A 68,914-nucleotide genomic window follows, 5' to 3' on the forward strand; every position below is an offset into this window, starting at 1 on the left:
CGATGGTACCCATGTAGAAGTTTGCAAACAGGACACCTAGGGGAGAACCCATGGCGACCCCATCTACTTGCTTATACATGTGCCCATCCGGGCTCAAGAAGGGTGCCTCTTTAGTACAAGCTTGGAGTAGTTTCCTCAGAATACTTTCTGGCATGTCAAGAGGAGTACAGGCTGGATCACGATACACTCTGTCGGCTATCATTCCGATTGTCTCGTCCACAGGTACGTTGGTATCTAATAATATATATTTATTGTATATATACAATATATATTATATATTGTATATATAATATAAATCAGTATATATACTGATTTAATAATATATATATATATATATATATATATATATATATATATATATATATATATATATATATATATATATAACTGAAAACTCACACCCCAGAAGTGACTCGAACCCATACTCCCACAACTGGTATGTACAGGGACGCCTTAATCCGCTTGACCATCACGACCGGACAAAAGGAAGTGATAGCCGAGATAGTGATGGTCAAGCGGATTAAGGCGTCCCTGTACATACCAGTTGTGGGAGTATGGGTTCGAGTCACTTCTGGGGTGTGAGTTTTCAGTTGTATATAGTCCTGGGGACCATTCAGGCTTGTTTGCATATATATATATATATATATATATATATATATATATATATATATATATATATATATATATATATATATATATATATATATATATATATGTCGTACCTAGTAGCCAGAACTCACTTCTCAGCCTACTATTCATGGCCCGATTTGCCTAATAAGCCAAGTTTTCCTGAATTAATATATTTACTATAATTTTTTTCTTATGAAATGATAAAGCAACCCTTTTCTCTATGTATGAGGTCAATTTTTTTTTATTGGAGTTAAAATTAACGTAGATATATGACCGAACCTAACCAACCCTACCTAACCTAACCTAACCTATATTTATAGGTAAGGTTAGGTTAGGTAGCCAAAAAAAGCTAGGTTAGGTTAGGTTAGGTAGGTTAGGTAGACGAAAAAACATTAATTCATGAAAACTTGGCTTATTAAGCAAATCGGGCCTTGAATAGTAGGCTGAGAAGTGCGTTCTGGCTATTAGGTACGACATATATATATATATATATATATATATATATATATATATATATATATATATATATATATATATATATATATATGTCGTACCTAATAGCCAGAACGCACTTCTCAGCCTACTATTCAAGGCCCGATTTGCCTAATAAGCCAAGTTTTCATGAATTAATGTTTTTTCGTCTACCTAACCTACCTAACCTAACCTAACCTAGCTTTTTTGGCTACCTAACCTAACCTTACCTATAAATATAGGTTAGGTTAGGTTAGGTAGGGTTGGTTAGGTTCGGTCATATATCTACGTTAATTTTAACTCCAATAAAAAAAAATTGACCTCATACATAGAGAAAAGGGTTGCTTTATCATTTCATAAGAAAAAAACTATAGTAAATATATTAATTCAGGAAAACTTGGCTTATTAGGCAAATCGGGCCTTGAATAGTAGGCTGAGAAGAGAGTTCTGGCTACTAGGTACGACATATATATATATATATATATATATATATATATATATATATATATATATATATATGTCGTACCTAGTAGCCAGAACGCACTTCTCAGCCTACTATGCAAGGCCCGATTTGTCTAATAAGCCAAGTTTTCATGAATTAATTGTTTTTCGACTACCTAACCTACCTAACCTAACCTAACCTAACTTTTTCGGCTACCTAACCAAACCTAACCTATAAAGATAGGTTAGGTTAGGTTAGGTAGGGTTGGTTAGGTTCGGTCATATATCTACGTTAATTTTAACTCCAATAAAAAAAATTGGCCTCATTCATAAAGAAATGGGTAGCTTTATCATTTCATAAGAAAAAAAAATTGAAAAAATATATTATTTCAGGAAAACTTGGCTTATAAGGCAAATCGGGCCTTGAATAGTAGGCCAAAAAGTGAGTTCTGGCTACTAGGTACGACATATATATATATATATATATATATATATATATATATATATATATATATATATATATATATATATATATATATATATGTTGTACCTAGTAGCCAGAACGTCGTACTCGGCCTACTATGCAAGCCCCGATTTGCCTAATAAGCCAAGTTTTCCTAAATTTATATATTTTTCAATATTTTTTCTTATGGAATGATAAAAATATCTATTTCATTATGTATGAGTTAATTTTTTTTAATTTTAAGTTAAAACTCCGTGCAGTCTCCGTGGTGTAGTGGTAAGACACTCGCCTGGCGTTCCGCGAGCGCTATGTCATGGGTTCGTATCCTGGCCGGGGAGGATTTACTGGGCACAATTCCTTAACTGTAGCCTCTGTTTAACGCAACAGTAAAATGTGTACTTGGATGAAAAAACGATTCTTCGCGGCAGGGGATCGTATTCCAGGGACCATAGGATTAAGGACTTGCCCGAAACGCTACGCGTACTAGTGGCTGTACAAGAATGTAACAACTCTTGTATATATCTCAAAAAAAAAAAAAAAAAAAAAAAAAAAAAACTAACGTAGATATGTGACCGAACCTAACCAACCCTACCTAACCTAACTTAACCTATGTTAACCTAACCTAAACTAACATAATTAGGTCAATAATTTATGTTCTTAATATAATATAATAATAATATATAAAATAAACCAATTGGAAACAATTTATTGAAAATAAAGAAAATCACTCGGCCTATTAAGCAAATCGGGCCTTGCATAGTAGGCCGAGAAGTGCGTTCTGGCTACTAGGTACGATATACATATATATATATATATATATATATATATATATATATATATATATATATATATATATATATATATATACATATATATATGAAAGAGAATGTTTGTCTGTATGAGGTTTGAGGCCAGACACTTGGGCCTAGCCTCACCCAGGGTAAATAGTGTGGGGTGCGGGGCAGGCATAGGCTGGCCGGGGTTGGTCTTATTGGTCTTATTACAGGGGGGGGGGGGCCGAATATTGCTCCCTCCCCTGCCTATGTAATCTGTGGCAGGTGCCGGCCAAGTCTCTGAGTTCCATACATTTTTTTGACGGAGGGAGAGATAGTTAGGATAGAGAGGGGAAGACAAGGAAAGAGAAGGCGGGAAAGCTTGAAGAGAGAGAAGGGGAATGTTTGAAAGGAGGGAAGGGGACAAGTGGAGAAAGGGAGGAGATGAGAGAGGGTGGAAGAAGGGAAGATTGAGAGAAAGGGTGCAGAGATAAGGGGAGAGGGAAAGGAAAGGAGAGTGGTGAGAGAATGGATCCTGAGGGAGAAAGTTGGAAACGGTTATCTTGGAGAGAAAGATGGAAAGGGGAGGAGAGGTGTGGGAGATGGGATGAGGGGAGAGAGAGACCCACACAGAAACGGGAACACCCCTTTCCCCCCCCCCCCTCCATCTCCCGGTATGCCTTTAGCAGAACTATTGATACCATGCTTCAAAACAGAATAATAAGAACTGGATGGCATATATTAAATTGGATTCGAGCATGATTATTTCAACGGAAACAAAGAAATAGGGCTAATGAAGGTAAACCCCGAGCGGGAAGCCGCAACAAATGGAGTGCCCAAGGGGTCCTGAGGTCCTCCTTTTTATATACAAACGACTTAGAGACAGGACTAAACCACAACATATGAAGACGACACTAAGGTAGGAAAAGGAATTAGCCCAGAAGACGCAAAATTGCTGTTGGTTTTTGAATGCCCGAAACGCTGCGCGTACTAGTGGCTTTACAAGATTGTAAATACTATGCTATGTATTCTCACATACCCAATGTACCTCACGCTATGTATTCTCACATACCCAATGTACCTTGTTGTATATAAATAAATAAATAAAATAAATAAAATAAAATGGCGCCGGCGGGTGCATCATCGAGGCTGAGGGTATAAAGGCGTGGAAGCGGCCGCGCGAAGAGCAGTGCTGGTGCTGGAGCCGCGCAGCTATGACGTCCCTCGCCGCCCAGCTCCTCACCCTCATCCTAGTGGCGGGTGTCCGTGCAGGTAAGCCTTCATATCCAGCTTATAATGATTTGTCTCGTTTTGATAACCACATTACATCTATAATGATAGTACATAAAGCAGACTGTTGAACCTACATGTAACAATTATCAATAGTGGGCATCAAGCCATGAAAAAGTTCAAAAACTAATCCAAATTTTTCACTTTAAAATTGCATAAGAAACTAAGAAAAAACAACTTATAGTAAAGCATTCTAGGCCTATTGACTTTATCGTAATACAGATAACACATGTTATATCTACAGTATGTGCTCTATATATGTACTATTTTAATCTTGGGGGTTCTTAGTGTTTATTTTCGCTTTCACTGGCAATTTTTACATTTAAATCATTCAAAATATCGAGTGTTTTCTATGTGCTAGACTAGCACATGTGCTCTAGATATAACATGTGCTAAACTCTAGCACATGTACTCTAGATATAACATGTGCTAAACTCTAGCACATGTACTCTAGATATAACATGTGCTAAACTCTAGCACATGTACTCTAGATATAACATGTGCTAGACTTTAGCATATGTACTCTAGATATAACATGTGCTAAACTCTAGCACATGTACTCTAGATATAACATGTGCTAGACTCTAGCACATGTACTCTAGATATAACATGTGCTAAACTCTAGCACATGTACTCTAGATATAACATGTGCTAAACTCTAGCACATGTACTCTAGATATAACATGTGCTAAACTCTAGCACATGTACTCTAGATATAACATGTGCTAGACTTTAGCATATGTACTCTAGATATAACACTTGCTAGACTCTAGCACGTGTATTCTAGATATAACATGTGCTAGACTCAAGCACGTGTATTCTAGATATAACATGTGCTAGACTCTAGCACGTGTACTCTAGATATAACATGTGCTAGACTAGCAAATGTACTCTAGATATAACATGTGCTAGACTCTAGCACGTGTACTCTAGATATAACATGTGCTAGACTCTAGCACGTGTACTCTAGATATAACATGTGCTAAACTCTAGCACGTGTACTCTAGATATAACATGTACTCTAGCAGTTAGAGAACATGTTTTGTACACATACCTATCAGCCACACACAGTGTTACTCTGCCACCACACACAGTGTTACTCTGCCACCACACACAGTGTTACTCTGCTACCACACACAGTGTTACTCTGCCACCACACAGTGTTACTCTGCCACCACACAGTGTTACTCTGCCACCACACAGTGTTACTCTGCCACCACACAGTGTTACTCTGCCACCACACACAGTGTTACTCTGCTACCACACACAGTGTTACTTTGCCACCACACAGTGTTACTCTGCCACCACACACAGTGTTACTCTGCCACCACACACAGTGTTACTCTGCCACCACACACAGTGTTACTCTCCCATCACACACAGTGTTACTCTGCCACCACACAGTGTTACTCTGCCACCACACACAGTGTTACTCTGCTACCACACACAGTGTTACTCTGCCACCACACAGTGTTACTCTGCCACCACCACACAGTGTTACTCTGCCACCACCACACAGTGTTACTCTCCCATCACACACAGTGTTACTCTGCCACCACACAGTGTTACTCTGCTACCACACACAGTGTTACTCTGCCCCCACACACAGTGTTACTCTACTACCACACACAGTGTTACTCTGCCACCACACACAGTGTTACTCTGCTACCACACACAGTGTTACTCTGCCAACACACAGTGCTACTCTGCCACCACCACACAGTGTTACTCTGCCACCACCACACAGTGTTACTCTCCCATCACACACAGTGTTACTCTGCCACCACACACAGTGTTACTCTGCTACCACACACAGTGTTACTCTGCCACCACACAGTGCTACTCTGCCACCACCACACAGTGTTACTCTGCCACCACCACACAGTGTTACTCTCCCATCACACACAGTGTTACTCTGCCACCACACACAGTGTTACTCTGCTACCACACACAGTGTTACTCTGCCACCACACAGTGCTACTCTGCCACCACCACAGTGTTACTCTGCCACCACCACACAGTGTTACTCTGCCACCACACAGTGTTACTCTGCCACCACACACAGTGTTACTCTCCCATCACACACAGTGTTACTCTGCCACCACACACAGTGTTACTCTGCTACCACACACAGTGTTACTCTGCCACCACACACACTGTTACTCTGCCACCACACACAGTGTTACTCTGCCCCCACACACAGTGTTACTCTGCTACCACACACAGAGTGTTACTCTGCCACCACACAGTGTTACTCTGCCACCACCACACAGTGTTACTCTGCCACCACACACAGTGTTACTCTGCCACCACACACAGTGTTACTCTACCACCACACAGTGTTACTCTCCCATCACACACAGTGTTACTCTGCCACCATACACAGTGTTACTCTGCCACAACACAGTGTTACTCTGCCACCACACTGTGTTACTCTGCCACCACACAGTGTTACTCTGCCACCACACACAGTGTTACTCTGCCACCGTACACGGTGTTACTCTGCCACCACACAGTGTTACTCTACCACCACACAGTGTTACTCTGCCACCACACAGTGTTACTCTGCCACCACCACACAGTGTTACTCTGCCACCACCACACAGTGTTACTCTGCCACCACCACACAGTGTTACTCTGCCACCACCACGCAGTGTTACTCTGCCACCACACAGTGTTACTCTGCCACCACAGTGTTACTCTGCCACCACACACAGTGTTACTCTGCCACCACACAGTGTTACTCTGCCACCACACAGTGTTACTCTGCCACCACACAGTGTTACTCTGCCACCACACACAGTGTTACTCTGCCACCACACTGTGTTACTCTGCCACCACACAGTGTTACGCTGCCACCACACAGTGTTACTCTGCCACCACACACAGTGTTACTCTGCCACCACACATAGTGTTACTCTGCCACCACACACAGTGTTACTCTGCCACCACACTGTGTTACTCTGCCACCACACAGTGTTACTCTGCCACCACACACAGTGTTACTCTGCCACCACACACAGTGTTACTCTGCCACCACACATAGTGTTACTCTGCCACCACACACAGTGTTACTCTGCCACCACAGTGTTACTCTGCCACCACACACAGTGTTACTCTGCCACTACACACAGTGTTACTCTGCCACCACACACAGTGTTACTCTACCACCACACAGTGTTACTCTGCCACCACACACAGTGTTACTCTGCCACCACACACAGTGTTACTCTGCCACCACACACAGTGTTACTCTGCCACCACACAGTGTTACTCTGCCACCACACAGTGTTACTCTGCCACCACACACAGTGTTACTCTGCCACCACACAGTGTTACTCTGCCACCACTCAGTGTTACTCTTCACTAAGCTATTAGGAGAATATCATAGACAAATCTGTTTACTTGTAAGTAAGACAATTACTTGTGGTTTCGATTTCTTACAATCATAATTTTTTTTCCTGCTGGTCGGAACAAAAATGTCTTTCCGTACCATTGAGGATTTTAGATGCTATATCCGTATCATATCTTAACAAGTACACCAATTAGAAATTACTATAAGTGCAAATATCATGTAACCTAATTGAGGCTAGATTTTGTCAACGTATATAAATAAATAAATAATAGAAATTTTGTGTACTTTTCATATTAACAGTACACACATTTTGGGCAGATTTACCATAAATATTTGTAAAGTTTAAGGGAAAATTGTTGCATTCTTTTTATACTACTTGCAGAAGAAAATGTATATATGCTGGTTAGCATTGTAAATGTGCGGCCACGTCTGTGGTAGAAAATAATAATAAAAAAAAAAACTGCCACTCTCAGGAGTTTAAGTGCCTGTGACGTCAGAGGCACAGCGGCCTTTCATTAGTGGAAGCCTAATTCAACACGGCTGACAATAATTCAATAATTCGAATTCAACGGCTGACAATAATTTAATCACTAGTTTTACATAAACATATATGTGAATCTTATTAAATAATGAACTCGTTTTGTTGGGAACAGGTAGCCTGTGTGTGTGTGAATACTGTAGGTGTGATCGTGGACCTCTCAAAGCCTAGTTACTGACATTTTCCCAGGATGCAGCCTCGACATAGCTGCCTCACTCCTAGTTACGTATATACTGCTAGGTGAGCCGGTCATTAAGTGAAAGGAAGAGTGCCTAGCGATTTCTGTCCTGCCCGGGAATCGAACCCGGGGTCCCTAATTGTGAGTGGAGAAGGAAGCTAAGCCACAGGTTTACAGACAGACGTGTGGTGGTGGGAGTAGGTCACTGTACGAGACATCTATAAGGGTTCTAACTTGTTAAATACTGAGGAGGTCTGTTTAGATTGTAAATTCAATAATCTAATTAAAATTAGCCCATCTGTAACTACAGTTAGCTATTCTGCAGTTAATTTAACCAATAACAATAGAACTATTTTATTATAGCTGTATAGACAGCTATAACAGCTCTGTACAGCTATAAAAATTTTATTATAGCTTTATAGGAAGCTATATTATAACTAACTTGGGTAATGTGTCAACATTACCCAAGTTAGTTAGTTTCTTTTTCACAACCTTGCCAGCAAGGTTGTGAAAAGAAAAAAAAATGTAGTAATCAAATTTTGTTTGGGGGGGGGGAGTGAAATATAACTATATTTTAGTTATCTAAAAATCTAGATAAAATTTATCTAGTGCAAGTATACAATATATAGGGTTAACTGAAGTAAAAGTGTGATCAGTTTTTGATTGAAATATTGTAGTTCACCCCCATGGTATCCCAAGGTTAGGGCCACCCGTCCTCGACTCAAGTCCATTCCATCCAGCGGTCAACCCCACAGACGCATTCATAAATTTTAACATGCTGTTCATTCAAAACGGGAATTCTCTCAAATATAAATGAATATTATAATATATTAGCACATTGTACATATATATATAGGCATAGGTTAGTTTAGGTGTTTAGGTTCTGTTGGCGATTATTTGTATTTGTAGTGCGTGGGTGAAGCATTTATAGCGTTGTTGTTCGAACAAAATTCGTCAGTGAAGCACTTGTTCCGGAAGTGTTCGGACGAAATGAGTTGTGAGTCGTGTGTAAACCGTTTTTCATTCACAAACAGCTGGGGTTTGGCGGGTGGATGGAATCAATTTTGGGTCTTTGTTTGGAGGACGGGCTGGGTCAAGGAGAAGGAACCTTCCCCAGGTGATTTGGCACACTACTGACTTTCACCAAGATGGCCGCCCACAACACTTGCCTAACTGATGACCAGACCACACACTAGAAGGTGAAGGGACGACCACGTTTCGGTCCGTCCTGGACCATTCTCCTACTTTAGCCACGTTATTGTGACTCATCGCCTGCATAGTGTTCACCTATTTTCTCTTGATTTCTGGCTCTTGAGGAAAGGATAAACATTAGCAATTCAAATGTTGAATTGAAACTAGATTTGTACATATTAGAAAGTCTAAGTATTGTTTCAAAAGGCAAGGGAAAATAAGTCATGTGCCCGTTTAACATAAGTAAGGAGAGTCACAAGCACTAAAGTAGACCTCATTGCTTCTCAATCACATTGTTTGTATGGCACTCCACTATAGAAATTGAGGCTTTCGATTACTGGACGTTTTATTATATAATTTATCTTGAAATTAAGAAAATCTTTAATTCAATATCTGAAGAAAATTGTGCTGAGATTAATGTCAGTCTGTTTATATATGTATCCTCTTCTAATTAAATTTTAGGCATCAGGATTTTATAACGTAATTATTTTATTATAATTTTTAGCTAGTCATAGTTTATTGAAGAAAATGGTCTTCTTTAGCACCTGGTGGAGGAGACACGTCAGTATGCTCAAGGGAGTGTCCCGTCGCCGGCGCCCCCAAGTTCTTCTACCAACCAGGAAAGACCTACGCTTACGAGTACTCCGGAAACTCCAAGGTTAAGCTCGAGGGTGTGGAAGGTGGACACACAGAGACGAGTTGGTCAGCACAAGTTGAGGTGTCATGGATCACTCCCTGTGACATGGTCATCTCTGTGAAAGATTACAAGACGGATGGTGACAACGGTGAGTATACACTTTATAACTATACTTCACATTTTGTGATTATTCAGCACAGTACATGATGCTTATTGTCTTTAGATATATTAGTCAATAGTGTACTATTGTAATCTTACCCTCCCAGGCCAGTCCTGGTCTAGTGTTGCCAGCAGATGTACTCCTGGTGTCCTCCCTGGCCAGTCCTGGTCTGGTGTTGCCAGCAGATGTACTCCTGGTGTCCACCCTGGCCAGTCCTGGTCTGGTGTTGCCAGCAGATGTACTCCTGGTGTCCACCCTGGCCAGTCCTGGTCTAGTGTTGCCAGTAGATGTACTCCTGGTGTCCTCCCTGGCCAGTCCTGGTCTGGTGTTGCCAGCAGATGTACTCCTGGTGTCCACCCTGGCCAGTCCTGGTCTGGTGTTGCCAGCAGATGTACTCCTGGTGTCCACCCTGGCCAGTCCTGGTCTAGTGTTGCCAGCAGATGTACTCCTGGTGTCCTCCCTGGCCAGTCCTGGTCTAGTGTTGCCAGCAGATGTACTCCTGGTGTCCACCCTGGCCAGTCCTGGTCTGGTGTTGCCAGCAGATGTACTCCTGGTGTCCTCCCTGGCCAGTCCTGGTCTGGTGTTGCCAGCAGATGTACTCCTGGTGTCCTCCCTGGCCAGTCCTGGTCTAGTGTTGCCAGTAGATGTACTCCTGGTGTCCTCCCTGGCCAGTCCTGGTCTAGTGTTGCCAGTAGATGTACTCCTGGTGTCCTCCCTGGCCAGTCCTGGTCTAGTGTTCCCAGTAGATGTACTCCTGGTGTCCTCCCTGGCCAGTCCTGGTCTGGTGTTGCCAGCAGATGTACTCCTGGTGTCCACCCTGGCCAGTCCTGGTCTAGTGTTGCCAGCAGATGTACTCCTGGTGTCCACCCTGGCCAGTCCTGGTCTAGTGTTGCCAGTAGATGTACTCCTGGTGTCCTCCCTGGCCAGTCCTGGTCTGGTGTTGCCAGCAGATGTACTCCTGGTGTCCACCCTGGCCAGTCCTGGTCTAGTGTTGCCAGTAGATGTACTCCTGGTGTCCTCCCTGGCCAGTCCTGGTCTAGTGTTGCCAGTAGATGTACTCCTGGTGTCCTCCCTGGCCAGTCCTGGTCTGGTGTTGCCAGCAGATGTACTCCTGGTGTCCACCCTGGCCAGTCCTGGTCTAGTGTTGCCAGTAGATGTACTCCTGGTGTCCACCCTGGCCAGTCCTGGTCTAGTGTTGCCAGCAGATGTACTCCTGGTGTCCACCCTGGCCAGTCCTGGTCTGGTGTTGCCAGCAGATGTACTCCTGGTGTCCTCCCTGGCCAGTCCTGGTCTGGTGTTGCCAGCAGATGTACTCCTGGTGTCCTCCCTGGCCAGTCCTGGTCTGGTGTTGCCAGCAGATGTACTCCTGGTGTCCACCCTGGCCAGTCCTGGTCTGGTGTTGCCAGCAGATGTACTCCTGGTGTCCTCCCTGGCCAGTCCTGGTCTAGTGTTGCCAGCAGATGTACTCCTGGTGTCCTCCCTGGCCAGTCCTGGTCTAGTGTTGCCAGCAGATGTACTCCTGGTGTCCACCCTGGCCAGTCCTGGTCTGGTGTTGCCAGCAGATGTACTCCTGGTGTCCACCCTGGCCAGTCCTGGTCTGGTGTTGCCAGCAGATGTACTCCTGGTGTCCTCCAAGGTTCATCATAGTCTAATGTTGCCACTACCTCTGCCAGTGCCAGCAGCCGCCAGGTTCCTGGAGAGGTACCCGCTGGTGGTGGCGGTGGCCGACGGCCGGGTTCAACACGTGTGTAGTCATCATGATGACGACGCCTGGTCCATCAACATGAAGAAGGGCGTCGCCTCAATCTTCCAGAACTCTCTCCCATCCAATTCATCCTTCTACACTGGTCAAAATGTCATTGAGGTAATGTAATTAGTTTTTACTGTAATAATTGAATAAGCATGACAGTGCTTATTGTGTACTTTTCATTGTTACTGATTAAAAATCCTTATTAAAATTGATCCTTATTAAAAGGATCTTGCAATGTCAGTGTGCCCAGGAAGCATATTTTTTAATATTTGAAATATTTGAAATATACTATTCTTCATTAACCTCTAAAGAGTTTTGATCTGTCATGAAGAGGGGACTCACGTATGACTTCCTGGAGGTAGTGGAGGCTGCCTGGGCCCTGCCCTCTTGCCCCTCTCTGGCTAGTGTCGTGCAATATTAAATAAACGTAGAGTTCCCGTTCAGGTCACTGGTCCCCTCTGCTGGGGGGGGGGCATCCTTGCAGGCTGATTGGGTGTCCAGGCTGGGGTAAGAGGGAGAAAGAGGCCTTTGCACTAGTGTAGGAGAATATACAACACAGTATGACTATTATGTTAAAAAGGTGGCCTGGTCGGGGACCAGGCTGCAGGAACGTTGAGCCCCGAAATCATCACAGGGTTACCACCGCTTGAGATGATGCACCCCTCCCTGCACTGGGCAGTGCTTAGCCACCCATGCTGCCCTGGTTGGTGGTATACCTGGAGCCCAAATTTTGTAAATAATGATGCATGACAGCTGAAATGACTTCTCAAACATAGGCTCGTAGAGAGGGCGGCCAGGCCCCTGAGTCAGACAATAATGTAAGATTAGGGCTCTGTAGGCTTCATCTTTGGCCATCCTAACTGAATCCCTCCGCTCGTCAGCCCACTTCCTTAGTAGGGTTGAGCTCCAAGCTACCTCATCACCTGGAGTGGCTCCATCAATCGTTGAGGCAACTGTGCCTTCTACCCTCTTTCCTTAATGGGAGATCACGAATATCACAGTACTCAAACATGCATGGTTCCTTCAATCACTGCTATAGTCTGTGATCTGCAACATGGCCCAGTTATTATTTTTATATTAGTCATGATGAGTATACACACCGCTTGTGACATTTTTCTTTGGATCTAGTTAAGTTGCCTTAAACACCCACCAGTAGCCCCTGGTTGGGCACCAGATGTGAAGATTACTAAACCCTGAGGTCCAATATTTTGGTCCAATAGTTTGAACCACAAATCTCTTGGTCGTTAACTCCTCCACTGTTAAGCAATCTAGTGGGTATTTACTAGATTCTCACACCAAATTTAGTATTTAGTGAGTGTGCTGTTGGGTTTGGTCCCAAGAGCTGAAACCAGTAAATCACAAGATCATTAACAACACTTTATTCAACAAACTTACTAACTAATATACAGCAACAACAAGGTAATATTATATTAATTCTCGAGTGTCACTTCACAGCTAAACACAATGTCAGCCGCAGCAGGAAAACGCTCCCACCACTCTGACAGTCACCAGACCTCTTCTCAGACCCTCTAGCCTGGCCAAGAAAACAAAGTGAACTAACTGAACATTAGTGTACACTCGGACTCAATTGCAATCAACACTTGCAATACAAAAAAATTGACAAATAACAATCAAAACAATGCCAGACTTGTCACTTAAGACAATCTTCAAATTCCAAATAATTAATTATGTTAATAACACACGTTAAATCAGTTTACTAAACTAGAAATAATTAACACTTCAATAATTACATTAACTGACTTTAATAATTAATACTAGTTACTATTAATTATTGCTTGTCACACAGACGAGCCAGTAACAAGATAACACTTGACACTGCAAATCAATGCACAATACTCTTATAACACCTGTACAAAAATGCACTAAGTACAACTCTTCATTAATGACAGCATGAATTAATCAAGTGAGAATCACCTAAAATAAATAATCACAGGGTATCATCACATAGACAACCCCACTCAAGTGACTTACACTTTCTCTGGTTTACTGGAAAAAGATAGAAAAGAAAACAGTGCCACAATTCAATATGAATATATTGATAACAACGATATAATTAAACAGTACAATCACATGCACAATCAGTATAACAATTTACTAAATGTATGGAGGTGTGTAACACATACACTCATGCAATGACAAATTACAGAAGTCACACAGACGGCTGTAATCGACAATTGTTCAGTGTTTCCTCGACTACGCTGCTCACACCCGTTGCAAGTGTTGCGAGACAATGTCTGGTCAGTGGGTTGATATTAAATCAACACAAGGAAAACACGATAACAAAAAGGAAATATATGTACTCACTCAAAGACTGGCCTCATTATTCAAACCATGCATCCATACAATGTTGACCTTTGTAAATGTATCGATGAATTCTCCGGCAATCTCCGCACGTGGTACATGCGAGTAATAATCACACAGGTGGAAGGTGTTTGAGGGGCTGAAGCACGTAGATCGCACGTGGTTACATGCGAGACACGTGGGGTACACTGGGTGCACGTGGTGTGGCCCAGGTGGCATGTTCGGCAGAGATTCAGGGCACTGTGGTTCCGTGGAGTGCGGCACAGGCGGTAAGGCGAGTCGTGTCTACGCAAGGGTGATGTTCGCGCACACTAACACTGGGTGGCAACCCACGAGGTGTGACACTGGATGGCGGCAGCATGGTGATTTGGCGGCAAACACTAAAGTCCACAAATATGTCGAAAATACAGTTATCTCAATCAGAGAAATTGACAGCACACTGTGGAATCAATGCTTGTTCACTCTAGATTACTTTCGTAGCAATTCACTAATGGATGTTAGCGAAGATCGTTGATGAACACTTAGGCAGTCTGTTGCATCTGGTGAGTGGACACATGTGGTGGGCACAATTATTATCTCACCTCATATTACTCGTCTTGCTATCAATTGGCAAATGTCATGGACCGGATTCTAACAGGCGGGCACGCTAGATGAAATGTGATCTGGAGACGAGATTTCGAGTAGGGTCCCATTAACACGAGATCTGTACTATTGGCCGATAGCACAGACTCTCACGTCTTACTCAGGCAAGCGACTCAAGACAGAATGAGGTGGACAGCGTGGGCCGCTGGTTCCAGGCTGGTTCCTCTCCATACTTCTCTGTTCTTTGAAATGGGCCAATCTCGTACCAGACACTGATGCCTCCCCCTATCAGAACCTTGGCTCAGGGTGGTGCTAGTTGTGACGTCATAGGACAGGCCTAGTTGTTACTTGACAGTTGGAAGGGCTTACCCTTCTTGACCACAAGACAGTCAGAATACCATCTCACTCTAATTCTGGATTTTTCAACCCCTGGAGTTTCTAACTTCTATATATTACACCTTGCTGTAATTGCTGAATGTGGATACTCACGTCGGCCAACGTGGTACCAATGGAATCCTGATGACAAGAGCTGTCATAGGATACCCAACAAGGCAGGGGTCAAATCTCATAATAAAGGAACTTAACTGAGTGCACACACTCTGGTGCACTGTGAGGACTTCAAAATGTCACTATGCAATCACTATCACACATTTAAGATAGCTAGTGAATCTATCTCCTCACACCGCTGATGATTTACACATAAATAAGCACCCTGTTGACTCTGTAGATACTTATATTACCTTTATCCCCCACACGGACTGATACATGCGTCTATGAAGCCCCTTCACAGGAGGCAGCTGCCTGCCCAGCTACATTGTCCTGCAATGGTGAGCCCCTGGTTTGGGTCTCCAACGATGCGTAATTAAATGTCACCATTGGCACAGTCATTCTTCTGCATGATGTTCCGACTGGAGATAGGAAACTCAAAGAATTCCATGAAGATATTAAATATATTCTTGAGACCCAAGGCTATTCTATCTTGCAGATTGACATGTTGACCCGACCACCTTCGTGGTCGTTGTCATTAATGAGCACGTTTTATGGTAGGACCGTTTCATCTTCCATAATTCTTGCCGGTGCCAGGTGCTCCCTATAGGAATGCATGGTTCCTTGAAGTGCAGTAGCGATATGTCCCTTTGTCCCTTGTGTGGTGACCCTGGCCATCATAAAGCAGAGTGTTCTTCTCCGCACGTGTCCTGCATCAATTGCAGTGACACGCACCCTGCCTTCTCCTGCACGTGCATGTACTAGTGATACATTTGAACAAGTCATCTTCAAACTAAAACATTGTGATCATATGTGTCTTTTCCCTAGGCAAGACACCAGGTCCACTGTTTTAACTCTTTCTCTGACACGAATTATGCCCGTGTATTGTGTTGCACCTACCCTTCCCCATCCTTTCCTTCCTCAGTTCCACAACCGCTTCCAAGCCTTAAACTTGCTTGACACCAACAGCTCCCCCTCTCCCACTCCTCTATCATCTGAGGCCAAAGATGTTCTTTAAGGATCACTGACCAGCATTTCCATCCTTCCTTCCGTCATTACTTCACAGAATTCCCCTACCTGCAATATTTGTGTAACTTCTTCACCTCTTTCCCCTTCTATATTCAATGTGATCTCCTTCATCTTTCGATCATGTCTTTCTTCTCTTCCCTTCTCTCTGTCGTCTGCCCTCTGGCCCTTCTTGATAAATGTCCATCCAGGCTGATATCCATCTTCCTCCCAGACGTCTTTGTTTTCTCCACTCTCGTTCTCCCAGCCCGAGTAGAGGGTGTTACAATAGTACATTGTTACTGGCATGCCTGTGTCTCCTAATCATAAACATAAACCTGGTTCCCCTCTCTCTCCTAAATAGGTAAGGAAGCTTCTGTCCTTCCCCCAGCTTCCACTTGTCTTTGTTCTTGCATCTCCTGCCACCTCAGTCGTGGCGTAGGCTGACCTGGCTATGGAAGTTCCAGTAGCTCTTCTGATTCTACTTCGGGCACTGTCCCTGATCCAGTGCACGCTGCCGTTTCTGTCCTTCGTCAGCACCACTGTCTTGACCGGACACCCCACTTCCCTGTCCCAAGTGCCTCCTTCCTTACCGGACCCTGTCAGTTCACCTGTGCTTCCCGTCACCCTCTCCAGTCCACCATCTTTGCTGGATTTACAGTGAACCTGTTCCTGATCTTCCCTAGTAGCCTGTATCCTTCTTGGGCCTATTTTATCTCCTTTTTCCTGTTATCTCTGTTCTTTACTATGTCTGTTCATCAATAGAATATACATGGTTTTTATGCCAATTTTTATGAACTCCAATTTCTGATCTCACAGTTTTCACTGTTTTTTTTTTTTGTCTCTGGGAGATGATGCTTAGCACTCATCCCAGTCACTTCCGCAGTTATTCCTTTCTTTCCTTCCCTCCAGCTTTTGTTCAGACCCCTATCTGTCCTGCTTTCTTGATCCAGTATGATATTCCCTTTGTCCCTTCTCCCCTACTTCTTCATTGGAACATTCATTCCTCTGTTTCCTGTATCTTTGTGCGTAAATAGTATACTGTCTGTTCCATTTATCTCTCTCTCCCTCACATACTTCTTTTTCTCTTCCTGATCTTAAACACCTTTTGGTTTCATTACTGGTGCCTGTACTTCCTTTAAGTGATTTTTAAGTGTCGGCATGCCCTTTGGGGCGATGATCTAATGGATACCCTATGCCGGCTTCTAGAACCTTTTGTATTCTCTTCTTCATTGTCTCTTGTGAATTCCAGCTAGTCAGTTCATGTTGATTCATGCACTTGCATCGTTTCCTGCATTGATCTTTCTCTCTGCTCTTCTTCTTTTTCTATAGACCTAATGTGAAAGGTCCTCAATAACCTCCATAAAGGTGCCCATCCTTATAACCCTCTTTTTCTTTTCACCCTCTTTCTTTTCCTCGGTGGTGATTTGATAAGGTGGATTGGAGACGATGAGTCACAATAACGGGGCTGAAGTATGTTGACCAGACCACACACTAGAAGGTGAAGGGACGACGACGTTTCGGTCCGTCCTGGACCATTCTCAAGTCGATTGAGAATTCTGAATCGACTTGAGAATGGTCCAGGACAGACCGAAACGTCGTCGTCCCTTCACCTTCTAGTGTGTGGTCTGGTCAACAAGGTGGATTGGAATCTCTTCACCCTCCATGCTAGTCTTTCCAACCTATCGGATATGTCTCACCCAAACCCTCCTTCTTTTTCACAACACATTATTAGATGTTGCCTTCCACTCCATTTCTTTCTATACCTCATGTGACTAGTGGAATGCAACAACATGGGGTGGACGGTAGAGTGACGGTCTCGCCTCATGCAGTTTGGTGTTCAATCCCCAATCGCTTAAGTAGTTGGGCACCATTCCTTCCCCCCCCCCATCCCATCCCAAATCCATATCCTGACCCCTTCCAAATGCTATATAGTTATAATGGCTTGGTGCTTTCCCCTAATAATTCCCTTCCCCTGCCTACTGGAAATCGTACTGAGCTGGAACTGTATACCATCAGTGTTTGACCTGGAAAAGACACCGACGCCAACAAACACGTGATACTTTTATTTTGTTTCAAAGGGAGCTGGTAGAAGCACACACCTTTATTTGCACTCCTCTCTCGTACTGTCTAAACTAACATTTAATCATCATGAAGGTAATGTGCTAGATGAATCTTTGTGAGGATAGAATCTGGTATTTAGTGAGATTGTAAATTAGTGTAATTTACCATTTCATGTAAAAGGGGAGGGTGGGGGGGGGGTTATGGGGCTTGATCCAAACCCATCTATAACCATCCCTGGACAATGATCAGTCATCCTGCTAAGTTTGGTGAGCCTAGCAGAAAGAGTCTGGTCACCAACATCAAACAGACTGACAGACACAGATATTCTCATTAATAGATATGGCACATACTAAATAAAAAAACATCCAAAATATTTTTATCTTTTATGTTATAAATATCTGACAAGAGCATTTATCATCCAAAAATATCTACTATAGCATTCAGCAAAAGTTTCATATTATGAGTGCTTTAATTTCACCCATATCGTTATCTTCAAATATATTTTCTTAACTGAACTTTTCTCGACAGACGGATGTGTTAGGAACGTGCCCAACGAGGTACGAGGTGCACAACCATCGAGATAGAGTCATTATGAAGAAGGAGAAGAACCACCGAGTGTGTAAGCAGCGTTACCCGACCCCTGCTGAGACCCAGGTTCCCTGGCTCAAAGGTCTTCTGCCACTGGAAAAGTCCCACTCTATGTGTCAACAAGAGATCAAGAACGGAATCTACTCCAGCATCACCTGTGAGGATGAGAACGTGGTCAGACCCAGCTATGGTCTCTATAAGTATATTGAAGCCAGACAGGAGTCCACTCTGAGATTCATCTCAGAATCCAACGACCAATCAGCTGCCGCCTCTGCCATCCCTCAAGCTAACATGGAACGCAAGAGTCTCCGGTATGACTACGATACCCTCAAGAAGGACCCGTCCATGGTGGCCCAGTTGGACCAGACCATGAAGCAGATCTGTGAGAAGACTAAAGATGCCGTTGAGCGTGATGTTGCTGCTCTGGTAGCCAAGGCTGCACAACTCCTGCGACGAGTCCCTGAGGAAGCCATAACACAAACTTTGGACAAAATCCGCAGCGGACAGTTTTGTCAAGATCACAAGAAACTAGAGCAACTTTTTCTGGACGTTGTTGTTTTCATCCATGAGTCTGGTTCCGTAAAGGTTATGGTAAAGGAGCTGACAAGTGGACACACCTCGGTAGTTCGTCGAGCCCTCTACTCAGCAGCTTTATTCAGTCTTCCCCGTCCAAGTATCCATGCCATGGTCGCTCTCAAGCCATTGTTCGAATCTGCTCATCCTCTACCAATGGCAACCCTGGCTGGTGCCTCTCTGGTCAATACTTACTGCCGGCATAATCACAACTGCGATGAAATAGAACCAGTTAAGAGCCTAGCTGAAGCTCTAGGTCACAAACTACAAAGACAGTGTTCTCCTTCTGACGATGAAGAGACAGAAAAAGCTGCCCTGACAACACTTAAGGCTCTGGGTAACATGGGCATAATGACCCAAGAGGTGGCCAGGTCTGTCCTCAGATGCATGGAAACAGAAGGTGTTAAGAACAACATCCGCGTGGCCGCCGCACAAGCCTTCAGACAAACAAAATGTCATCACCAGGTAAGTTTTTAAATGCATTATTATTCCCAAATATATACTAATGTATTTCTGAATATACATATCACAATACAGTATAATAAAATTAATCAGAAAAAATAAAACTCCATGAATTATTTTCACTATTCTCACCCAACAGTCAACAGAGCAGCTTGTAAATTTTTCTGTTGATATTGCAATGGCCTCTGAGGTTCGGATTGCAGCCTATCTTATGGCAGTTCGGTGTGCTGAGAAGAAGAACTTAGAATTGATTATTACCAAAATTTCTCAAGAGGAAAATACACAAGGTATATGTGTACTTATTTTTCATACATTTTTATAACTGAAAATGTTAAATGCACATTACAGAAAATGTAAGTTATCTGAGAATATTTTTAATGTATATGTATTTTTATTTTTCAGTTCGTGGATTTATTTTGAGCCATCTTCTTAACCTCCAGCAATCATATGCACCTGAGAAAGTAGAAATCCGGTATCTTTTATCAAATATTGTGATTCCTAGGAACTTTAATAAGGACATAAGAAAATATTCTCGCAATATAGACCTAGCGTACTTCTCGCCGGCCCTGGGGGCTGGTGCCGGCGTGGAGTCCAACATCATCTACTCTCCGGGATCCTTTGTCCCTCGCTCTATTGACTTCAACCTCACCGCCGCCTTAGAGGGAATCTTAATGAACTTAGGCGAGGTTGGAGTCCGGCTTGAGGGTTTGGAACCCATCTTCGAGGAAATATTTGGTCCTGAAGGATACGTCCAGAAAACTAGTTTAAGACAAATTTTAAAAGATGTGACTCGGTTTATTAAACAAACGGGTGGAACAATATTTGAGCATTTCCTGCACCAGCTGAGAACTAAACGATCCGTTGACTTTTCCCATGCAACTGAAATATTTGAGAAGATCTATAATAGTGACAAACTCAAAACTATTCAGGCTGATATTTTTGCTCGCTTTATGGGCCAAGAGATTAGTTTTGCTTCATTTTCTGGAGAAGTGAAAGACATTAGTGTTGATAAAATGACTGAATTCTTATTATCATACATCAGTGATATCCTGAACCAAATTAAAACCTTGAACGTCAATATAGCTCGAACATTTCAGATTAGTTTTGACTACTCCTTCCCCACCATTCAGGGTACACCATTCAAACTCATGATGGAAGGAACGGCTGTTACTGGGCTGCAAATAGAAGGCAATCTCAATCCTTTAGACTTCTTATATAATTGGAAGAAGGGCAATAATACTATTAAGATTATTCCTAGTGTGTCTGTATACACTGATGGGTTTATTGGGTATGATACATTCCTCACTAAGACAGGAATCAAGGCAAATACCACCTTGTCCAAGATATACGGCGCCACTCTCAATGTTAAGCCACAGAACAATACTGAGCAGAATGAGATGGAAGTTCAATGGGATCTTCCTGAACATATAGAACTTATTAATGTGAAGAGTGAGACATACCTCATGAAGAGTGAGAGAGGCAGCCCAGAGACCAAGATCATCCCACCATCCATGAAGGACATCAGAATAAGAACCCAGTCATGTATCAACAATCTTGAACCCATTCTAGGTCTGAAGTTATGTTATGAACTGGACATCCCGGATATCTTCCGTAGCAACTCCCTGCCATTTGGGGCCCCGACCATTGCCAAGCTATACGTCGAGAAGGAAGAATCGTCTTTGACGGGTTATCGTATGACAGTAGTCACTCAGGACAAGAAAGAAAGTAAGATGGCGGTAGTGAAGGTAGAATCATCCGGTTCTTCAACACCAAAAGAGGCTGAAGTAACTCTATCCCACATCATTCAAGGAAATGCTTGCGTTATTTCTGCTCGATTAAGATCATCTGCTGTTACCAGTGGAATCTGGGTCACCATCATCAATGAGGAAGGTCACAAGGGTGTCGAAGTTTATGCTAACTACAAGTCTAACCGGACAGAATTATCTCGTGGCATTAAGATAGATGTCATAACCGAGTCAACGCCAACAAAGAACAAATATGAATTAGACATCTACATTAGCCGGAATAGATACTTCCCTCCTGAATCACAAATATTCGAGAGCAAGTTTGTCGGGAGATTCAGAGAATGTAATATGTCTGTGGACTTCTTATTCACGATAAAGAATGCCCTAAGAAACTACTTTGTCTCAGATATAGAATGTAAGTTAATGTTTATTCAGTGATATATATCTTTAAGAATGTTTATTCAGTGATATATCTTTAAGCATGATTAGGAGTACATATATTAATTCATTACTAGATTCGCAGGAATGCATAAAATGTCAAACCACATAAAATTGAGTTTTGACAAATTAATTTATATATTTACTTTGCTATGCTGTATTTACATGCAGTTGGAGCAGACCTGAGGCACACCACGTTCCCCTACATTCTTATGCTGACTAAACTGCGCAAGTTTGAGTTCCATGGCGAGATATCTGACTGGCAAATCATCTCCTTCATTCATCAGACTAAAGAATCTGGGGAGAGCGCTGAGCATTCATCTTCCTTCAAGATTACAAAGAGGAATGAAGACCTGGTGAATGTTGTGGCCTCCCACACAACAAAAGGAACTTTGAACCAAAATTTTGTCACCAAAACAAAAGCTAAAGGTAATTGTAGTTATTGATTACATGTACTATAATTTTAAAATATTTAAAATATATTGATATTGCTTCAACATATATATATATTTTTTGATTACACAATAAAAAGGTAATTTAATATGATAAAATAACAGCCAGGAATAATGATTTAGGGGTATTTCTTTTTTATGAAAACTTTATTTCCTTAGTAAAAATAGGTAGTACTGGGTACAAAACATCTTCCACCATCTTCTATGAAGACCTGAAAAAAGGAGCATCTCTGGAAGTAATTCGCGCTAGCGACGGTGTGAAGGTGGCGGACCTGGAAGTCATGAATGATAGGTCTGACCAGTCATGCTACACCTTAGTCTTGGTAAGCTTACACGACTCTACACTGTATAAATACTGCCAGAGTGGAACATAACTTTCACTTGAGTTGTAAGTATAGTAAATATTGGCTAATGTGAAAATCTTTGAGGCAGAACAGCGGAAGTGAATCAACTTTTGTGTCACCCCCAACTGCACGCCTTACCAATAGACCATAATAGGGTAAAGGTTATTCAACCTGTAGTCCCCCCTTGACCCATTAGGAATCTGGAGACACCAAGCTGGTAGCCAATCCAAGATTACATTAAACCTGCACACACTCCAGTTTACGTAATGGAGTTCTTCAACAAACACTCCCACCAAGTACATTAACAGAATCACATTAAAGTGATGCTTTACCAATAGACCATGATATGCTAAAGAGGATAAAGATCTAGGATATGCACATCTAGGGTCCACTGGTAAGGTGCACATCCACAATGGTGGCGATGAGTCACAATAACGTGGCTGAAGTATGTTGACCAGACCACACACTAGAAGGTGAAGGGACAACGACGTTTCGGCCCGTCCTGGACCATTCTCAAGTCGATTCAAGTTGAGAATGGTCCAGGACGGACCGAAACGTCGTCGTTCCTTCACCTTCTAGTGTGTGGTCTGGTCAATCCACAATGGTGGTTTGATTCTGCCATCCTTCTTCAGAGTTTTTCTTATAGATATATCATATTATTGAGATTTCATTGTGTTGATGAAAGCATTTGGTGGGAACTCCTTTACCTACTCCAGAGTGTTAGCGTGTTGTATGTAAAACTTTGATTGGCTACCAGGTCGGTGCCTCCAGACTCCTAGTGGGTCCGAGCGGACTTCAAGTTGTGATGGCTACCAGGTCGGTGCCTCCAGACTCCTAGTGGGTCCGAGCGGACTTCAAGTTGTGATGGCTACCAGGTCGGTGCCTCCAGACTCCTAGTGGGTCCGAGCAGACTTCAAGTTGTGATGGCTACCAGGTCGGTGCCTCCAGACTCCTAGTGGGTCCGAGCGGACTTCAAGTTGTGATGGCTACCAGGTCGGTGCCTCCAGACTCCTAGTGGGTCCGAGCAGACTTTAAGTTGTGATGGCTACCGGCTCGGTGCCTCCAGACTCCTAGTGGGTCCGAGCAGACTTCAAGTTGTGTAACTGTTTGCCTATCACGGTGCATTAGTAAGGCATGGGGTCTGGAGTGACCCAGAATGCTAGTTCCATACCGCCATCCTGCTCCGAACATTTTGTCATACAGGTAATAATATGACATACATATGTCATATTATTGTGATTTTGTTGTGAATTGACTAAGTTTTTTAATTGTTTCTGTTTTTTTCTTACAATGTACAGCACATGTACTGTATTTTGTGTTTACCTTCATTGTTATCTAGATTATATTCACTTTAGGACATACAAATGTAGTAATTATGCATAATATTGATCAGGATGCATATTTGTTTACCAGATTTACCTTAACCTGATGTGATGTATGACATGATGTCATACATCACATCGTGTATTTTGGTTCACTTGGGGTGAGTGCGGTGCATGTCAAATGAAGTTTTCACTATAACAAAATTATAGCCTGTAAAATTATCAAGCTTTGATATCTTTCTATCCATCTTTTGCCTAATAAAATTATTAATGTTCCTTATTATACATAAAAATAATTAATAAGAAGAATTTTGGAGCATGTGGCATCAGTATGGCCTAAAATATCTATTCATTACAGTTTATTAATACCCTTCTAGTATACTGCGTATAAAACAAAGAATGCCTTTGTGACTATTTTATCTCTGTCCACGGCTGGAGGACAGATGCTTAGGGCTAGTCTCACCTAACTTTGCAGAAAGAATGGGTTGAGGTATGGGATAGACATAGGTTGGTCGAGGTCAGTCCTATTGGTGCTATTACCAGAGAGGTAAGGTCGAATGGTGAGCCCTCACAAAACTGGTAAAAGGGGCTAATCAAGTCGTTATATTTCTTCGCTCTAAAGTGAAGAAAGATAATTTAGTATTAAATAAATATGTCTGTGTTCGAGGTGGGAGAAATTGGATAGGGAAGAGAAGAGGAGGAGGGAGGTGGTTTCTGACACTTGGGGTTACCTTCACTCACCTTTCCAACCTGAAATATTGAGGGTATGGGAGTGTCATAGCCTAGTTCGGGTCAGCACCAGTGGCACACTTCAAGAAATATTGGCATTTGTTACAACCCCTGACAATTTTCATGAAGACGAGGAGTCACAATAACGTGGCTGAAATATGGCTTGATCGACTTGAGAATGTCGATCATTCTCAAGTCGATCCATTCTAAAGTTGATTACAATTGACTTGAGAATGGTCCAGGACGGACTGAAACGTCGTCGTCCCTTCACTTTCTAGTGTGTGGTTTGGTCAACAATTTTCATGAAATTTGAAATGAAATTACATTGTATTCTGTTGGATTCTTTTATCTGTTTCTTCACTACCATGTAATATTACATTTTCTGGGAGAAAGACAAGAGGGGGAGAGAAGGAAGGAAATGGGGGAGAAATGTTGTGTTGTTAATTTATTTTAAGTTGACAAGCAATAACCAAAGGCCTTTAGGAATTATGCCTCCATAGACCCAGCAGGTCTTGGGAGGCATAATCCAATTAAATTAATTTATTTAACTCACTAAGTCATCAAGTTGCACGTGACTACAAAGAGTTAACAAATATAAGGGGAAAAACCGATGAATGGAGCTGTGTAAGGGTTGAGAAACAAACTGGATTTTGTTTAAGAACGAAAGAGCTGATATCCAGTTTCCTTTGTGGTTACCCAAAAACTATATAATATATTTAATATTAATTTTTCAAGTGTCTTCTTATATTTCATCGTGAACAGGTGGACATACCAGAGTACATGAGAGCCATCAAGTTTGAGAGCAAGGCGGCGGAGCAGGGAGAGGATCAGTACATGCTTCAAGCCGCCGTCAAGCATGGAGAACTTATCCTTCTTCGCGCTCAAGGACCACTCACAGCCACGTTTTCTTCCAATGTGACCATCCTTAAGACAGACATTAAACTTGAATTGTTCGGTAGAGTTCACAGGGTCGCTGCCACTCTCAACCATTCAGAGCATCGTTTACTTATGGACCTAGATGTGAAAAATGAACGGCAGTCGATATTGTCTTGTGAATGGAATATGCTGACTGAACCAAATATCGAGAAGACTACAATCGGCTTTAAGTTCCTTCTGCCTGTACTCATGGATAGTCGAGTGGACGCTATTGTCGGGAAGAGGGTCATCTATCTCAATACCGACACCCTGCTCTTCCCACAGAGCTCCTTCCATCGAAGAATTATTAGTGGACTTGATTTGGACTTTGAGCATTACATAGTGGCGACACATGTCTCTTGGGACGCAGATGCTGACCCAAATAAGAGAATCTCAGCTTATGGTCGGTTTTTTACCAGACCCAGTAACCCTAAGTTCACTTTCTACATGTAAGTATAAGTTTACTTATCTGAATATATATATGTATGTATGTATGTATTCACCTCCTTGTACTTGCAGGATCAACCTTTTAGCTCTTGGACCCCCACCCTTCCAGCCACCAGTTGTCGAATTCAATGACTTTGCCAATTTTGTCTATCATATCTATTATGTCAATTACTGACCATCGCAAGAATACATTCCATAACGCTCTCTACCGTCCAGTCCAACCACTTGGGCTGGACGGTAGAGCAATGGTCTCACTTCATGCAGGTCTGCATTCAATCCCCGACCATCCAAGTGGTTGGGCACCATTCCTTCCCCCCCCCCCCTGTCCCATCCCAAATCCTTATCCTGACCCCTTCCCAGTGCTATAGTTGTAATGGCTTGGCGCTTTCCCCTGATTCTCAGACCGGCAGCCATTATGTCTCCCTACCCTTCCTAGATAGATCTGATCTGCAATTACTCTTTATTTTAACTCGTTTTCCTTATCATATTAACATTTAAAATTGTATTGAATTAGCCTCGACAACTTCGTTATCTAGTATATGTTCCACTTATTTATTATTCCATTATTTAGTTCTTTTTATTATTCTTTTTTTTTTTTTTTTTTTTTTTTTTTTTTTTTTTTTTTTTTTTTGATATATACAAGAGTTGTTACATTCTTGTACAGCCACTAGTACGCGTAGCGTTTCGGGCAAGTCCTTAATCCTATGGTCCCTGGAATACGATCCCCTGCCGCGAAGAATCGTTTTTTCATCCAAGTACACATTTTACTGTTGCGTTAAACAGAGGCTACAGTTAAGGAATTGCGCCCAGTAAATCCTCCCCGGCCAGGATACGAACCCATGACATAGCGCTCGCGGAACGCCAGGCGAGTGTCTTACCACTACACTTATTTAGTTATTCCATTCCACTTATTTAGTTCCACTAAAGTTATTTACGACCCAGGGGCGCTAAAGTGTTTATTAATAAACACTTTAGCGCTCCTGGGTCGTAAATAAACGACAAGTAGTTTTTCCTAAAAGTACAGGTGCGTCGTAAATTTACGACCGATTAAAAAATATTTGTATAAAATCCAATTCTTATTCGATCGACTTGGGGATAATATGAAAATGTTTGCCATTACATTTCCGTTTTCTCTAATAGGCACATGGCATATTTGGGAGAACGGCATTGTATTGTAACTTAGTGGAAAGACCATTGTATTGTTGACATGGCAAGTGTAATCGCGCACTTCACACACTCTTGGTGTGGGCCGCGATCATGATTCTGCATTTATATGCATATGTCCGTGTAGGGAATTTAATTGCGATCACAGTGATACCAAATTTAACGCTGTAGGACAAGTGTGGAGTTGACAACCCTGAAAAGAATAGAAACATTTTGTCGCTGTTCGGAGCTCACGGCTAGTGATCAATGTAGTTCTTTAGCTTTTTGTGTGATTTAACTCATGCTTTGGTGACATATACATATGTTCTTGTAGATCATTCTATAGCGAACACATTGGTACAAAAAATGAAATCTGTACATCGAAAATTATGGTCAGGACAGCGAAAAGAGTATGCATTTTTCAGTGTTGCCGCTCGGTCACCCGAAAACGTCGAGTTCACTTCCAAGAAGGTCCAGTCCATATCGCCGCACGCGTTAAAGTGTTTTAATACTCTTAAAAAACTGAAAACGTTCCTTCGGACAACTTTGTGACTCATTTATGTCGCCAGTTTCAAATGATGCCATTACTACAGTTCTTCACTCTAAGCGCTGCGTCTCTGTTTTTAGTCAGTTTCCTCCCACTAGTATGTTGTGCATCATTATCATGTCTGCCCCATTCCTCCTTTCCTCCAGTGTGGCCAGATCCAGTGTCCTCAGTGTTTCCTCTTGGCTCAGTCCCCTGAGCTCAGCAACAAGCCTTGTTGCATAGCATTGGATCTTTTCTAGTTTGGTTTTGTGTTTCTTTAGGTAGGGGGTTCCACACTGGGAACATATATTTCATGGACAAGGATGAGATTCACACGGGATGTACATAGTGCTCGGATGAGTCATTTGTCCAAGCTCCTGAAGTTGATCAGAACATTTATCAGTTTACATATGCTGCCCATGTTATCCTTGTGATGTGTCTCTGGTGTTACATTTATTTATTATTTATTTATTTATTTATATACAAGAAGTTACATTGGGAGTTAAAAGAGAATATAGAAAATAAGTTGAATTAACATTCTTGTAAAGCCACTAGCACCATAGAGTTTCGGGCAAAAGCGGTTATCTACTTCATCTTACATCTCCAGTTATGTCTCCTACTAAACTCTCTTTTCCCAAGTGGAACGTTGTCTTTCTTTCAATGTGTGCTGTATTTGATGCTCCCTCATTCCTGTTTTTATCCTCATATCCTTGCTTGTGTCTGGAGTAAAGTCCAGTAGCTGTTTCTAAGACAGTCTACTTCATCTTCCAGAGTCTTGCAGCCTTCTTTACTTCTCATCCTTCACATTATCTTAGTACCGTCAGCAAACATTGATATGATTGACCTGTGTGTGTGTGTGTGTGTACTCACCTATTTCTGCCTGCAGGACTGAGATTTAGCTCTTGGACCCCACTTTTCTAGCTATTAGTTGTCTAATGCATTGACTCCTGGCCTAGTTCCCTGCCATATTTTCTTTTAAAGTTGTGAAATTTTATGAATGACCTAAAGTTGCAGGTTGAATTAGTTGTGAATGACCTTAAGGAGCAGGTTGTAGAGTTTGCCTCTACAACCCACTCCTTTAGGTCATTCCTTTTGCTCACTACCCTTATGCTATAAGAAAACTTTCTAACATCTCTATGACACATCTGATCGCTTCCATCCGTGGTATTCATTGTAAATATTTCCTCTTCTTCCACCCTGTCAATCTCCCTAAGTATTTTATACGTCTGTATCATGTCCCCCCTCTCCCTCCTCCTTTCTCGCGTTGTCGGGTTTAATTCCTTCACCCGCTGTTCATACCTCATCCCTCGCAACTCTGGGATGAGTCTCAGTGCAAATTTCTACACATTTTCTACCTTCCTGATGTATTTTTTAGATGGGGGTTCCGCGATGGGGCAGCATAAAAACTGGTCTCACATAGGTGGTATACAGTGATCTAAAAGTATCCTTATTCAAGTTCCTGAAGGTTCTTCTGACTTTTGTTCACAAAAGAATGCAGCTGATGTTATTCTATATATATGAGCCTCTGGAGTTAGGTTGGTGTTATGTCGACTCTCAGGTGTTTATCTCTTTATAGGGAGATACTTTTCTTTCATCCTGTATTGGCCTCTTGGTCTCCTGATCCCATTCCCATCACCTTACACTTGCTGAACTCCAGCAGCCATTTCTAGAACCAGCTCTTCAACTTGTTCAAGCCATCTTGTAGAATCTAAAATCCTCTTCTATCGGAGGAGGATTGTAATCGTTTTGCATAGTTCGCAAATGTCGAGTCTGACTCAACTCCTGCAGTCAAGTCATTTTCATAATGAAGAATAGTGTGGGTCCCAGCACCTTGATCCTTGTTATGCAGCTCCTACTTCTCACCCCTCACTGTCGCGCTCTCCCTCCTATCTGCCAGTTATTTCCTTACCCACATTAGTGTGCTTCCGCTTACTCCCGCCTGTCTCTCCAGTTTGTATAGTAACCTCCTGTGTGGTACTGTATCAAAGGCTTTTTGGCAGTCCAGAAATATGCAATCTGCCCAGCCTTCTCTGTCTTGCCTTATGTTCGTTACCTGATTATAAAACTTCAGGAGGTTCGTCAGGCAGGATTTCCCTGCTCTTAAACCGTGTTGTTGTTTACTTACAAACCTAATTCTTTCTAGGTGTACAACTAGTCTTAACCTTATCATTCTTTCAAGTACTTTGCAAGGGATGCTTGTGAGTGACACTGGTCTGTAGTTAAGCGCCTCTTCTCTATCTCCTTTCATATAGATTGGCACCACATTTGCCTTCTTCCAGCAGCTGGACGAGTCCTCCTCTGTAAGTGATGCATTAAAGATTAGTGCTAGAGGTATGCTGAGAGCCTGTGCTGCTTCTTTTAACATACATGGTGATACTCTGTCTGGCCCAGAAGCTTTGGCTACATCTTGTGATGCTAGATGTAACTTTACTTTATCCGCTGTTACCTCAATATTTAGTAGTTTCTCATCAGGGGCTGCTTCCTCATCTAGCTCTGGGAGTTGTTCAGGCTCAGTAGTGAACACTCCATGGAAGCTGGCCTTGAGCGCCTCACAAATTTCTTTATCATTTTCTGTATACTGGTCTTCCCTTTTTCGTAACCTGGTTACTTTGTCATTGTCAATTTCCTTCTTATATGGCTATGTAAGAGTTTCGGTTGGCTCTTTGCTTTGGAGGCAATATCATTTTCATACTTTCTTTCCCACACTCTTCTTATATATTTATTTAGTCATTCCTGGCCCCCTGTTGCACCTCTTCCCGTTTACCTCTGTTGTACCTCCGTCCTTTGCCCTCTGTTTGATGGTCCCGGTAGTACTCGGGACCGTTCGTTCTCGACGCATAATAGAGAATTCAGGGTTCGAACCCCAGGCGGGACAGAAATGGTTGCGCACATTTCCTTTCACCTAATGCTTTTGTTCACCTGGTAGTGAGTAGGTACTCAGGTGCTAGTCAGCGTGTTGTGGGGTGACCTCCTAGGCGAGGTCAGTAATTCGGCCTTGAGTGGGGGGGGGGAGCTTTGATAAAAGCCAAACGTGTATGAATACACTGGCTTCCTGTCCCTCGAAACAATAAATTATTATTATTATTATTATTATTATTATTTCCTCCACTCCCTCCTGCTTTTTTGCTTTCGCTTCCTAGCACTGTCCATTGAACCACGGGTTATTATTATTAGTGTGAGTATTCACCTCTTTGTGCCTACAGGCTCGAGCTGTTTAGCTTTTCTAGGTATCTAATTTTTTACTAGGTGAACAGAGGCATCAGGTGAGAAAAACATTGCTATACGCTGCTGCCCTGCTGTGATAATCGAACCTTCGCACTTTAGATATGAATCATTTTAAAGTATACTAAAATTACTTTTAAATCTGTTTGTTGTATATTTTATGTTAATTCTGGATAAGACTAATATCTAACTGGAGTAAAATAAATACTGAATGCTCTCTTCTGTTTCAGAGGCACTGTCAAGTGGCTGAACGAGACCTACATTGTCAAAATGAATCTCACAGAAGCCAACCTTTTAGCCCATTTCCAGGGAGAGAATGGTTTGGAACTTGAAATAATTACTGCCGCTAACAAAACTTGTATATATGAGGTGAAGAACACTGTTCAGCAACAACATAACTCTATTAATATACATACCCGTTTTCGCTACAAGAACCTGGAGAATAACGATTACAGATTAGCAAGTGTCATAGGTTTGGAAAGCCTGGGCAGCCCATACAACTACAAGCTTGCTTTGCAACTCAACTACATGTCACCAGAGGGCCACACCACGAGCCTCACAACGAAAGCTATGCATCACAGTACACCAGAGGCCCGGGTCATATATGTAAAGGTAAAGTGACTTGTGATGGATTGCATCAAGTTACATATTTAAGAATTCATATACATTCAAGCTTTCTTCAACTGCATTCAAATGGCAAATTGCTTATGGAAATATTAAAAAAGTGCACAATTTTTTTTTTAAGTCTGATTTAGTTCAAATATATATTTGAACTAAACATTTTATATTTGCCTTTAGTGTAAGGTAGAGACGTAAAGATAGTAGTTTTACCTCAGTAGATCATTAGAGTCAAATACCTAAATTTCTATGTATAGGAATTAAGAGGTACATTAATAACAGTTCTTCTACTTCAGAGTGCAACGTCGACTTCTAGTACGAGGAAGCCTTTACAGGTAGAGTTCCAGTCCTCCAGTGAGGAGAACTCTTATAACATCCACTGGAAGGCGGACCTGGACTCTCCAGTCACCATGTTCAAGTGGGACATGGTGACGCACCAGGAGGGTGGTGTCAAATCTTTGGAGTCTTCGATAGATATGACAGCTGTCCGTGACCTAATAAAGACAGCGCTTAGTATGATTGAAGGAAGAGGAGACAATGAAGACATTATGGAAGAGCAACATAACAGAGAAAGTTACAAAGAACGTCAAGAAGACTATAACACCGACACAGATAAACATCGAGACAGGGAAAGTTATGAAGGACGCCAAAGAGAAGATTATGACAGCGGCAGGGACGAATATGGGGATAATCAGAATTACAAGAGAGGTCAAGGCAAAGACTATGACAATGACAGATCTGAATATCAAGATAGACAGAGTTACCAGGGAGGCCAAGGCAAAGACTATGACAATGACAGGTCTGAATACCAGGATAGAGAGAGTTACCAGGGAGGCCAAGGCAAAGACTATGACAATGACAGGTCTGAATACCAGGATAGACAGAGTTACCAGGGAGGCCAAGGCAAAGACTATGACAATGACAGGTCTAAATACCAGGATAGAGAGAGTTACCAGGGAGGCCAAGGCAAAGACTATGACAATGACAGATCTGAATACCAGGATAGAGAGAGTTACCAGGGAGGCCAAGGCAAAGACTATGACAATGACAGATCTGAATACCAGGATAGAGAGAGTTACCAGGGAGGCCAAGGCAAAGACTATGACAATGACAGATCTGAATACCAGGATAGAGAGAGTTACCAGGGAGGCCAAGGCAAAGACTATGACAATGACAGATCTGAATACCAGGATATTGTGGAGGGTTACCAGAGGGATCAAGGCGAGGACTATGCCAACAAAACGGGTAAACCTCTGGACGACAAGGACAACAAAGAACGACAAGGTGAAGACTATGACAACGATAGAGGCGAATATCAGGATAGACCGGGTTACCAGATAAGAAAAAGAGAAGCCTATAGGAATACAAATGACATGGACGAACATCATGTTAGAGAGATTTACAGCTGCCTCTATCAAAATCCCACACCCAACACCTTCGCTATGATCTTTAAATCTCCATCCCGCACTATGGAGGGTGACGTCGAGTATTCTCCTTCAGCGTCAAGTCTCAGGTTCTATCCTAACAAGGCTAAGAGTGAGGCAAAATACGAGATCGCGGCCAAGTCCTCCCACAGCTACCGGGATCACCAGTCCAAGTACGAAGGTCGCATTAGTCATCCACGTCTGGCAAGAGACTTGCAAGTTAAGGTTCAGCATTCGGGCAGTGGAGAAGAACTGAGAGGTTCTATTGAACTGGACGTCTTCCCAGATACAGCAGACAAAATTGTGGGCACCTTCCAGTCAACTAAAACTGCTAACAATACAATCAAAATTGAAGTAGCATTAGCCACAAGGGTAAGTTTCCCATTGTTTGTACTCCATGATATATTATTCCCATGAGCAAAATCATGCAACAGCCATTCTTTGTTATTGTTACCATGATGTGTAACTGTTGCAGATACTAATGGAGCTTCCCAAGGTCACCATAGTGATGGCCTATGCTCCCCACACGGCTGGCATTGATCTCCAGTTCCAGAAGTCTCCCTCCTCCCCGGTAACCTTCCAGGTGTCGGCCATATACGACCGGGTCTCCCCTAGAGATGCAACAATGGCCTTCCGTGTGATTAACGCTGGAGTCTCCGTGGTGGACATCGCTGGAACGACGCAGCGTGAAGAAGATCCCGAGTGTAACGGCCACAAGGTCAAGGCTGTGGCTCACATTTCATCCTTCGGCTCTTACGAAGTTCACTCCAAGTTCTGTAAACCTGCCTTCATCCAACTATCAATAAATAAGCTACATAGTCAGTATATTTACGCTGCAAGGTGTGGGTTCCAGACCCCAAAGAACGCTGAGGTCAGTTTGGCTGTGGAATTTAATGGCTCACCGCAAAGATATGTCATTGCAGAGATGCAAGCACAGTTGACCTCTCCAACCCTGATCAGTGTTGATGTGGCTTTTGTCGAACAACATTTTACCAGAGTTAAGGTAAATGGCAGTTATATACATGTTTTTAAAAAGTATTTTAAAAGAGATCAAAATAGTTTATTTTTAACTTGAACTTGTAATTATCTTAGATTGAGAAATTGTAGACCTGCATTTATAAACTTTATGTTGACCTAATTTTGAAAGAAATGATTATAATCAGAATAAGAGTACAGCAACTACTGCCATTTTATATCTAATAATATTCTTGATCGAGGAATTCTTGGTCGAATTCGTATTTTAGTTTGAAACCAGTTATTGTAATTTATACTATTTAGAATTCCCATGCTCTTGATTTGTGTTTTGAGCGATAGCCTAGCGTCTCATGGGCGGCGTTATTTTTAGTTATTTATTTGTATTTATTTATATATACAAAAGTTCTTACATTTTTGTACATTTATCCTTGGGCTCAAGTGGCTAGCCATTGTTCCTTCACTCACTCCTTATATTCCCAGCTATTTATCTAGCCTTTTTGAACCGTTCTAAGTTATTTAGTCATTGTAGCAGAGTGCTTTCTCATGATGACGTCCTAGCTTTAACTTATTAGGAGATATTCTATAAAAATAAAATATGCATACCAAGATTATTGGTTGATAATTGTTTACAGAATAATGTGGTAGCGGCGTGCAGGCGAGTGATGGGGTCTGTTCAGACGTGGGCTGGCAGCGTGTATAACTACATGAAGGACCAAGCTCAGCAGCGAGGCATTCTCTTCCCAAACCCTCAGATACTTTCCCTCATAAACCAAGTCGATCTCGATCTGCGAGAAATATATGAAGATGTCTATGATGTAATTGTACCTAAGTTTGAGGCTTTCTGTCACACCATAACTCCCGTGGTAGCCTACGTCCAACAATATTGCTACGACTTTTTATTAGGCTTGGCCGATGCGCAAAAGTTCATCGTAGACAGTATTGTCGAAGAATTGCTTTACATTCGGAATGAATCAAATAAATTTACAATGATGATTATGAACCGTAAGTGTTGAACTTTTATACTGTACATAAATGAATAAGCCGTCTACATATTTTTACAAATTAAACATCAAATTTGACTACATCTCTGAATATTTCTAATGAGACAGTTTCATTTTTATGCATGACTTTATTAAAACTAACAATTATCCAAAACTTTATTCTGAAGAAGTAACCTTTCGGTCTATAATTATTGTATGAATTAAAGATAATTATTTATATACATATGCAAAATGCAACAATTAAATAACAGAGGTTCATCAATCAAATTTCATGCTACCATTTATGTATTCTTCATATCTCACACACACACCTGTCAATACATTCATACATACATATGCATGTTATATGTATGTGTATATATATATATATATATATATATATATATATGTATATATATATATATATATATATATATATTAGTATATTTTGGTAGCAGTCTTTCCTGTAGACATATATTATTAAATATGACCGAAAAAGTAAGATTAATAATTCTAACACGAATTTTCTCAATCTTTCGTACATTTCGTTTCACTGTTGGAGGTAAATCAAAAATCAATTCTCCAAAATTCTCCAAAATATATATTTATATATATAAAATTCTCCAAAATATATATATATATACTATATATATATATATATATATATATATATATATATATATATATATATATATATATATATATATATATATATATATATATATATATATATATGTGTGTGTGTGTGGGTGTGGGTGTGCAAAATCTGGCCAAACTCAAACTGCGAACATTGCAACATTGCGTGTACAGGAGTAATGGATGCTGCCCGCTGGATGCAGTTCGGGATGGTGCCTCCCTGGGTGGAGGACCTGCGACAACAGCTGGAAAAGACCAGGATCTACGCGATATTCAAGAACATCTACGACGCCATAACCGCGCGCTATCCTGAGGAGTGTGAAGCCGTGTGGAATATGGCGTCTAAATTCAGACAAACTTTGTGGGATGATATTAACATTCTCCGTTTGTATTATTTCCGGTTGCCTCCTATCCTGAGGACGCTACTGTGGCTCGTCAACTCATTCGTTGGTGTTAGTATATTGTCGTTATTTTAGAAGAGTTATGTGCAGTTCTTTTGAGCAAATAATGATACTTCATGTGTAGTGTGTATTATGTAGATATTCACAGTTATGAGCTACAGTCTAAATGTTTTATAATATTAACCAGTTTTTAATAGATTACTTGAGAATGACTGTAATTTTAATTATATTTTTTTTTATTCCTCAGGAGAATTGGGTGATTTTTGAAGCGAATGCATTAACCAGTGAAGTAAATAAAGAAATTTTATTAGTTTCTGTAGAAAAAGAAAAACATCATATGAATGTGCAAATTCCTTTACACACTCCAATGTATTCTTTAACTCAAGTTCTCCAAACAGCAATGCCGTACCCTATCACAATATATCAGAATGTGGCGTGGAGGTACGACACATTCATACCTGTTTCAATCAATGACTTGATATGGGCATACTACACCTTGCTGCCCCGTCACAAGAGGGATGTGTTGCCCCCATACAACCGCACCGCCATGGTTGTGAGCGACACAGAGATCCTCACCTTTGACGGCGCTGTGCTCCGAGCACCACCTTCACCGTGTGAGGTTATTTTAGCTATCTACAAATCCAACAAGCTTACCATGTCCCATCCAGAACGATCATCCCCGCCACAAATCACCTTATCAACTCACTCCACTACCGTCGTTATCAAAGCGGACTTCCGTGTTGAGATTAATGGACAAGAGATGAGCATGGCACAAGTAACTGTTGGCGAGCTCACAATCCAGAAGACGCCACAAGAAGTCAGTTTAACGTTACCCTACATGTCTGTCCGAATATTCCTACAACGACGTGTGATTTCAGTAAACGTTGGGGGCTGGGCCTTCGGTCACATAACGGGCCTTCTTGGTAGTTACGATGGCGAAACTGGTAATGATTGGCTGATGCCTTCTGGTGTCAGGGCTTCCAGCCTACAAGAGCTGGTGTTCTCGTGGCAAGAGAGTCAAGAGTGCCGCACTCCACCCGTCCCTCCAGTGTCACCCGACAATATTAATATACTGTGGGCAGCTCAATGTAATGAACTTCTGGAAATTCGATCGAGGTGCTCTCCGTTGATCAGTCCGGAACCGTTCATCAAAATATGTTATGGGATTACTCAGACTTGCCGCGCTGCATATGCGTACCAAACCATGTGCTCCACCAAAGGCATTGACCTGGTCTTCCCTACTTACTGTAAATAGCATCATGTGACTGCTTAGATGCACACTAACAAGGCCTTATGTAACATTATTTTGTATATTAACATATGCAAGAGAAATACAAATGTAAATTAAAAGCATTTCAATTATATTAATCTAAAATAGAAATATTGTGAAGATATGTATTTTTAGCTCCAACAAATGTAAGCATAATACTAAGGACTTTGAGCTATAACACTGTATGTTTCTTAGATTCTTATCAGTCGTTTGGACATGGTCTTTGTGGCAACGTGTCATATGTAAGAGTTAACATTATTCAATATTGAGTCTTGAAAACTGGAGCTGTACAAGCACTGCTGTCTACATGCACAAGATTTCCGTCACAGTCAAACGGTTCTTTGTATATCAGAATATGATGACAGTGAGGAAGAGTGTAACAATAATAGAGTTGAGGGGCATTTTGGTGTCAGCAGCAGAGGTGTTTGGGCTTACGGTGAACCACGAGTTGCCACAGAGATACATTTCACATTCAGATCTCTAGAAAAGAGCTTTCACACCGGCCAGTGTGTGTGTGTGCCGAGTTCTCCATCTCGCAGGGGACTTGAGAGGATAACTTAAGGGCAACTGCTCTTTGGTAAAGTTTTTACCAAGCTTATCTACGAATAAGGTTAACTGTTGCAAAATACTATATATATATATGTTTAATTACAAAAGTATAGACAGATTCATTGTTCTTGTTTCATCAATCTTTCCCTCGTTGTTGGATTGATGCATCATATATGTACGATGATGACAAATTGATGCAGCGTATGTGTTTAATGACAACAGTCATTCATCATATGTGTATGATGATCACACATTGATTCATCATATGTGTATACGATGACGACGCAAACATAATTTGAATGATATGAAATATACAAATATAAATATTTTGTTGACATATATATATATATATATATATATATATATATATATATATATATATATATATATATATATATATATATATATATATATATATATATATATATATATATATGTCGTACCTAATAGCCAGAACTCACTTTTTGGCCTACTATGCAAGGTCCGATTTGCCTAATAAGCCAAGTTTTCCTGAATTAATATATTTACTATAATTTTTTTCTTATGAAATGATAAAGCAACCATTTTCTCTATGTATGAGGTCAATTTTTTTTTATTGGAGTTAAAGTTAACGTAGATATATGACCGAACCTAACCAACCCTACCTAACCTAACCTAACCTATATTTATAGGTTAGGTTAGGTTAGGTAGCCAAAAAAAGTTAGGTTAGGTTAGGTTAGGTAGGTTAGGTAGACGAAAAAACATTAATTCATGAAAACTTGGCTTATTAGGCAAATCGGGCCTTGAATAGTAGGCTGAGAAGTGCGTTCTGGCTATTAGGTACGACATATGTCTATATATATATATATATATATATATATATATATTGCACCTAGTAGCCAGAACACTTCTCGGCCTACTACGCAAGGCCCGATTTGCCTAACAGGCCGAGTGATTTTCTTTATTTTCAAAATATTGTTTCCAATTGGTTTATTTTAAATATTATTATATTATATTAAGAACAAATTATTGACTCTTATGTTAGTTTAGGCTAAGTTAAGATAACTTAGGTTAGGTTAGGTAGGGTTGGTTAGGTTCGGTCATATATCTACATTAGTTTTAACTCTAAATAAAAAAACTTAACTCATACATACTAAAATGGATAGCTATATCCAACTGACATATGTGGAGAGCTAGTGTCACAATTGATATGTTTGTCCTGCACACCGCCCCCCATCCAGTGGGCAGCGGTGGATAGGTTACAATCACTCTTACTTACTACCTACAGTTAGCAAACTGGGGATATTTGGCTAAAATTTCTGGTAGCAGATCATTTTGAGTGAAATATTGACACATCGTTGGTACATTGGTCATAGAATTGTCTCTGAATTCACGTATCTTTTCGCACTCCATCACATAGTGACGGAGGGTGTGCGAATAATTTTGTTGACAGTTTACATTTGGTCAGGTTTACATCGGCAGATAATGAGAATTCCCAGAGATACTTGTAACAGTCTAAGCCGAGCAGTAGTAACATCTAGAAGTCTGCTGATTTTATTGGATGAACCATAGATGTGTGGCTCCTCTTGCATGATAGTATGATGATAGATGGAATTACTGGTGTCAATTTCACTTTGCCTCAGATCTACAAGATCTTGTTGAAGTTCTCGGTGTACTGCTGCTCTCAGATTGCTCATTGACAATCCAAGGTTACACTCAACATCTCCTTTAAAGGCAGATTCTTTGGCTAACTTATCAGCTTTATCATGCATTCGGAGGCCAACATGAAATGGAGACCACATGAAATGGACTCTGTTACCATCAATAATTTTGTTGTATTTGTGTCTAGCTTCGGACACGTTACTGGATAGGTTTATCATTTCATTAGAAAAAAATCGAAAATTATATAATTTCCTGAAAACTTGGCTTGTTAGGCAAATTCGGCCTTGCATAGTAGGCCGAGTACTGCGTTCTGGCTACTAGGTAATATATATATATATATATATGTCGTACCTAATAGCCAGAACGCACTTCTCAGCCTACTATGCATGGCCCAATTTGCCTAATAAGCCAAGTTTTCATGAATTAATTGTTTTTCGACTACCTAACCTACCTAACCTAACCTAACCTAACTTTTTCTGCTACCGAACCTAACCTAACCTATAAAGATAGGTTAGGTTAGGTTAGGTAGGGTTGGTTAGGTTTGGTCATATATCTACGTTAATTTTAACTCCAATAAAAAAAATTGATCTCATATATAATGAAATGGGTAGCTTTATCATTTCATAAGAAAAAAATTAGAGAAAATATATTAATTCAGGAAAACTTGGCTTATTAGGCAAATCGGGCCTTGCATAGTAGGCTGAGAAGTGCGTTCTGGCTACTAGGTACGACATATATATATATATATATATATATATATATATATATATATATATATATGTCGTACCTAGTAGCCAGAACTCACTTCTCAGCCTACTATGCAAGGCCCGATTTGCCTAATAAGCCAAGTTTTCATGAATTAATGTTTTTTCGTCTACCTAACCTACCTAACCTAACCTAACCTAGCTTTTTTTGGCTACCTAACCTAACCTTACCTATATATATAGGTTAGGTTAGGTTAGGTAGGGTTGGTTAGGTTCGGTCATATATCTACGTTAATTTTAACTCCAATAAAAAACAATTGACCTCATACATAATGAAATTGGTAAATTTATCATTTCATAAGAAAAAAATTAGAGAAAATATATTAATTCAGGAAAACTTGGCTTATTAGGCAAATCGGGCCTTGCATAGTAGGCCAAAAAGTACGTTCTGGCTACTAGGTACGACATATATATATATATATATATATATATATATATATATATATATATATATATATGTCGTACCTAGTAGCCAGAACGTACTTCTCAGCCTACTATGCAAGGCCCGATTTGCCTAATAAGCCAAGTTTTCATGAATTAATTGTTTTTCGACTACCTAACCCACCTAACCTAACCTAACCTAACGTTTTCGGCTACCTAACCTAACCTAACCTATAAAGATAGGTTAGGTTAGGTTAGGTAGGGTTGGTTAGGTTCGTTCATATATCTACGTTAATTTTAACTCCAATAAAAAAAAATTGACCTCATACATAATGAAATGGGTAGCTTTATCATTTCGTAAGAAAAAAATTAGAGAAAATATATTAATTCCGGAAAACTTGGCTTATTAGGCAAATTGGGCCTTGTATAGTAGGCTGAAAAGTGCGTTCTGGCTACTAGGTACGACATATATATATATATATATATATATATATATATATATATATATATATATATATATGTCGTACCTAATAGCCAGAACGTACTTATCAGCCTACTATTCAAGGCCCGATTTGCCTAATAAGCCACGTTTTCATGAATTAATGTTTTTTCGACTACCTAACCTACCTAACCTAACCTAACCTAACTTTTTCTGCTACCTAACCGAACCTAACCTATGAAGATAGGTTAGGTTAGGTTAGGTAGGGTTGGTTAAGTTCGGTCATATATGTACGTTAATTTTAACTCCATTAAAAAAAAAATTGACCTCATACATAATGAAATGGGTAGCTTTATCATTTCGTAAGAAAAGAACTAGAGAAAACATATTAATTCATGAAAACTTGGCTTATTAGGCAAATCGGGCCTTGCATTGTAGGTTGATAAGTGCGTTCTGGCTACTAGGTACGACATATATATATATATATATATATATATATATATATATATATATATGTCGTACCTAGTAGCCAGAACTCACTTCTCAGCCTACTATTCAAGGCCCGATTTGCCTAATAAGCCAAGTTTTCCTGAATTAATATATTTACTATAATTTTTTTCTTATGAAATGATAAAGCAACCCTTTTCTCTATGTATGAGGTCAATTTTTTTTTATTGGAGTTAAAATTAACGTAGATATATGACCGAACCTAACCAACCCTACCTAACCTAACCTAACCTATATATATAGGTAAGGTTAGGTTAGGTAGCCAAAAAAAGCTAGGTTAGGTTAGGTTAGGTAGGTTAGGTAGACGAAAAAACATTAATTCATGAAAACTTGGCTTATTAGGCAAATCGGGCCTTGAATAGTAGGCTGAGAAGTGCGTTCTGGCTATTAGGTACGACATATATATATATATATATATATATATATATATATATATATGTCGTACCTAGTAGCCAGAACGCACTTTTCAGCCTACTATACATGGCCCAATTTGCCTAATAAGCCAAGTTTTCCGGAAATTATATCATTTTCGATTTTTTTAATGAAATGATAGACCTATCCAACTTAGTATGTATGAGTTACGTTTTTTTATTTAGAGTTAAAACTAACGTAGATATATGACCGAACCTAAGCAACCCTAACCTAACCTAACCTAACCTAACCTAACCTAGCCTAAACTAACATAACCGAGTCAATAATTTATGTTCTTAATATAATATAATAATAATATTTAAAATAAACCAATTGGAAACAATAGTTTGAACATAAAGAATATCACTCGGCCTTTTAGGCAAATCGGACCTTGCATAGTAGGCCGAGAAGTGTGTTCTGGCTAGGAACGACATATATATATATATATATATATATATATATATATATATATATATATATATATATATATATATATATATATATATATATATATATAACCTCTGGTACAAGTGTGGGGGGGGGACCCACAGCCTCGGAGAAGAAAATAAGGAGTATTCAGAGAAGACCCTGTGGATTCTCACTGAACACTATTGTCTACTCCTACTCCTACTCCTATATATAACGGATAATGCATGACAAAGGAGAACTGTAAATATATATACACACACTTGTTCATAATAAAATCGTGGGTAGCTAAGTTAGGTTGTTTGATGTAAGTTCATAGGCTTTGGTACGCTAATTAGCACACACTCTGTACTCTCGTCACAGGGCGAGAACGGGCTGTAGAGTTTCGTGCTGTTGCTGGGATTAAGATTCTAAACATTTGTTAGATAGGTTCGTTTAATACCAATGAACTATGGAGAGTAGAAATATGCAAGAAGTGATGTGATTACATGCACTGACAAGATTATTAATATGAATAATAAAAGTTATATTTTAAATGTTTTAATATTTAATATTCATAACCTTTACTATACTAGTATTACACACTTAAAAACATGTAATACTTATTGTATATGTAATAATATTACACACTATTTAATAGAAGAAATGTTTGAAGAGAGGCTCACAAGGTCTTGAGAGGTCAGGGAAGACTCTACCCACTTAAGCCCTTCTCGAGGAGGACCCTCGAGTACTACATGGAGGGGATGTACTCATGCCAAGATTGTCGAATATCTTTGTAAGGGGTTACAAGCCAACCCAAATTTTGAAACATTTTAATAACATGAAAGGTGAATGTGAAATGCGCCTTCGTTAATCAAGGCTAGGCTTGATAAATGTACTTTCTATAAAGTATAATCTTTAATATACTGACGACGGTGACCAGTAAAGGATAATGCATGACAAAGGTAAACAAAATAATTTTAATAACAACTAAAAGCAAAGTGGGCCGTAAAAATAAATGGTGGAGGTTATGACAGGACAACAGTGGTTCCAGAACGAAGGTTACGACGGTTCCAGAACGAACAGTCTTAAACTTAACAGGTACAAAGTGGATTGTGAGTGCTTGTAACTGTTCAACAAAAGCCACAGGGAAGGTAACAAGGAGATATGTGAGTAGAAAGTGTAGAAGTGGGACCATTGTGAGTGTGTCGGAGCAGCGAAGTCACTACGCTACAGCACCCCTTCCAACAGGTCAAAGGGGGGCCACTTGCCTATAGAAACCTTCCCTTCGTCTCAGCCAATTGTGCTATTACATCAACTTGCTTATTTGTATAGTGTAGATGTAGTCGTCTTGCGAGGTGTATATGGATAGAGAGCCAACCGTTTTTATCATGTGACTGTTTGACTGTTTACATCAAGGAGTCGCACGTCGCCAACATTTTCCAGCTGGGCGCCAGCCGTCAACACGTCAGTGCTGGGCTGGACGCCACCGAGTGAGGAGCTGTGTGCTTCCAGGAGCTATTGGTAAGTGGCTTGTATTATGCAAAATGATTCCAATAACAGTATATATTATTGTATTCTCCACTTTTGGACAATCAACATATCACTCACCTAAGAGTGTTATCAAATCAAATAATGCTTTCAATTTCACGTCATGATAATTATTAATTTATTTTTTACTGTCGGAGGCTGCTAGTTCACTCTGTTACTAGACACTCATACTGTGAGCGATGCTGCAAAAAATGATTGCATAGGGCACAAAAGGTCTTAATCAAACCTCGGCGGTGGAATTGTTGACATCATTATTTACAATATTGTGTAAGTAGCAGCGAGGTGTGGTCCCTGCTCGCACGGTGGGGCTTGCCTCTGTAATGCTGCCAATAATACCACTGTACCCTCTATAATACTGCCAATAATACCACTGTACCCTCTATAATGCTGCCAATAATACCACTGTACCCTCTATAATGCTGCCAATAATACCACTGTACCCTCTATAATGCTGCCAATAATACCACTGTACCCGAGTATTACCTGCATTAAGTGTTCTCGAAGGAACTATGTTGTGATCAAATTTGAAGTAAGAAAAGTGCGTTTGTTTCCCATAGTAAGGGAAAGTGCCAAGCCATTACGAAGGGGTCGGGATAAGAGACGGGAGACATCCCCCGCCACCATCTGGTCACCATTTGGTCCCGGAGACATCTCCCGTCACGCAGGGTGCAGTCGCACCTCCACAGATCTCCAGTATCAACTCTTGATACTGGTAATGGCTCAAAAGGGCCACCGCTTACGGGCTATTCATGCCCGTGCTACCTTTTGGGTGGCTTAATCTTCATCAATCAATCATCAATCGGGATAAGGATTTGGGATGGGACGAGGGGCAAGGAATGGTGCCCAACCACTTGGACGGTCGGAGAGTGCGCCGAGATTGTTAATAATCTTCTCAAATAATTATCTCGAGTGCCCATGGAAATCCTGAGCCAGAGATAATTGTATTTTATCATTATTTTATGAAAACAAAATGCTTGGAAGCCACTCAGGGGACCTAACGGCTGAGTGGACACCGATCGGGATTCGTAGTCCTAAAGTTCCTGGTTCGATCCCCGGTGAAGGCGGAAACAAATGAGCAGTTTATTTCACCCTGATGCCCCTGTTCACTTAGCAGTAAATAAGTACCTGGGAGTTAGACATCTGCTACGGGCTGCTTCCTGGGGATGTGTAACAAAAAGGAGGCCTGGTCGAGGACCGGGCCGCGGCGACGCTAAGCCCCTAAATCGTCCCAAGATAACTTCAAGATAAGCATACTTAAATAAGCATGTTTGGATAACAAATAAATTCATGAATTGATTTAAATGTCATAGCTTTAGGAATTACATGTGAATATTAGTAATTCCCAAGAAGTAAAATTAATGAATTATAACAATGATAATGAACTTATTTGAATGGAAAAAGGAGTCGTGTTACTTATTGACGCGTCTGGTTTATTAATATTCTACCTTATAAACAACAAGAAATTTGAACGTGAACTTATAAGTTTTGGTTCATATTATAAAACTTAAAAAATTCAGGAAAATACTTTATTTTTTCTCTCTAGGTGAGACCTTTATATCAGGCTTGTATTGGGTTGTGAGTAGCTTGCACCACTAGTTTCATCAGCAAGTCTACTCCTATAGACTTGACAAAGTTTATCACTAAAAATAATGACTAGCATTAATATGCCGATGAAAATACTGTTAAAACTGCCATTGCGAGATTTTCGAACTTAAAAAGTTTCTTGAATAGAATTTTCTGCGTTAATCCAGACACGATTTCTTTTCAGTATTTTCAAGTTAAGTTCTTAGAAGGGAAAAAGCTTTGCCTCCAAATTGAGCGGCTTTGTCAGTTAATCAATTGCATCTCAAAATTATCCCGATCAATCCACTGCAACATTTCCAAATTCAGTTTGTGTAAAGTTACACTATCTGCTCACTTTAGGAATTTTGTAGTTTCTTCAAATTACGTGAATTCAATAAACTATAAACAAAATTGATAAGCAGTTGAATTGATGATGTTCGAAAATTGTATTTCAAGGCTCTACTCAGCCAGTGAACATTGATGTACAGTACATAAGCAGTCCTCTGTTCACCTAATTCACCTCACTCAGTTAATCCTGAATTTTTGTTTTTCAAAGCACGTACTGGAATATAATTAGCCATATTGGTTACAGTTTTTCATCATTTCAAGTTCTTTCAGACTAGCTTTTGCACATAAGGCCTCCTCATGTACAATACAGTGAAAGCCTAGGAGTGGACGTCCAACATATTTTGCAAACACATTTCCAAAACCTGCTTCTTTACCAATCATGCTGGGCCAGCATGACCCAGTAGCTGGGTGGTGGTGCACCGTCAGTTGTCACACCAACTATTGTTGGAAGTGAGAATAATAAACTCACTTTATTATTGTGAAGTGAGTTTTAACCTGTCGATTAAACAACTCATTTACTACTTGCTTTTCATATTTCCGCTCTGTGGTATGATCAGGTAACGTTACCAAGTTAATCAGCTCTTTCCATAATAAAGGTAATCTTTATATATTTATTAATTATATTAGGCAATTCCCGGGTATCTATTTACTGCTAGCTGAACAGGAACATTAGGTGAAAGGAAACGTTGCCCAAACACCTCTGTCCTGCCCGGGAATTTAACCCAGAACCTTTCGGATGAAACCGAACTGGGCTTACTGAGAAAATAATACGTGGCAATATAATTTCATTGCAAGAATTTAGAAGTAAAGTGAGTTTTAACACGAAGTGAACCCACCATAGCACACACGACCATAAAAGTGCACATTTTCTGTGCCTTCTCTGCTACCAGAGTCCACGAGGCTTCACTGTTGTCCCCCAGAGTGCTTGTGTTCTCTCTTATAACTCCCTAACTACGATTAAATATTAAAGTAATTATAGATACTGTAGGAATGTGAAATATTACACCGAAATATAAATGCAATATATATTTATTTGTTATTTTTCTATATGCTTTATTTTCAAAATCCTTTTAGTTTACAAATTTGCTGCTTTGTGACCCTCAGCAGGTAGGGGGTATAATCATGTGAATACCCTTGTTGGAGCAGATGGTCCGGTAGGCCTGGGCAGCGTGGCAGGGCTCGCGGGCCGCGTGACACATTTTTATGAAGGGCTTGGGAGGCACCAGCGGGTAACATCTCGATTGAACTCTCATTAGTGCCTGGCACTGAATGATCTTTGGTATAGGAATGTCTTCAGGCCTGACGGGGGAGATGTCGGGGGTCGGGCACTGCTGGTCCTCCTGCCATGATGCCACTAGCTCCTTCAGGCTGGAGGCGTTCCTTCCCGAAGACGTAAACCAGTCGTTGCCAACTTCATTGTCGTAAGTACCCAGGAGACCCGCAATGTGACCGAAGGTCCAGCCAGACACGTTCACAGACACGACACGTTTCTCACTGAATACCCGGACTGTCAGGAACGGTGACGTCACATTGACCTCACGGGGCGACTTCTGAACGGTGACTTCACCTTCAGTTTGTCGTCGTCTGTTCATCTCCCTCCCGTTGACGTCAACACGGAAGTCCGGCTTAACTATGACGGTAGCGGAATGAGTAGAAAACTTGATCTGTGGCGGGGCCGAGGGTTGAGGATGGGCCATGGTAAGTTTGTAGGATTTGTAGGCAGCCAAGACAACCTCACACGGTGAAGGTGGGGCTCGGAGCACAGCGCCGTCAAAGGTGAGGATCTCTGTGTCGCTCACAACCATGGCGGTGCGGTTGTATGGGGGCAACACATCCCTCTTGTGACGGGGCAGCAAGGTGTAGTATGCCCACATCATGTTCTTGATGGGTTGCGGGATGACTTGGTTACAGTCCAATAACAACTTTTTAAGATGATAAAATGAAGTGAGGTGCACTTCCTTGAAGAACTGAATCAAAGAATAAATTGGTCTATGTAAATGGATTTTGATTCTCGCTTCATTCTCCTTTGTTTCCACGTCAGCACCCCACAGGCGGTTTTGAATTGCTTCACGAACGTACCGCTCCACCTTCTGGGCCATCATTTGTCCCTGAAGAGAGAAAAATTACACATTCTTAAATTACACAAAAATACTTCTAAATAGGATGCACGTAACTATGACTTGCATCATATGAACATAAGAACATAAGAATAAAGGTAACTGCAGAAGGCCTATTGGCCCATACGAGGCAGCTCCTATCTATAACCACCCAATCCCACTCATATACATGTCCAACCCGCGCTTGAAATAATCAAGGGACCCTTTATCGTAAACTGCAAATAACGTCAAATGATTCAGCAAATGGTTTCTCCGGTAAGAACTTGATTTCATTAATATAAATAACATTTTAAAACTGACATGAATAACGTGTTGCCACAGTAACCAACATATAGACGAGTGTAGAGACAACATGCTACTTACACTAGCGAGTTCTTTGTTAATCCACTTGATGGTATTCTCAACAACAGAAATGCTTATGATCTTATTGCGAAGCTTGTCAAGATCTGCCTGGAGTGTACGTGTGACCTTGGCCATGACCTCTTTTATGGCTTCGTATTGGTCTGGATATCGCGCCATTATGGCGTCGAAGTCGCTCTTGAGCAGGGTGACGATCTTGCTGTTTTCCAGTTCTTCCAGCAGGCTACGTACTGGCACAGGCATCGACCCGGTCTCCGCCCAGCTCGCAGCATTCAACACGACTGTTAATGTAATATCCAGCATGTTAGATTTCACTTTATTTCCGAGTGTTCCCTCTTATTACATAGCGAATAATTATAACATTTATAAATAAATTATTATATAAATTGTTATACTTACATTTAGTAATGAAGTTAGTGAGCTCTTTGAAGTCTTCTTGCCAGGCTTCAACTTCATGGATAAAACGTCTTCGGAGATCTTTCTGCATCTGAGCCATACCTGATAGGACATCAGAACAAACTTGTATTACGTAGGCAGGTGCAGGTCGACGGAGGAACTCGCGGAACTCTCTATACTTAGAGGTGATTACCCCATAAATCACGTCATGATAAATTTGCTGAACGTCACGTTTAATTTCGTTGATGAGTGCTCGGATCTCGGGGTCAGGGAACTGAATGCCTTGTTTCCGAGCTTCTTGTTCCAGGTAACGGTACACACTGTTAGTCCAAGAGTTAACCGACTCCAAAATACGTTGGTACTCGCTCCTCAAGTCATTCTGTAATTACACAGATACTGTTATAAATTGTGAAATGTTTCGTTACACGCAAATCTTGCCTTATTGGTCATAGTCAATATTTATGTGGGATGTTAGTAGGACGCTAACACTGTCACGAAATAAGTATGAGAATACAACAATTTACAATAAAGTTTCTGGAAAGGATAACAAGAGAATGGTACAAATACAATATGTGCTTCTTCGAGTCTTACCTTCACCATCTCCATTTTCTGTGGTTCATAGACACCGTGAAGATTGACCTGGGTAGGGGAGTCAAGTTTTATACGTGCCATTGCTATTGGTCTCCTCCATGGTTCATTATCATCACTCTCAGACATGCTAACCTCAATATTGTCAGATTTTAGGCCAAGCCTTGTTATGAGTTCAACTTGACTCTCCTGCTTCCTTGTAACGATCTCGATGAAGGCAGGTTTACACAGCTTGGAGTGGAGGTCGTAAGTGCCAAGAGGAGAAATGTGAGCCACAGCCTTGACCTTGTGGCCGTTACACTCGAGATCTTCCTCACGCTGCATCGCTCCAGCGATGTCCACCGCGGGGACTCCATCGTTAATCACACGGAAGGCCATTGTTGCATCTCTAGGAGAGACCCGGTCGTATATGGCCGACACCTGGAAGATTACCGGGGAGGAGGGAGACTTCTGGAACTGGAGATCAATGCCAGCCGTGTGGGGAGCATAGGCTGCCATTACGGTGACCTTGGGATGAATCCTCAGCACCTGCAAGAATCATATTTCAGTTATCCCAGAAACATACTTTGTGTACTGTTAATTTTAGTGTATTTATATATCTCTCAAATCAATAGATGACTGGAACTTACCCTGGTAGATAACGATGCCTCTATCTTGATGGTGTTGTTGGCAATCTTGGTTGACTGGAGAGTGCCTGTAATCTTGTCTGCTGTGTCTGGGAAGATGTCGATTTCGATGGTGCCTCTGAAACTCTCTCCACTGCCTGAGTGCTGAACCTCAATTCGCAGGTCCTTGGAGAGACTTGGATGACTAATGCGACCTTCGTACTTGGACTGTTGATCCCAGTAGCTGTGGGAGGACTTGGCCGCGATCTCGTATTTTGCCTCACTCTTAGCCTTGTTAGGATAGAACCTGAGACTTGACTCTGAAGGAGAATATTGAGCCTCACCCTTCATAGTGCGGGATGGAGACTCAACTGTTATAGAGTAGGAGGGTGAACCCTTCTGGTACTTAAAGCTGTACTTGTCCTTACTGTCTTCTCCACTTGGACTGTCATGATACTCTCCACTTTCTGATGCTACAACTTTGAGGACGGCGTTCAAGAAGTCACGATAAGCTTTCAAATCTACGGATGACACAAGGGCTTCAACTCCTCCCTGAGGACCGAGTTTCACCTCCCAAATGAACATGTTCTGAGGAGCGTCAACCTCCGTCAAGACCTTGATGCTGTAGTAGTCGTTCTTCTGACATTCTGATGACAACTCCAACATTAGAGGTTTAGTCAAGGCAGGAGTCGATGCGGTTGCCTGGAATATTACACATTTATCATCTTAATTACGTTCATTATTGCACAACATGCCACAAAAAGTACTTGTAAATTTGAGAAAGAAAAGTTATGATAAAAGTATGATTGGTAAGATAATCATATTCAAGTCACATCGTGTAAATCCAGGATATTAATGCAGACCACTTCTTTAAAATGTCACATGTAACACATAAAGTGACAATAACATTGTGACTTATCCAGTCACAATGTTGAGCAGATAACAAGGATTTTTGTTTTCACCCATAAGTCTATAAACCCATGGAACCGCCTATCTGCCGAAGCCGTAAATGACAAGATATTACTGAAGTTCAAAATCTACCTGGAAAAATAGTTCGAAAAGAAATGAGGAACCTTCGACAAATCACTGGCTTCCTGTCCCCGTCGTGCCCATTTAATAAATGGTGCCCTCGGGTAAATTATAAGAATTCTCTGCTCTTCGTTATAGCATAAGATAATATGAATTGAACGTAAATTCTTACATCCTTTGATAAACGTGATTAAACAAATAATTTACCTTATAATACAATTCTCGAGTTTCCGAGCTCATTTGACATTTTGCCTCCGCTTGAAGAGTGGTCTCCTGGCCTGCGGGGTTAGTGAAGCTCAGCCGGGACTCAAGCTTGTAGCTGTAAGGACTGCCAAGCTTTTCAATATCCAGAACACTTGTTAACTTGTACTCCCTGTCCTGCTGGTGCTTGTAGCGAAGGTCTGTCTCGACTTTAGTGGACTTGTCGTTAACGTTTGTGTTCAGCTTCCACTCTAAGGTCTTCTGTGGCGACCGTAACTCCAGAGTGAAGCCATTTTCTCCATACCGGTAATGGATCATATTTGCTGCCTCAACATCAAGCTTGACTTGGTACATCTCGTTCATGCACTTGACGCTTCCCCTGAAGATTAAATGTTACATGTTATCATGTTTGGTCATGGCATCACTCGCAGAGTATTTCACACAGATTTATCATATTAATTATCAAACATTATAACAAATAATTGTAGTTGATACTGATCTTATTTTTGAGAGAAGCGTGACAGTTGGTGAAGGTAGAGAGCGGGACTTACTGGATGGAGGCGCTTCCTGGGTGTGACGGGCTGATGTTGATGGTGGTGTCCAGGCTGATCTTTTTGCTCGGGTCACGATCGGCGTCCCAGGCCAGGTCAGCCTTCCACTTCTTAGCCTCGAGGTCAATATCAGTAAATGCCTTTATTCTGCGACGGGACGAACTCTTGGGCAAGATCTGGGTGTTGAGGCTGACGTGGATGTGTTTCTGACTGATGGTGGCGTCAAGTTTGTTGTCTACCATGGCTGGGAGGAAGAACTTAACTCCAACTGTAGTTCCTTGCGAGGAACTGGACTTAATATTCCATTCTGAAGTAAAGATTGGCTCTTGTTTGCTAACTGCTATTGATATAACTTGCTTGTTTTTAGCAAAGGCAAAATTGAAAGCTAACTTAATAGGTTCATTAGTTAAGGTAGTAAATTTAAAGTTAGTTTGAAGTTGTGATGTCCCCGAGGAGAACTTGACTGTAACTGGTCCCTGAACCTGAAGCACGAGGCGGTCTTCGTGCTTGAGGTTAGCGTCCAGCATGAAGCTGTCCTCTCCCTGCCCCGTCAACTTGCTCTCAAACTTGGCAGCTTTCGTATACCCTGGTATGTCCACCTGTCAACAATAATACCAGTAATTCATTATTCATCATTTATGTATTCGTAAGTTATTTGCTATAGGAAGCCTAGAAGTAATCATGATTCAATAAGAATAAACTATAAGAAAGTATAACTGAAATGTAATATGGCAGCAAATTTATGTCAAAATCGATGGAAGTACACCTTTCATATTTTACACTCGTAATAACTGTTAAGTGTAAATTCGCGTTCACTTACGAAGACTGTGGTGTGACATGATTGGTCAGACCAGTCATTTGTGATTTCGAGGTCAGCCACCTTCCCACTGTCGCCAGAGCGAATTATTTGCAGCGATGCTCCCTTTTTCTTATCTTCAAAGTGGACGACGGAGGCAGCTTTGTAGTCACTGCTGCCCATTTTTACTGAGTAAAACAAGTTTTAATTAAGTAATGTTACACAATTATTAATACCATAGTTTCTTACGTTCTCATAAAAGACGGGACATGAGCAATTAAGAAGTAGTTATATAATTATTTAACAAGTGCTAATATATCTCAAATATAATTCAATATGTAAGTGTAAATAGTTTACTTTTAGCATCAGTTTTGGCGACAAAGTCTTGGTTAAATGTTCCTTGTGTAGTGTGGGTGGCCTCGACGGAGTAGAGGTCTTCACTCCTTCGCGATATCTTGAAGGCTGAAGACAGTTTAGCTGTGTGGCCAGACTCACCGTCCTGGCGGACAAAGGAGCTCACTTTCCACCCTCCCAGGCCACCGTCCACCTCAAACTTGCGCAGCTTGGAGGGCACAGCAATGGCGGAGTGGGGAGAGCGCCTGAGGTCTACTCCCGCTGCATAACAACGTTACAAATCATTATTTTACTTGAAGTGTTAATTCTTTATAACTTAAACCTATTGTCAATCGATTGATTTTAAATTTATATAAATTGTTTAAGGTTTTGACCTTTAACACAAATTTTATCACAAATTTATGAACCCTTGTATGTCCCTTACCTTCGAAGTTTAAGTCAATGTAACTCCTTAGCATATTCTTCGTCTTGGCTAAAATATCTAACGACGTCTCGGGACCATTGGATCTCTTGGCAAACTTCCACTCAAAGATTTGTGACTGGGGCGAGAAGTCCTTACTCCTGCTGGCGTACACTATCACCTCATATTCCTCCTCCCCCTCCCTGTACGATGATGAACTTGATTTAAAATCTGCTTTTATTCCTTGAGACATTTCTGTTTCCTGTGACTTATATTGTGCAAATGCTTCAACACCTTTGTGTTTTTCCTCGTTGTTAAAGTCGGCCGAGATCTTGCCGCTGGGGCCAGATGATTGTAGCTCGGCGGAGACCTTCTTAGACTGACCTTCCGTGGTGTAGGACATGGTGACTTGAGCCTCTCTTGGGGTAGTCGACCCAGGTACTTCGAATTTTATCTTAATCTGTTTATTATTTCTCTCGTCCTGAATTGCAGCTTTTACAAGGTATCCTTTCATTGAGGGTTCGGCTTTCTCAACAGATAATTTAGCAACAATTGGCTTGCCTAGTTGTGGAAAGTTGCTACGGAAAATGTCAGGTACGTTGAAACCGTAGCAGAGTTTAAGACCAAGAACTGGCTCCAGAGTGTTGATACAGGAGTGATGTGCAACTCTTGTATCCTGCGAGGATTCAGGAGAGACTGTAGTTTCTGGGCTTCCTTTTATCTTTTTGATCAAACTTATTTCGTTCTCAATATCAATTAAATCCATTTTGGAGGGGATGTCCAAATGAAGGTCTATTTCATTATTCTTACATTCCACAATAATGGAAACACCAGTGTTGCTGGAGATCCTATTTTTAATTTTGAGGCCCATCTTTGCGAAAAAGTTGTCGTAACCAACAAAGCCTTCGGTTTGCGTTGACAAGCTGGGGATAATTTTGAAACTTTTCTCACTATTTCTCTGGTTAGAAGATATTTCCTGGTTTCCCTTCATCTGCAGTCCGACAACAGCAGTTCCTTCCATCTTAAGTTTGAGTGGTGTGCCATGGATGGTTGGGAAGGAGTAGTCAAGGTACATCTGAGCAGTTCGAGCTGAATTGATGTTTGAATTCTTAATTTGATTGAGGATTTCGTCAAAGTACGATAAACCAGATTCAATAATTCTGTCAGCATCGATGTTTTTCAAATCCCCAGCAAAAGAAGCAAAGCTTATCTCCTGTCCCATAAACCGAGCAAAAACATCAGCCTTGGCTACTCTTGACTCATGACTGTAAAGTTTGTGGAAAAAGTTGGTTAGGACTGACATGTCAATTGACCTCTTTTGTCTCAGTTCCTGCTGGAAATGTTCGTAAATTTTCCTGCCCTTTTCCTCAATAAATCTGGTAATATCATTTAACATTTGTTCGAAACTAGTTTTCTGGATGTATCCTTCAGGACCAAAGACTTTCTCAATGGCAGGGTCGAGGCCCTCAAGCCGAGCACCAACCTGTCCTAAGTTTACTGAGATTCCCTCTAAGGCGGCGGTGAGGTTGAAGTCAATAGAGCGAGGGACAAAGGACCCCGGAGAGTAGATGATGTTGGACTCCACACCGGCACCAGCCCCTAGGGACGCCCAGAAGTACGACATCTCTATATTGCGAGAATATTTCCTCATGTCCTTATAAAAGTCTCTGGGAATGAGAATGTTCCTCAAGAGGTATCGGAGGTGCTGTTTGTATGGAGTGTCGGTGTCCTGGAGGTTCGCCAGGTGACTCAGTATGAACCCACGAACTGAAATTAATTAAGAGCATTTGTTTTATAATAATGACCGCAAACATCCAGAGAGGTTTGATTAGGACCCTTTGTACCCTATGTAATACTTTTGTGTTACAGCTCACAGGATAAGTATTATGGGGTGCACAGAAAACTAGCCGCCGGTGTCGGTAACATTCAATATATTAGGATTAAAACCCACACTTATGTATCTGTGAATTTTATGTAAAGATTTACACCAAGTCTTTCGTACTCTCCTGAGTGCTTTGTCAAGTTCTGAGTGTGAGGTGAGGACAAGACTTACAGCTCAACGACTAATCTTTACGTTAGCACGATGTAAGTCTCGTCCTAACCACACACTCAGACCTTGACAAAGCACTCAGGAGAGTGCAAAAGACTAGGTGTAAATTTTTACATAAAATTCACAAATTCGTAAGTGTGGATTTTTATCCCTATGTCTGTGAAAAAACATCACCATTACGTAATCAATATATTTCCATCCCTGTTAAACGTAAGGTTTGGTCTAATAATAAGTCAATAATTATCAAGAGAAAGCACTAAGCCAATATGATTATATATAACTATAAAAGATAATGTCTCAACACATTTTATATTTTAATCTCAATTAGTACTAAGTTTTAGTCTTTAATGTTTTTCCTGCCCGAAACGCTTTGCGTAATAGTGGCTTTAGGCATTGTGTGTACTAGCTCTATCTATAGATGGGTTGAAGAGGGGGAAGAGACCTGGGTGCAGCCGGGTACCCGTTCTATATATATATAAATGGAAATGTATGTCTGTTCGAGGTGGAAGCCAGATGGACGGGGGAAAAGACGAGAGGCGGAGGGTGGGGAAAATAGGGGAGATAGGAGAGAGGTGAGGAAGAAGAAGGTGGACTGTAGGGATTAGGAGACAGAAGAAGGGTGGAATGGGTGAAAGGGGAGAGACAGACTATCCTGGGCACCGGTGGGTACACCTAGTATAGTGTATGGAAAGGATATGAAGACAGGGAAAGAACGCTGCCCTACCACTTGGATCATTGGGGATTGAACGCCAGCCTGCATAGAGGTCGTCGCTGTCCCAACAAGGTCAAGTAGTTAGACTGGGTAAGATCTACTGTTGTATAAATTTATGTAATATGATTCAAATTAAAAATAACAATGCTTAAGACAAACTATTTTATTCTTAATAATTATAAGACTGTGAAATTTTACCTTGTGTATTGTGTTCGAAGGAAATTTTGTTAACAATATTTTCCAAATCTTTCTGGCTAGCACATCGAACTGCCATGAGATAAGATGCAATGCGAACTTCTGTGTCTTTGGCCGGATCGACAGCAAAATTTACCAATTGTTCGGTTTGCTGAAATTTAAAAAAAAATATGTATAAACACTTAATCAAAATATTATACTTCTATTTAAGTGCAAATAGGCTTTAATTAATTAGGAACTAGTTGTATAGATCTGAATTGTGCTTACCTGGCGATGACATTTTGTTTGTCTGAAGGCTTGTGCGGCGGCCACGCGGATGTTGGTCTTAACACCTTCTGTTTCCATGCATCTGAGGACAGACCTGGCCACCTCTTGGGTCATTATGCCCATGTTACCCAGAGCCTTAAGTGTTGTCAGGGCAGCTTTTTCTGTCTCTTCATCGTCAGAAGGAGAACACTGACTTTGTAGTTTGTGACCTAGAGCTTCAGCTAGGCTCTTAACTGGTCCTATTTCATCGCAGTTGTGATTGTGGCGGCAGTAAGTATTGACCATAGAGGCACCAGCCAGAGTGGGTAGTGGTAGAAGTTGGGTAGATTCGAACAATGGCTTGAGAGCCATCATGGCATGGATACATGGACGTGGAAGAAGGTATAGAGCCGCTGTGTAGAGGGCTTTACGATCTACTGAGGCGTGTCCACTTGTTAGCTCCTTCACCATAACCTTTACGGCACCGGCCTCGTGGATAAAGGCAACAGCGTCCAGGAAAAGTCCCTCTAATTTCTTGTGATCTTGACAAAACTGTCCGCTGCGGATTTTGTCCAAAGTTTGTGTTATGGCTTCCTCAGGGACTCGTCGCAGGAGTTGTGCAGCCTTGGCTACCAGAGCAGCAACGTCACGCTCAACGGCATCTTTAGTCTTCTCACAGATCTGCTTCATGGTCTGGTCCAACTGGGCCACCATGGACGGGTCCTTCTTGAGGGTATCGTGGTCATACCGGAGACTCTTGCGTTCCATGTTAGCTTGAGGGATGGCAGAGGCGGCACCTGATTGGTCGTTGGATTCTGAGATGTATCTGAAAGTGGACTCCTGTTTGGCTTCAATATACTTATAGGCACCATAGCTGGGTCTGACCACGTTCTTATCCTCACAGGTGATGCTGGAGTAGATTCCGTTCCTGATCTCTTGTTTACACACAGAGCGGGACTCTTCCAGCGGCAGAGGACCTTTGAGCCAGGGAACCTGGGTCTCAGCAGGGGTCGGGTAACGCTGCTTACACAGGCGGTGGTTCTTCTCCTTCTTCACAATGACTCTGTCTCCCTGGTTCTGCACCTCGTACCTCGTTGGGCACGTTCCAACCACGTCCGTCTGTCGAAATAGGGTAGAAGGTAAAATGTATGAAACATTCCATTATTGTTAATGTCATATTAATGCTTCTCCTAAGCAAATATAAGTATCAAATGCTGCTTTGACCATTATATTATAATAGTAATTGGTGTGTATTTGCTTAAGGATGTTAATTATTACCAGGCAAGTAGTTTTTCATGCAATAGCCACAAGTGTTAAAAGAAACACGAGACTAGTTTAGTCTTACATTCATTCCTTAGTTTCCTAAAAACTCCAAATTGGAAATTAATGCGAAGAAATTATAACGTAAATTTAGTATATCATTGCTAGTAATTTACAGATTTGAGTGGATCTTCTTCCTTTCCTGATAAAGTACCGTGATAGCAGCATGTTTGTGCGTTTTCCACCGAAAGACTGTTAAGTTATGAGACATTTTCTCGATTACTATTAATTATCTCACCATTACCGTGTCCAATGATCGGCGGTAATAGTAAAATATTTGGTTTTCATATATGACTTGTATTTTTAAGGCATATGGAACAATTAATACTTTTATCTCTGTAATTTCTATGCAAAATTATAAAATGCCGGGCATCACCATCACTTATTGTGAAAAACAATATAGTATCACCTCGGTAATGTTATGGAAAGAGTTGAGGGTAGAATTAGATGGGAGAGAGTTCTGGAAGATTGAGGCGACGCCCTTCTTCATGTTGATGGACCAGGCGTCGTCATCATGATGACTACACACGTGTTGAACCCGGCCGTCGGCCACCGCCACCACCAGCGGGTACCTCTCCAGGAACCTGGTGGCTGCTGGCACTGGCAGAGGTTGTGGCAACATTAGACTATGATGAACCTTGGAGGACACCAGGAGTACATCTCCTGGCAACACTAGACCAGGACTGGCCAGGGAGGACACCAGGAGTACATCTCCTGGCAACACTAGACCAGGACTGGCCAGGGTGGACACCAGGAGTACATCTGCTGGCAACACTAGACCAGGACTGGCCAGGGTGGACACCAGGAGTACATCTGCTGGCAACACTAGACCAGGACTGGCCAGGGAGGACACCAGGAGTACATCTGCTGGCAACACTAGACCACGACTGGCCAGGGTGGACACCAGGAGTACATCTGCTGGCAACACTAGACCAGGACTGGCCAGGGTGGACACCAGGAGTACATCTGCTGGCAACACCAGACCAGGACTGGCCAGGGAGGACACCAGGAGTACATCTGCTGGCAACACTAGACCAGGACTGGCCAGGGTGGACACCAGGAGTACATCTACTGGCAACACCAGACCAGGACTGGCCAGGGTGGACACCAGGAGTACATCTGCTGGCAACACCAGACCAGGACTGGCCAGGGTGGACACCAGGAGTACATCTGCTGGCAACACTAGACCAGGACTGGCCAGGGTGGACACCAGGAGTACATCTGCTGGCAACACCAGACCAGGACTGGCCAGGGAGGACACCAGGAGTACATCTGGCAATATTAGACATGGCTGCACGTGGAAGGACACTAATATAATACACTTTGTAGCACAAGTAAAAGTACTTCACTTAACCTTTGGAATTAAAGTGACAGCACTTAATACTCCCGTAGCATTAGTATCATGCATAGATAGGTTTAAATCACAGATGAAACATTACACTTACCGCTTGCACCATCTGTTTTAGAGAGCTTCATTTTGATGACCATGTCACAGGGAGTGATCCATGACAGTTCAACTTGTTTAGACCAACTCATCTCGGTGATTCCACCTTCCACACCCTTCAGCTGGACCTTGGACTTGCCGGAGTACTCGTAGGTGTAGGTCTTTCCTTCCTGGTAGAAGAGCTTGGGGGCGCCGGCGACGGGACACTCCCTCGAGCATATGGCTGCCTTTCCTTCATGTGGGGCTGAAGAATATTTATATAAATCATAATACATAACAGATTGCTGACTCCTTTGAGGTCTGAGTATAATTTGATTATAAATTTCTTAGTTAATAATGAAGTAGACACTGCAAAGATTTTGAAAAGTATTTTTTGCAATTTTTTTACTTCAAGGGCTTTTATGGTTCTCGATAATTAAGAAAATATTCTACAATATGTTAATAAGTGTGATCAGGATGTTGAAAAACACCAACAAAGGCATCTATATATGGTATATAGGATGGTATAAGTGTCTGGGAGAGTATAAGGATGAGGCCTGACCTGCACGGGCACCCACCACTAGGGTGATGAAGATGAGTATAGCGGCGGAGGCGGCCATTGTGGCGCTTCTCCAACACTGCTCTGCTGCCCTCCCTCCACTAGGCTTATATAGCGTACTCTCTGCCTCTCCCGTCAACATGTCTGGTTACCGGCGGCGGGATCTGATAGTGACACTGCAACATACTATCACTCCAGATAATTATTTGCATACCTACACATAATTATTATGTATCGTCATTTTTCTGTTCAAAGTCCAACAGACTATTTTCCTGTCATCGCAGGGTGCTTGGGAACACATATACAAGATCATTATGTCAGTGAAGGTTGTGAAGACTAACTTCATGAACACCACATAATAATAATAATAATAATAATATCACAGAGATATTATCACATATACCTCATGTATATGATATACTTCAGTGAGAAAATCCACTAGGCTATAGGCGGTCGCATTGCCAAGCCGCATACTCTACCACTAGACCACAGTGACTTGTAAAAAATCATGCAACCTAATTTGTAAAAATCATACAACCTAATTTGTAAAAATCATACAACCTAATTTGTAAAAAATCATACAACCTAATTTGTAAAAATCATACAACCTAATTTGTAAAAATCATACAACCTAATTTGTAAAAATCATACAACCTAATTTGTAAAAAAATCATACAACCTAATTTGTAAAAATCATACAACCTAATTTCTACTGAAATCCCAGTAAGTCTGGAGGTCCTTACTAAAGCCAGTGTTGACGTGTGACCCACGAACACTGGGCGGGGAGGGCAGAGTGGGTCACACGTCAACACTGGCTTCAGCAGGGGCATCTAGACTTACTATGATTTCAGGAGTAATCCGGTTGTATGACTTACACGTCTCGGTGAACTAGTATAAATAAATAAATAAATAAATGTTTATTTAGGTAAGGTACATACATACAAGAAATTTTTACAAAGATTGGTTGACTTATAGGTAGAGCTAGTACATACAATGCTTAAAGCCACTATTACGCAAAGCGTTTCGGGCATGATGTGGTAGAGTATGTGACTTGGCAATGCCGTGGTCGTAGGTCCGCGCCCGCCTATAGCCCTAGTGAGTTTTATTAATAATAATAATAATAAATCTTCCATTTTTTATTGTTCCCGCCGAAGGCGGCTAGTTTATTGTGCACCCCATACTCATCCTGTGAGCGATCAGCGAGTCATAGGGGAGCTTCTGTTTATTATTAGTCTTCACAGTACACTACTTGTTTCTGAATCTCATATGTCGTTCATCTACTGGAAGCGAAATGTGGATACAGTGCAAGGATTTCAGGTAATTTATCCATGGTAATAAGATAGGTTGCCATATCATACAGAGTGAGCTTAGATTTATCTCTAAATGGCTCAATTTTGCTACAATTCAAGATATAGTGTTGGAGTGTGTGTCCCTGTCTATGTCCACACACTTTACTTCATCTAGATCCCTATACAAGCCGAACTGCCAGAGGTACTTGTAGCTAAGTCTTATACGAGCTGTGACAACATCTGTTAGTCTACTGACTTTGTTGCTTGCCCCATTCACATGTTTTACTTCACACATTTCATTGTGATAAACAATGGACTTGCTAGTTCCAGTTTGCACTGTTCTACTTTCTTCAAATCCATTCAGGAGTTCTCGTCTAATGACACTTTTAAGGGACCTATTTGATAACTCAAGATTCCGTTCAATACTGTCTTTATTTACTGCAGCCTTAGCAAAGGCGTCAACTTTGTCTTGTTCCTGCAGGCCAATGTGAGAAGGAATTCACAACATTTTTATATTTACCCTCTTGCTAAGTATTCTTGTATATCTACGTCTAGCTTCCAAGACAAGCACGTTATTACTTACCATCCAATATCCGATATTGAAAAATAGTTTAATAACAAAATGACTAACATCCAATGGATAATTATGTATTAAAATTCATATTTGTTACATTATTATATGTATATAATGATGTATTGGTATACGTGTGGTGGTAGCAGTGTGGTAGTATTCGTGTGGTGGTATTCGTATGGTGGTAGCAGTGTGGTGGTATTCGTGTGGTGTTAGCAGTGATATACCAGTCACCAAGATCAACCACCTGATCAGGTTGATACCTGATCATACGACAGGCTACGAACAGCCGCGTCCAACAGCCTGGTTGACCAGTCCAGCAACGAGGAGGACCGGGCCGCGGGGACGTTGAGCCCCAAAATCATGACAAAGTAACGTCAAGGTATGATGGAAGGCACAATAGGAGAAAGACACCTGCTGAGCGTCTAGACATGACCAGACGCTGAGCCAGCCACTCCTGTACACCAACCGTCAACACTTGCTGACCAAGCATCGTCAGCATGACACAGGTCAGTGATACCGAGTCTTCACACGCTTTATAAAAATCATACATGTTTACATCGGCTGAAGTCGTCAGAATTTGTGCTTTTCTTGACATTTGTAAAATTATTTATTCTCATCGTTCATATACGCTATACTGTTTTTGAATAGCATTCGAAATTGAAATATTTATAAATAATTGGCCAATATAGACTAATATATGTCAATAAATAATTAATATAATTAGTCACGTAGTTGTTTCAATTTGCGCTATACTTCTTTGTGGTTTTACAAGTATGTACAATTTAGGTAACAAAATCTGGACTTAACAACCGACTGTATCTTCATCTCTCTCTCTCTCTCTCTCTCTCTCTCTCTCTCTCTCTCTCTCTCTCTCTCTCTCTCTCTCTCTCTCTCTCTCTCTCTCTCTCTCTCTCTCTCTCTCTCTCTCTCTCTCTCTCTCTCTCTCTCTCTCTCCATGTACGCTAGTGGGTGATCCCGGGTGACGGGGGTTCAAAGGGTTCTTGGGGATTAATGGCACGTGCGTTCATGCAGCATTTGTGATAAATAAATAAATATAAATATAACAAGCCTGAATGGTCCCCAGGACTATATGCAACTGAAAACTCACACCCGAGAAGTGACTCGAACCCATACTGCCAGGAGCAACGCAACTGGTATGTACAGGACGCCTTAATCCACTTGACCATCACGACCGGACATAATTAAGGAAGTGATAGCCGAAGCTATTTGAACCACTTTCCCGCCGGCAGTCGGATGGTAATCTTGGGCATAGCATTTTTTTTTTTTTTTTTTGAGATATATACAAGAGTTGTTACATTCTTGTACAGCCACTAGTACGCGTAGCGTTTCGGGCAGGTCCCTGGAATACGATCCCCTGCCGCGATGAATCGTTTTTTCATCCAAGTACACATTTTACTGTTGCGTTAAACAGAGGCTACAGTTAAGGAATTGCGCCCAGTAAATCCTCCCCGGCCAGGATACGAACCCATGACATAGCGCTCGCGGAACGCCAGGCGAGTGTTTTACCACTACACCACGGAGACTGGTTTTATCAAATCATATATCATTTGTTTATATATATATATATATATATATATATATATATATATATATATATATATATATATATATATATATATATATATATATATATATATATATATAAATCTTATGTTTAAGATTTTGGTTGATCTTTATATATATATATCTATATATATATATATATATATATATATATATATATATATATATATATATATATATATATATATATTTATACTTTTTTGTGTGTCCTCTTAATGTTAATTTTTTGTATAAAATAAGATATGTAACTGTATAACCTTGCATAATAAAGTGTATAACATAAAAAAGGGAGGTGGTAGGAGAAGCGAACACTTACGTATTCAGAGTTAAATGGCAAGTTTTTCCCTGAATGCTCTGTGTTCCCTTCTCTGAGGCTGTGGGTCCTTATAATTGCACCAGAGGTGGTACCCCCCTATATATATATATATATATATATATATATATATATATATATATATATATATATATATATATATATATATATATAAGGGGGTACCACCTCTGGTGCAATTGTTGAGATCCATAGACTCGGAGAAGTTAATAAAAAAGTATTCAGAGAAAATCTTGCAGTTTGGCTCTAAATGCGCATAAGTATTCGCTTCTCCTATCACCTCTTGTTTTATTATTTATGTTGTACACTTCATTATATAATGTTACACAGTTACACAGCTGATTGCTTACAAAATGAGGACATTAAGAGGATATAAAGGGAAGTTTGTTTCCTAGAGGCTGTTGATTTCTTCGAACTCTTCCGACACCGGGCAGGAACCGGGGAGGCAGGGGACATTCCAGACAGCTACTATGGCCTGCTTCGTGTGTGTGTGTGTGAAAAATAAAAATCTGTTGATTGACAGTTGAGAGGCGGGCCGAAAGAGCCAGAGCTCAACCCCCGCAAGCACAACTAGGTGAGTACAGGTCGGGACAGAGCACAGGGGCGGCCGCCGCCGTTTTCTTTGGTGCTGCCAGTGTTACCATTCCAAGTTAAGAATACTATAGCCGGATGAATTTCTTATTAAATACCTTTACACCGCCCCACGGGTGCAGCTGGAAGTGCAGTTGTCCTGACAATGGGCGATGGCTTATATTTTGAGTGGGGAGTCCGTATAAACAACTGGGCCTCTACCCTTCAGACCGAACTATTTGCCTTGCTTGAAATGTGTACAAGTCTCCAAACTTGATACATTAATTGTAAGTGACTATCATCCTTAATTGCTCTCAACTCTTTAAGGCATAACTGTAACATGCTCGTGTCTCAAGCTAGACACAGATACAACAAAATTATTAATGATGGTAATAGAGTCCATTTCATGTGGTCTCTATCTCATGTTGGCCTCCGAATGCATGATAGAGCTGATAAGTTAGCCAAAGAATCTACCTTTAAAGGAGCCGTTGAGTGTAACCTTGGATTGTCAATGAGCAATCTGAGAGCAGCAGTACACCGAGAACTTCAACAAGATCTTGTAGATCTGAGGCAAAGTGAAATCGACACCAGTAATTCCATCTATCATCATACTGTCATGCAAGAGGAGCTACACATCTATGATTCATCCAATAAAATCAGCAGACTTCTAGATGTTACTACTGCTAGGCTTAGACTCGGTTACAAGTATCTCTGGGAATTTTCATTATCTACTGATGTAGACCTGACCAAATGTAAACTGTGTCAAGAAAATTATTCGCACACCCTCCGTCACTATGTGATGGAGTGCGAAAAGACATGAATTCAGATGGATGGTCCGGATGGAGAGTGTAAATGTCGAGAAGTCCCTGATTATCTCTGGCCGCCGTATGACAAATATGACGGAAGGGTTTTCTTTTTTTCGACTTTAGAAATGCGTCGTTGCAGCGGCGGCTGTAGACGCGTCTGATTTCAGGTGTTACTGGGTCTCCGGGGGCTAGGTCTGACAGCGTTCCTGACGATGGTGGGGTCATGACCCCCATCGAGACTTCGTCGTCTGACGTGTCGGATGTGTCGTCTTTGTCCTGGGAGGTGCCAGTCGGGGCAGCAGGTGTAGGAACAATGATGGCTGGTGTTGCGGGGGCAGTTTGTTTATGGCTCTGTGCTTGCAGGACCTCTTGGTGTGGGAGGAGTAGGAATTGCAGTGGTGAGTACCTCTGTAGTAGCCGGTGTGGTAAGCAGGTCTGCCCGTGCATCAGCTGGGATGTTGATGGTGCGAGAGTTGATATCCGGTGGTTCTGGGGCCGTAGGAATCGTCAAATGTGCTACCAGCAAGACATCAGGGACGTTGATGGGTGTGAAGTCGTTTGCCGAGAGCAGTGTGTCCAGTATATAAACAAACAGTTTACTGTTCGGTCCGGCCATCCGGTCGGCGAGATGTATTAGAGCAGCAGTATATTCGGGTTGGTTGCTGGCATTGGCGGTGGTGGCGCAGATTGGGCCGGTGGTTGAGAGCTCCTCATCCAAGGGTAAAGCTGAGTTTTGGGGTCTGCCGTGTAAGGCGGGGAACGCTTCCGACTGGATGTTGAAAGCAGCTTGCGGTCGGGTAGTGGATGAGGATAATCTTGGTTCTGACATCTTCCTAATTTATTCTGTCCTGGCATAGCACTCAGGTGAATTTACAGTGTGAGCGCCGTCTCACAGCAAGCAGTGTTGGTCTCAGTTGCCTGACACTCCTTAAAGTGATGGTCACCTGCACAGTTTCTGCATTTTGCGAATTGGAGAATACCCTTCCTCTTGTAGTGGTAACATCTGTTGCATGGCGCAGTGGGAGATATCTCTCCGTGCTGACTTGAATGGGTGTGCAAGCTACTGTAATGCACCTGAAGCTGGTTGCAGCAGCGTGGGACGCCTCCCGAGTAGTGAAGGGGATTTTGAGTGTATGTCGTTGGTCTTCCGTCACCGGATTGATTTTTACAGATTCTGCTGTCATAGAAGGGTTTAGCTGCTTGACGATCATTTCGGGGACTGGCTTTGTCAGAGACGAGTGTACTGACTCTCCGCACAAACACTCTCCTGGCAGCCAGGTACTGTCGAGGTGATGTGATAAGTATGTGTGATGCCTCCAGTGCAGGGAGGATGGTGGGTGTGAACAGCCGCTGGACAGCCTCTGCATTGCTGAAGAGGAGCTGGGACCCGTTCCGTCGTCGACGATATCCATGGGAGCAACGTCGGTGCTCGAGGAGAATATGGGCAAGATCTCGGATCTCGAGAGGGTCGGGTTCCTGGGCACCCGTGACCCAAGCTAACCTTTAAGTATTCCCACCGGCTGCGCGAGCAGCGACGCACAAGCTACAGTCACTCGTCTTTTTCCATGCAGAAAAATTCCACGATTTTTCAAACCACGGTAATCAAACAGAGGTGATTACACTGGTAAAGATTATGTACTTAATTAGTCTTAAGTACTAATATTTGGGAAGTGGATACTAAAATTGGGGATACAGTGTGAGTTTGAAGCACAAGGTTGGAAACTATGAGGATGAAATTAGGTATTTTTTGGTTTTCCTTTTGAACAGGGCCTTTAATTCATCAGGGACCGAGTTCCAAAGACTAATATCTGTGGTCTTGAGAGTTGATCTCATCTGGGAACTCCAGCATGTCCTCAACACGATAACGTAGAGAGCAAGGTGGTCATACTTAGCATCCTCAAGCAAGGATGCCAACTATAATGAACAAATCCAAATAATGCGATGTGAACAAATTCAAAGAGCAAATAATGAATTTGTATAATGAACAAATTTGATATGTCACGTTATTGTGATTTGTGAGTCAAATGACTTAGGGCCAAGCATGACTTAGGGAAACGCATCAGGCCAGTTACAAGTGTAAAACTAACTTTGAAGAGAGTGAGTCTTTAAACCTCCATCATTTCAAGCGAAGAACATAATATACCAGAATTTACATGAAGGTCATAATCTCCCGAGTAGCCTCGACGGAGACAGGAAGCCGGCGGCTTATCAAAGGTCCCGCCGTTATTGCTGAGGATTTGTTTGTTCTATGTCGATTTTAAACTGTAGTAGTTATGCCTTCAGCGGGTAGGCAGTTCCATGTGTTTATAACTCTATGGGCGAAAAAGCATCTGTTTTCTGTCCCACATTGTGACTTATTGCAGCCCGTTCCCAACGTTAGGAAAATGTCGTACTAAAATGCCTTATCCTAACCAACCAAAACAGAAAACGGAAGAGTATGTCAATTTCGCGAGCCACTTCCATTTTCTAGTACGACCATTGTTGGCTTTACGTAAAGTTTACATCAAATTCCGACGTCTGTTATGAAGACGGGCAGATCTTAGGTTTGTTAGTCATTAAGTTTTTTTGGCCTTCGGTAAAGTATATCCTGATGTGAGTATATCCTAAATATTCAGATATATATATAAAGTATAAAGTATTCAGATTTTTTTATATTTCGCACCGCTAGGCTTCTCCCACTGGCGGTACAACAAGACATCAATGATAGACTATTATATTTGTATAAGAGCGACAGCCAGAGATAATCAAAAAGACAAGAGACAGGCAGAAAGAGACATGGAATGAGAAACAGGCAGACAGAGATAGTCGTGCCGAGAGACAAGATCGACCAGGGCAGAGAGAGAGAGAGAGAGAGAGAGAGAGAGAGAGAGAGAGAGAGAGAGAGAGAGAGAGAGAGAGAGAGAGAGAGAGAGAGAGAGAGAGAGAGAGGGAGAGAGAGAGAGAGAGAGAGAGAGAGAGAGAGAGAGAGAGAGACAGGAAGACAAACAGAAAATAGAGAGGCCGAGAACAACATGCACAGAGAGACAGGTAGACACAGAAGCAGACAGAAACATAATGATAGACAAACATAGATAGGGAGAAGAGGGACGAAGGGAGGATGTTTAAAGAGAGGGGAGGGAGACAGGTGGAGGGGGGGGGGAGGAAAGAGACAAAGGGTGTAGAGGGGCGAGAAGTGTGAGAGGTAGACTGGAGGGAGAAAGATGGAGAGAGATAAAAATAGGGGAAAGAAAGATGAACGAAAAAATTAAAGAAAAAAAGTGGGAGATAGACCCAGGCACAACCGGATACCTCCTCCCCCTATTGTAAGCTCATATATTAAACGTGAACTGTATGCCTAAAATTACGGGCTATTCATGCCCGTGCCACCTCTTGGGTGGATTAATCTTTATCAATCATCATTAACCTAATATTTGTCTAACGACGTTAGACTTTCAATGCAGCAGAAATCGATCCCGATTTTTTAAGAGAATGACGACTCGATGCAATAATTCATAAATTTGCATATACTTTGACTATCAACAATATCATATATAGGTCAAATGCGTACTGTAATTAACACAGCTAGCACCTGCAATGTTTAGGTAAACTGCGTAATTAACACAGCTAACACCTGCAATGTTTAGGTAAACTGCGTAATTAACACAGCTAGCACCTGCAATGTTTAGGTAAACTGCGTAATTAACACAGCTAGCACCTGCAATGTTTAGGTAAACTGCGTAATTAACACAGCTAGCACCTGCAATGTTTAGGTAA

At 41.4% G+C, this 68,914-nt stretch overlaps 2 protein-coding genes across 2 annotated transcripts; one reads left to right on the forward strand and one right to left on the reverse strand.

Annotated features, from left to right (window-relative positions):
- Nucleotides 1–3,921: 3,921 nt before the first annotated feature.
- LOC123766432 (vitellogenin-like) lies at nt 3,922–38,217 on the forward strand. The gene is made up of 15 exons (XM_069308200.1): nt 3,922–4,050; nt 9,873–10,115; nt 11,801–11,991; nt 18,865–19,962; nt 20,099–20,246; nt 20,362–22,119; nt 22,314–22,571; nt 22,754–22,917; nt 25,752–26,353; nt 31,473–31,854; nt 32,157–33,656; nt 33,760–34,287; nt 34,892–35,261; nt 36,050–36,327; nt 36,524–38,217. Exons 1-15 carry the CDS (start codon nt 3,993–3,995, stop codon nt 37,529–37,531), a joined length of 8,586 nt encoding a protein of 2,861 aa, XP_069164301.1. The 5' UTR covers nt 3,922–3,992; the 3' UTR covers nt 37,532–38,217.
- An 8,899-nt stretch (nt 38,218–47,116) lies between these two features.
- LOC123766433 (vitellogenin-like) lies at nt 47,117–60,160 on the reverse strand. The gene is made up of 15 exons (XM_069308201.1): nt 60,011–60,160; nt 59,471–59,713; nt 58,435–58,625; nt 56,727–57,824; nt 56,463–56,610; nt 53,527–55,269; nt 53,106–53,363; nt 52,773–52,936; nt 51,953–52,551; nt 51,408–51,780; nt 50,196–50,873; nt 49,570–50,094; nt 48,982–49,357; nt 48,586–48,863; nt 47,117–48,213 (listed from the first exon to the last, which is right to left on the reverse strand). Exons 1-15 carry the CDS (start codon nt 60,147–60,149, stop codon nt 47,206–47,208), a joined length of 7,821 nt encoding a protein of 2,606 aa, XP_069164302.1. The 5' UTR covers nt 60,150–60,160; the 3' UTR covers nt 47,117–47,205.
- Nucleotides 60,161–68,914: the final 8,754 nt, after the last annotated feature.

The sequence above is a fragment of the Procambarus clarkii genome, chromosome 62 (assembly GCF_040958095.1).
Source record: "Procambarus clarkii isolate CNS0578487 chromosome 62, FALCON_Pclarkii_2.0, whole genome shotgun sequence".
Taxonomy (NCBI): Eukaryota; Metazoa; Arthropoda; class Malacostraca; order Decapoda; family Cambaridae; genus Procambarus; species Procambarus clarkii.

What these genes read in the sequence shown, in the direction of transcription:
- LOC123766432 (XM_069308200.1), top strand. Translation starts at nt 3,993, where the DNA reads ATGACGTCCCTCGCCGCCCAGCTCCTCACCCTCATCCTAGTGGCGGGT. An exon ending in AAACAAAATGTCATCACCAG is followed by an intron (nt 19,963 to 20,098) that starts GTAAGTTTTTAA and finishes CTCACCCAACAG; the next exon opens with TCAACAGAGCAGCTTGTAAA. An exon ending in TACAATGATGATTATGAACC is followed by an intron (nt 35,262 to 36,049) that starts GTAAGTGTTGAA and finishes TTGCGTGTACAG; the next exon opens with GAGTAATGGATGCTGCCCGC.
- LOC123766433 (XM_069308201.1), bottom strand. Translation starts at nt 60,149, where the DNA reads ATGTTGACGGGAGAGGCAGAGAGTACGCTATATAAGCCTAGTGGAGGG. An exon ending in CATGTCACACCACAGTCTTC is followed by an intron (nt 52,552 to 52,772) that starts GTAAGTGAACGC and finishes TATTGTTGACAG; the next exon opens with GTGGACATACCAGGGTATAC. An exon ending in CACTAACTTCATTACTAAAT is followed by an intron (nt 48,864 to 48,981) that starts GTAAGTATAACA and finishes TTACATTAACAG; the next exon opens with TCGTGTTGAATGCTGCGAGC.